Source organism: Sphaeramia orbicularis, chromosome 21 (assembly GCF_902148855.1).
Source record: "Sphaeramia orbicularis chromosome 21, fSphaOr1.1, whole genome shotgun sequence".
Classification (NCBI taxonomy): Eukaryota; Metazoa; Chordata; class Actinopteri; order Kurtiformes; family Apogonidae; genus Sphaeramia; species Sphaeramia orbicularis.
Window position 1 is genome coordinate 32,088,654 of NC_043977.1, and position 61,194 is coordinate 32,149,847.

The 61,194-nt window shown below is 37.8% G+C and overlaps 1 protein-coding gene across 3 annotated transcripts; it reads right to left on the reverse strand.

Annotated features, from left to right (window-relative positions):
• Nucleotides 1–9,605: 9,605 nt before the first annotated feature.
• On the reverse strand, nt 9,606–59,480 carry arhgef7a (Rho guanine nucleotide exchange factor (GEF) 7a). 3 transcript variants are annotated; one of them, XM_030125179.1, is made up of 21 exons: nt 59,016–59,480; nt 51,071–51,154; nt 36,060–36,144; nt 35,772–35,905; nt 31,317–31,518; nt 29,691–29,779; nt 29,095–29,189; nt 28,856–28,951; nt 28,480–28,602; nt 24,692–24,830; nt 24,555–24,614; nt 24,319–24,465; nt 22,527–22,613; nt 21,088–21,166; nt 20,867–21,006; nt 19,500–19,721; nt 19,312–19,405; nt 17,621–17,710; nt 13,219–13,318; nt 12,055–12,118; nt 9,606–10,415 (listed from the first exon to the last, which is right to left on the reverse strand). In XM_030125179.1, exons 1-21 carry the CDS (start codon nt 59,178–59,180, stop codon nt 10,293–10,295), a joined length of 2,418 nt encoding a protein of 805 aa, XP_029981039.1. In that variant the 5' UTR covers nt 59,181–59,480; the 3' UTR covers nt 9,606–10,292. The 3 variants fall into 3 exon arrangements, with proteins under 3 accessions (XP_029981039.1, XP_029981040.1, XP_029981041.1); XM_030125180.1 differs by having other exon boundaries at nt 10,293–10,415; nt 12,055–12,109; nt 59,016–59,180; XM_030125181.1 differs by lacking the exons at nt 9,606–10,415; nt 12,055–12,118; nt 13,219–13,318 and adding an exon at nt 15,447–17,169 and having other exon boundaries at nt 59,016–59,180.
• Between the last annotated feature and the right edge of the window lie 1,714 nt (nt 59,481–61,194).

The following is a 61,194-nucleotide window of genomic DNA, read 5'->3' on the forward strand; positions in this document are numbered from 1 at the left end:
CTCAGATTGAGCTTCAGAGGACAATCCACTGACCTGTTTACCAAACACTTATCACAGAGAGGTTCACCAGCACTATTCTTTCTCCTGGAGCTCCAGCAGCCACACACAAGCATGCAACTAGTCCCTCCAATCTATCCAGACTTAATGACAATAACAGCAGGTTCAGAATTAATTTAAAAACAATGCACAAACAGGCATAACAGGATGTAGCTATTGGAAATGTACACAACAAATAGTTCAATTGGAAAACTTAAAACCTAAAATTTTGTTGGATTAAACTGAGCATTATTGTGGATTTTTTTTGCATAATTAAAAGTGTGACACTGACAAGTAAAACACCGTCTTAAAGAGCTAAAGAAGAATGTACAGCAGTTATTAAATATCTGTTTATTGTGTGCACTACCTCTCACTGCAGCTCATGATTTTTAAGAGTAAATTCTGCAGCAAATAGCTGTTTGATGTGGATTAACATGCTCCATTACCCCAATGTGACAACACTGCCAGAATCATTGCAGAGCACACACACAGAAAATACATGCTCCACGACACAAACACCAATGCTGCTCCGTCCAAATCTCCCCCTGACAACGTGCGCACACACACACACACACACACACACACACACACACACACTTGGTTCTTCCAACGCTCCCTCTTCCTAGTCCCATCAATGGACAAGGCCTGACTGGAATGGCGTAATTCTGAGGGATAATTCATGGATAATTTTGGGATAATCTCCAGAAAACCATTCGGAGCACAGCCACCCAGTTTGCCCGCAGCCTGATTACCAGGCTCAGAATGCCAGCCACTTGTAGTGACCAGCATCGCCAGCAACCACTTTGCTGCATGCAAATAAACAAAACAAACAAGGACCTCCAGCAGGGAAAAATCCAGCTCTGCTCCCACAGATATTCAGTAAATAATGCAGATTAATGAAATAACAGACTCGCACTCAGACAGGATAGACACAAACCTACAAAACACACCGATGTAAAGACATCTTGTTAATTGCAAAAGCATGTGGAGAGCATAAACACTCAGCTTTTTTCATGCCTGTCCAACACACACACACAAACCCAGACAACTGAGAGGATTTTCATTATGTGTGATTGCCATCTCGTGGTAGGAGCAGCCATATGTGGGAGAATATATTTGGAACATTTACTCTAATGTGCAATTAAATATACTTAGGAGTTTCATGACTGAAGGCCAACATTAAAACATTGAAGAAATTTTGTTTTTATACATTTACAGACCAATCAACATGTCAGGACCTAATCTTTAGAATGATTAAAACACACTGCATGTATAAGATGTCTGTTACCACTTCTATATCATCTTAATATTTATTTATTTTTTTTTACATATATTATAATATGTATTAAGCCAAACTGAACACAATATAGGAGTATTCCAGGACATATCTATTATATGCTGAATTTGATCAGGTTATCTTAGACGCAGCAAATCTGTTCCATATATAAATAAATACTGACATCTAGTGGTTAAACATGAACATTCATTCTGTCAGGTGTCTGAGGATCACGTTTGTTTGGATCTTGATACCGCTGCCTCTTGGACAACACACAAACAAGACAGCAAGAAAACAGGAAGCTTAATACAATCCATAGAACTCAGAAATCCCATGATGCTCTAACTTTTCAACAGAGCCTATACATTATGGATTCATTATTATGCAATACTTTTGCTGACTAAAAATGCACAAAAATCTTCTCGACTGACTTTAATTATCCATAATTTGTTATTTAACCCCTAACTTTCTATTTACAGCATTTAAAGCATCAAACACACTTAAAGCTGTGAGCAGTTTTGTGACGTGTGAAATGTAAAGACAACTGGCGAAAGATGGGTTTTTATTACGTAATGTACAGCATTTTCACTTCTCAGTCTTACTCAGTTTCATATTCTGCATGCCTTAATGATTCCAGCTACATAGAGAAGTTGACAGCACAACTTTAACTGTTTAACTAATGAAATGATGGCAACTGTAGAACATGTCACTTGATCGAACTCCTGGGTTTTATTTTTTAATCTTCATACTGTGTACAAAAGCAGATTGAATCAGTCCCATCATTGCAAACGCATACATACACCATTAGACAGTCTCACAAGTTCAATCTCCCCAAAAAGTGCCCTTTCAGGATTACTCACCATTAGTTAAGACCTGTACCTTTGAGGCAGTAACACTTAATGTTTGCAGTTTAACCAGTTCTTCAGTCCAGTCCTCTCATCCCTTCCAGCATATATAGTCAGTCAGAACGTTAGTGAAAAAAACCCCATTAAAATCCAAAGCCTCCATCCTCCTCAAGTGTCCAGATGTGTGTTTAATCCTACAGTTTAGGAGCTCACCGTTCAATAAAATGGCAAAAAGGCTGTAGTATAAAGTGTCACAGCTGCTCAGAGGAGATACAGGAAGCGGCGTCCACTCAGTCGACCAGTCATGCCACAGAACAGTTACGTCCAGCACTTTTTTTGTTCCTCCAGTTTAAAAAATGTCGAAGCGAAGAAGTCACCTGCGCCAGTGTGTAGCCTCAAGTGAAGATCACCACACAGCAGCAGCTTTGAACTCTACAATTACAGATAACAGTAAGAGATAGCCCAGACAGACGGACGCATCAAAGTGACATTAAAGCTCACCTGTTTTCTGAGCCACCCATCACGTCTCCAGCCACTGAAAGCCTTTCTGTCAGTTACACACAACTCTTCCTCTCTCCTCTCTTTCGCTCGCCTGTTAGACATTGACTGCTTTGCTCTGCTCCATCTCTGCACTTGACCAATCCACTCCATCAGCTCCACCACTCTAAACTCCACTGAGATCTGCACTGTACAACCTATTCCATTTTTATGATACTCTTACTCACTTGCCATCTCCCCCTGCTGCTGCTAAACCAAACACCTGAAGGCTTAGAGGTACTTAAAACCATTTCTCAATCTCCCGCCCTCCTTGCCTCATTCTTATCTTGCCTATCTCTCCTATTCCCATCATTTCACCTCTCTCACTCCCTCTCAGTTTTCACCCCTTCCCACTTTCAGTCCTTTCACTTCCTCTAATAAGTCCTCTGCCTCTACCTAACCATTACCAATTTTCACTGACCCACTATTTGCTATTAGCCCCTGGTCTTCCTCCTCCTCCTCCTCCTCCCCTTCTTCTTATGCCTCCACTCACCATCCCTGTCTCTGCCTATCCTCCTTATATATCCTCAGCCTTCGCTTTGCCTTCTCCCCATCTCCAGCGGCATGAATATATTATTATCTACACAATGGGGCCCTGCTTATTGTTTATGAATTACCAGCCTTGCGGCCAAACAAAGCCTATTTTCATAAGAAACCTCCATTTCATTTCAGCTCCAATTAGATTGGGGGCTAAAGAATAGGAGTCCTCAGGCCTCAGCCCCTAAGGATGGCAGGTCCATTCAGCTTCATTCAATGGGGCCTTATTGCTTTCCCATACAAAAGAGCACGTGGACGGGCTTTCAGACTGAAACACCAACCAAAAATGACTGGGAGACAGTACTGTACAATAACAAATCTTTAAAGAAAGGACACTGAGTGCTTATCCTCCCATCCATCAATTCATCCCTCACTCTTCGCTTTCTTCTTCTCCTCTGTTCGTATATTGTAAGACCTGGACATTAATGACAGACAGTTGAAAGAGAAAGGGAGTGAAAGAAAGAGAAGAAGAAAGAGGCAGAGCAGCTCAGTTTTTCACAATACATGTCAAGTCTAAATGATCACTGGCTGCTGAATAGACAGAGGGAAGGGAAAAGAAGTGAGTCGTGTGTATGTATGTGTGTGTACAGCTGATTGATTCTCTGCTTTGAAAAGAGAGAAAAAAAATTGTGAACGAAAGAGAGAGGAAGACCTTGATGCTTTTTCTGAGCTTCACAATAGTCGGTGGGTCTGAGCCTTATTGTGGCGCACCCACAGTGACAAGCTGTCACTCCATCCTGGTTGGAAGAAAAAAGCAGAGAGAGCGAAGAGGGGCTGGAGCAGGTCAGAACCCAGATAATACATCTGCCTTTTCAATTCACAAGTTTCTCACCTACCAGGCACTTGACAGGGAGAGGAAAGCTCTGAGGTTCATCACAGACGTGTGGGGGTAGAAATAATATAAAATATTAAAACTCTGTATGGACCCCCACCCGGAATTTATCAGTAAAGATAATGAAGCTGGGTATTGTTCAAAATATTCAATATAACTACAACGACGAACACCCAGGACCCTGAATAATACTTTTTTCAATAGCAATTTTCCATTTCAACAAAAAGAAAAACATAAGGAATAACAATGAAAAATGCAAACCTACTTACTACCGTGTGGTGAGTTGTTCAACTTTGTTTTTATGTTCCAGCTCCCTGGCATTTTTCCACTCAAAGTAGTTGTTACAACATGAAAAACAACCATATTTACTGCAAATGTGTGTGAGTGTTCTGTGTGCACTGATGCAGATGAGATTTTCTCCTCGCAGGATGAGATCTGATGCCAAACAAGGAATTTTTCAATACCATTTCCTATAATTACAAGGATTTGAAGCAACACCAAAGCCATTTTCAGCAGCAATGAAGACAAATTAATGTAATTTCATGTGGAGAGAGTCAAGACCAACTAAAATGCTTTCTCCCTGATCTAATTGACTTCCTTTTCAAAGCTCTTTGGATGTGCTTTTCTTAGCCTTTCCAAGTTTTGCTCACAAGTATGGTAATAATGGTCCAAAATGATGACTTTCTTGTAGGAGGACATCTGAAGACTTCATCTGTTGCCTAACTTTCCCCAGATATTTAGAGAAACACTTAAATCCAGACAATCAGATACACAATCCAGCCATTTAAAAAATACTAGGGAAAACCTTAGCATCGATGCATTTTGTATGTTTGCAAGTTTGATACCCAAACCTATGAGATTAGCATGAACTTCCCCACAGAAAACCACTGTCTTGCTTCACTTTTTGGTTCTTTAATGGGGTCCGAGTGGCAGTCAAGCTGTACAATACAGTGAAAAAGTCAGGCCAACAAGGTCAGAGCCGGCAGGACAGTGTTGGCCAAGCTTTATCGGCAGTGATCTGCTTCACATGATGAATGAGATTTGAGCCTTTGTTCCTATGAAGGAATATTCACAACAGCAACAAAGGCAACTGTTTTCATTACTAATGAGTGGACAAGGTGAGAGTCACAGTGAAAAGGTTGACATCTGCGCTTATTCATCCAACAGCAGCAAAATAGGATCATCTACCTCCACAAAGCTTGTCGTGATTATCAGAGCACACAATAGATTTCAATAGAGTTGTCGTTTCAAAAAGAGGGGGCATGAGCACACAAATGCACACACTGATAAACATGAGTGATATTTTTGTTAGGTTGAAGACAAGATGCAATCAATATCACTGCCGGTCAGTCTATTTTCAGGACCTAGGAGGCTGTTATTTCCTTTAAACCGGTATTATGTGTCAGCTCTTTCAGTCAGTTCTTCTGATCCAACACAACACATTATACAAACAAGTGACTACACTTCATGCAAGGACAGAGGAGATTTAAGAGTAGTCAGATTAAGAAAACTAGGTGCATCCCAAGGAAATTCATGAACACACAGAATTAAAACAGGAAATGTGTTGGATGCAAAAAAAACCCAAAACCAAAACCAAAAACAAAAACTCAGACCACAGGTTATGTCAGTGGTTCCAAACCTTTTTTGGCCCGTGACCCTATTTTAACATCACAAATTTCTGGTGACCCAAGACATTCAAAACGGAGACTTTTTTTTTTTTTTTTGCTAAAATTAATTCATTTTGCTAAAAGTTTGCTATACTATGTTGCAAATAAACATTAATTTTAGATGACATTTAGGCTATATAATGTATATTACTATGGATGGAAGCAGAAAAGCCAGGTGTAGATTACTGCACAAAGTGAGAATTTTATTTTCCTTGGTCAGGATATGTACAGTCAGTCCAGCTTGTATTTGCAAGGCTGACAATTAATACTGAACAATAACTCAAACTATAAATTATGAAAGAGCTGCAGCATTTTAAACTGACCACAATGAACATTTGAAAGATAAACAGTACCACAGTGCTTCAATTTCCACCTCAGAGTTTGTCATATCTTTTATGTATTGTGATTGTCTCTCTCAAATCACCATATATTTTGTATAAGCAAGTTGATATTTTTATTTTTATCAAATGCTAGAAATTTCAGGCGACCCGAAGGTTGAAAAACACTGGGTTATGGTAAAGAAAATGACTTGATAGCTCTATAAACATTCAGTATAAGTTGAAAAGGATGAAGTTTACCAGATATAATAATGCCCTTTAGAGTCTTGAGTCTGTTAGCCAAATACTCTAATGAACTTTCAGACACAGCCAACCTCCATTCAACAATTGAATTTCACATTAAACTGTTATTTTTCCCAGATAGCAAATATTTTGGCAGTATTATGGCATACATTTGGCATTTTTTGCTTTCTTTTGGCATTATGAAAACTTTTAGGCTTAACTATGGTATGATTAAGGTTATCCATAATAGATATGGAGGCACCAGCTATATATGACTGAGTTATGGCATATGTGTGGTTAACCAAAAGACTGGGCAAAGAGCGGGATAGTGTTTATGGCAAGACAGAAGATTGACTAAAGAGCGGCAACATCTTATTCCATATATGGATGTTTTTTTTGTTGTGTTTTTGGCATATTTCTATAAAGCCAAAACACTGCCCAAAGAGCGGGAATTTCAACCCAGAAGAAAACCACACTTCATTTTAAAAGCAGAATCAACACAAATTTTGGGTGAATTTTGGCCTCCTTTTGGGTCAGTTTTGGCTACTTTTTGGCTGGATTATGAGGATTTGGGACTTTTCTGGAACAATTATAGCTATATTTTGGAAGTCCGCAATCAGTTTTGGGTGAATTTTGGCTTCCTTCTGGTTTGATTTTTGCTTGCCTATTTTGGGCCATTTACGGCCCATACATCCACCCCGAACTTTGTCAAAATTTTTGGGCCTTTGTCAATCAGTTTGGGCCAGATTTAAGATATAATGATTTTGCTATCTGGGTTCTACATTACACTCCTTATACATGTCCAAACAGTAGATTATTGATTATACCTGTCTATTATCTGCTGTCAGAAATCCTCCAAAATATAAATAAAACAGTGTTTTTAGTGGAAACATCTCAATATGCTTCTACCAGTGTAAACTACATGAGCTCAGCAGAAGTTTTTGCTCCAGAAAAGTCACATATTAGCACTTACCTGGGGGTGATGATGGTGGCCTGGATCCTCACAGTCTGGACAAGAGGGACGAACTGATAAAAGAACACTGTACTTCCAGGATAAATGAACCACAAGCAGAAACTTGGCGGTCAGTGGGGTGTATAGAACATATATAGTCCACTGCAGTGTTTACACGGACTGTGTAAAAGCGCGCGTGAACAAAGTGCAGGTGTTCCTTAAATGGACAATTAGCATAAACTAACTTCCGGTCCATCACCGCCATCATCTCTCCAAAGGTTAATAGGCCGCATTTAGAGTGGAAGGTGGAGATTATGTTTACGTTCGTTTTCAAGAACTCAGAGTAAAACTCAGTCATGACACAGGTGTTTAATTCTGCCGTTTCTGTTTTTTTTTAAAGGCAGTGTCAATCATGTTATTCCTCTTAAACCAGTTGAGGATATAGAGGAACCAAAGACCAATTTGGTGTTTCCAGGGGACACAAATTTAGAAAATGCGCCATGACTCGCTATAAGTCTACATTTCTTCTGAGTCTTCATACGTAAGAGCAGTTTCTGTTTATATATGATTTTATTTAGTATTACAAGTCTCTTAAGTATATTGTAAATATGTCAAAAAAAAAAAAAAAAAAAAAAAAAAAAGCCAGAAAACTTTATTTTAGTTTATCTCAGTCCTTGCTGTTTTAATTATATCTTGCCTAGTCCTTTGTGCTCTATTGTCCAGTCTGATTTAGTTATTTTTCTGTCTGTTTCAATATTTTCATACATTTGAAATGTCTTAATTTTTTTGTTTGTTGTTTCAGATAGTTGTAATAGTTGTGTTTAATCATTCCACCATGTCTCCAAATGTACTTCTATATTTCTCTTTTGTAATATTTTTTCCCAGTCTTGTTCTGTAAATTTGCTTTGTGCCACTAAAAAAAAAGAGCAGTTTCTCAAATCTGTTTTTATTCTATTTATTGATTTATTTAGCCTTTTTGTAACTTTTTATTTTTTACATGTAATTTTCAACACTTAGGCCTCCACTCTATATTTCATAAGGCTTTATTAACCCATAAAGACCCAGTGTTAATTTTGTGTTAGTTCCCAAACAAAGTTTTGTCTATTTAATCTTTCTTAAGTGATTTATCTACATTTATCATAATATTATTCTCCCCATTTTGCTTTTTTTTCCCAGTGAAAATTAGGTGTTTTCCAATATGTAATTTACTGATCATGTACTTTAATCATCATGCTGAGATTACATTTGAGAGTTATCATACCAAAAACAGAGAAAACTTAAGAAAAGTGACTTTTTCAGGAAAATTTATCATTAACTGAACATAATCCAAGTGTGTCCATCCACTGTCATTGATCCAACTCCATGGCTTTTACTGGTAAATGAATGTTGTAGAAGATGACGGTGTTTTCACGTTCACTATGGAGCCTCTGAACATCCAAATGGTCATATCTGATGACCATGAAGAGATAATGAACTGCATTTTACACCAATTATTTACATATGTATTGATAGGATTAGTGGATCAACAGGTATTAAGCATTTTAGATCAGTAGATGGTTTTGGTTACTGGTGTGTATCTGGGTTTTTATGGGTTAAAGTCAGTATTTATACACTCTTCCAGGCAACTCTTTTCTTCATTTTCAGTCAGTAACACAGGTTCATACATCATTGTTGCTTTATGTTGTCCTTTGGCTATCAGCACAAATAAAATCAGCTCCACAACCTGTTTTAAGTCCTGACACTAAGTTTGAGAAACATTGCTCTATGTTGTATTTTATCAGTTTAAATGAGTGTTTTAATACTAATATTCTGAGGTCCTGGCAGAACTCTGGGACACTTAATCAGTCATTTAGAATAAGACAAAATGCAGCAGAGACTTCTTCATGTGATCAGTATCATCAGGCTTTTTAAAGACACGAACAAATTTCATTTCCTGTATTTCCTCAATTTCCTGTCATTTATGTTTCAGGCTTTTTAAGGACTGGCAGACACTCTTTAACAAAGTCTGACAGTGACTTTCACACATCCCATTTTTGAGTTGAAAATATAATTTTAAGAATCCTTACTCCAACATGTGTAGTAGAAAATGTTTATGTACACAATTTCACCAAAACTTTGGACTATTTTAAAATATCAGTCAATCTATATTTACTAACTTTTCCAGGTCTGAAAAATGTGATTTTAAAATTCAATGAGCATTACAGGTTTTTACAGCAACATATATTCAACAAATATTTTGGTAGGACAGAAATCAAACTTATCTGAAGGCATATTTTCCAAAGTTTTTACATTCAAGCACTAGTGCAGTCTACTTCTTTGCTTCTTTGGTGTTTTTTGAGCTGACAGAGCAACGATACAAAATGTCTTCTTAAAACACATTTATTTCTCCCAAAACACAAAGACGGCTCATCTTTTTGCAGTATTTACATTATACAGTTAAAGTTCAGCATCTCTGTACAGTTCCCTTGATGCTAAAACAGAATGTCAATCCGCAAAGTTGTCAAAAAAAAAAAGGGAAAAAAAAGACAAAACTTAGTTTTCCCTGGCACAAGCTCTGCAACAGGCTGAAAGAAACACGCTAAACCTGTGTCAGGGAAAAGAATCAAGAAAAATCAATTCATATAAATTTAAATAAGATAAAATTATGAAACGCTTTGAGTTTACAGTCCTCTAAGCCCCTTGTGACCAATAACACCATTAAAGTACTGTTTATGTACCACTGGAGAGCATATGTAAACAAAGAGAATCTTCCAGTCATCCTGAACACGTCTATGAGGAAGGATTGTAAATTTCCCCACATTTTTGATACTTAAGGAATGTTATGTTGAAATGGATGTGGTCTGTTCAGGTTTACACTCCAGTGATTTTACTGTGAAGGTAGCAGTGACACCCTTCAGATCACACACAAACACATAATCACCTGTTTACAGATGCAATTAGGTGTGTTAATGTGTTTCTTAAGTACACACAGTGCAAGCCACACCCCCACACGCAGACCGTATACATGCATTTGTTTGTCAAGCTTTATCTGAGGGCACACAGGAGGAGCTTCACAGGTTCGTCTCATCCCACGTTGGATCGTTGATGCTCTTTAAAACCCTCTTCACAACCTTCTCTAGGTCCCTCCGAGCTCTCTGCTCTTCTTCCAGCGACCTCTTCATCTTCTTATTATCCTGCGGTAAGAAATAATTATCAGTTTTCAGTTCTTTTTAAAAAGGATCAATACGCTTATTTAATAAAAAACAGCTCCAATGTTGGGTAGTGGTAATGTTTGTGCACTTAAATTATGAATTACAGTTACATTTTGCCGTAGCTTGCTTCATATTTTTATGATTCAAGCAGTTCCTTTTTTTTTCTTTTCAGGAGCTACTCAAACCGTTTCATAAATGGAAGGATTGAATATTTTTCCATTTTTACCCCTCCCAAAATAGGAGTTATTGTAATTGTTTTGTCATCTGTCTGTCCTTTCAACAACGTAATCGCATTATCGGAAGAATGCATTAACATATCTACAACAAATTTATACTGTGGATACATCTTGGCATAGAGCAGAAGCCTCTTGACAACAGGTGACCTTGACCTACTTTTTCAAGGTCAAATGGCCTTGTGTAGTTATAATATCTGAGTACTTTCAAATATAAATATGTAATAAGTTTTACACAAAGACAATGTAATCTTATAGGGCAGTAACTTGCAACACAGAATCTTTCACTATATTTGGCTGAGGGATATTAAAAACGTGCAGCACATCACGTTTATGTATTTTACCGCAACTTTTCTACTGTAATTCAACCGCCTTTACCAACCCAATCCCCTCATTTGGAATCTACACTTGAAATTCTGCAATAGACTAAACCATGTGCTACTTTTTTTTTGCCAATATGCGACTTGTTACCACACTTAGTATATTATTAGAATGATGTACTGTATCTCAAGTTTTTATTTCACGCTAACTCTTCAAGCGGCTGGATTAGAGACACTGGCTGGAAGTATAGGAATATATCACACAGTGAACATTCACTCATTTGTTTTATACATAAAAATCTGCCATTATACAAAACAAAGACAGTTGAGTTGTCTGAAAACAGTAGTACCCTCATAGCAGTCACTTAGACTCTGCACTGATGTCTATTTTCTTTTTGATTTCCTGTTTTCTTGTGTTATGACCTCTTTGAGCTGCTTGATGTTGAACACATGATTTTCCTCCACCTTGTGTTTCATGTACTGGATTGGGTTCAGAAGAGGAGACATGCATACAGGGTCAGAGCTGCAGTTCTTTGACCAAGTTTTCACTGAGAGGGAACTTTCTCCTTCCAAATGTACATAGTATAATCCATAATTCCTTTAAATGTGAGCGCTCCAGCAGCAGCAGTACTCATGCAGCGCCAAAGCATGATGCTAACTCCACTGTGTTTGACTTCAGGCATCGGAATCCAGATCCAAACCAGGCAATGTGTGTTTTATTTCAGTGAAAGCTTAGTCAAAGAGCTGCATTTCATCACAATAGTGACCCGTGGCATTGCTATATCCAGTCCACTGCCCTTCTGTAGGAGTGGTTTAGCACGTCTCCTCTTCATTGAATGTCAGACCTCAACTACTCTGAACGCCATGCTCAGTGGGATTAATGATGAAACAATAAAGAATATTGATAGTTGTGCAGATTCTAAGTGACAGTGCTACAAATATGAAATCACTTTTGTTTCCACTTTTTTCAAAACACTCATAGTTTGCAAACCTGTGCTATGACCTTAGAACATTTGACTACAAATGAATAATATTAAAACAGATAAAACACACATATTCAACCCTTACCTGTTTCAGCTCTTGGACCTCATCCCTCAGGGCGTAGACCACGTCCACCAGACTCCTTTGAGACCAGATGTTTAGTAAAGATAAATATCATTAACGCCAACAGATTGGATAGTATGCATAGAGCAGACTTATTACAAAACAAGTGGTGCCAGGCACAACAAACCCTGTCCCTCGCACATATTGTAGCTTATTTTGGCATCGATCCAGCTGATGTCATCATGTCTGCATGTGCTGATGTCAGTGTATGAATTGCCTCTATCTATATGTGCCAAGTTTTAAGTAAATTGAAACAAAATTGATGTTTTTATCAACGTGAAATTTCACCCATTATCAGTAAAAGGGAGAAAAAAAATTTAGTAAAAAAATTCATAAAAAATTTGAACTTTGACCTACTTTTCCCAAAACAGAAAAACATCTATTCTGGGTCACTGGTAATCGATAAACTCAATTTGGCATGAATTCAGCCAATAGTTTTGCTGTGACAGACATGTGGAATTTTGCCCATTATAGGTAAATGGGGGGAAAAAGAATGAAAAAATTCATAACAAATTGAAACTTTGACCTATTTTTGCTAAAATATAATAACATCTATTCTAGGACACTGGCAATCTATAAACCAAATTTGGTATGAATTCAGCCAATATTTTTGCTGCTAGGGTGTTAAACAAACCAAACCAAACCAAACCAAACCAAAAACAATACCCCTTGACTCCCCTTCGGAGGGCAGGGTAACAAATAGCTGGTTTCACTAATAAATCAGATTTAGTTATTTAGTTATTTTTTAACAGCGTAACTTTTTACGCACCAAAGATAGTAAAAAACCATCAGTAAAACTGCTGTTGTGACACACTTTACTTTGAATATCCTACATAAATCGCCCTGCTGAAAACAGTTTCCAACAAAGCACATTTTATAGCTGCTTTAAGGAATAACCATGGCTTGAAAAACTACTATATAAAAAGTGTTTAAGAGTTGTTTGACAGAAAAGAATGGGCTGGGGCCACAAAGGGAACCTTAGAAAGTACATCACAATGTGCTTGGTCTTTTTGCAGGATTTGTTGACAAGAACAATTCAGAAAAATGAATGCAAACCTTTCTTTTAAAATGTCAGAAGCAATGATTCAGGGCAAAGGAAAACTATGTGAGTGACATTTATCATCTTACTTCTCTTCTGCCGTACTCTGCCCGTTGCGACTGGAATCCTCACCCAGGACTTTATCCTCACGGGGGATGATCACATGCAGCCCTGTATCCCTTTGAGGCCCTGTTTCAAGACACAAGAGCACTCATCGATTGTTATGTCTCACCTTGTACTTAGAGGACTGTGAACTTCTGGATTGTATGGACTTGCAATACCAAAGAGAACCGAGCATAACCACGTTTAGTAGTAGCAGCGTGTTAGTCATGCAGAGAATAAACATCCAAAAACACAAGAGGCAGAAGGAAGTGACAGGAAATGAGAGGCTGTGGTAGAAAAACAAATCCATTCATCCATTCTGAGTACAATTCTGTCAAAATGAAATGAACGAGAAAACACCTCACAACACAATCAGATCTTCTGTTCTTACAAATCACCAGAATGCCAGTGTCTAGCAAATGACAGATTTATTCAAAACTCATAATACAGCGTTTGGGACTTGAACAGCAGTGTAGAACAAATACACTGAAGGCGCTGTCTGCAGATAAGACATGGTCACATGTGTGAATTGAATACAGCATCAGAGCACACAGAGGACAACATTAGTCTCTTCACCCTGCCTGTCCCAAAGTTTGACTTAGTTTCTTAAATCACAGAATACACCTGCCACAAAGTATAGCACATGATATAAGGACAGTGATATTCTTAGCTCAAATACTCATATAAGGAATGGATTTTTTTTTTTTGTTTCATGACAACTATTATTTACAGAAAGGGACACTATGTGCTCTTTATATTTCAAGTCCACTCTGACAGTATTCTGAGGTTGAATGAGAACTTCACATAGAAATGTATCCGTATAATCACGGTCTCTTGTTTATTTATTTATTTTTTTTTTACCTCCAATGCTTTAAAACATCAAAGGTGATCATTTACACTACGAATGAGCATTTACTTTACAGTAACACTAAATACTTATGTCTACCTTTAGGACTATATCATACACACTCTATAGGCAGACGACAGAAAGTACTGAATTTAACAGATTCTACCCCACCCACCCGCTGGCCCGTTACATGATTGTGCAAAATAATTCAAACACTTTATGTTCATTTCAGTGTAAACTTTGAAACTGACCAATAAAATGTAAAACAATAAAAGGGAAAAAAAAAAAAAAGAGAGATTTTTCCAGGGATCGTTTTGTAAACATTGACATACAGATTAACATATTAAATAAAAAACAAAACCTTTTACAAAATTATGAATACAATACAGAAATCATTTCAGAAACAGTAAATTCTGTAACATGGACCAATATATTCCATTTGTCACTCACATTTCTTGCAGTAAAATGATATACTCTAAGTGGATGCCGACCTGTACTTTTAATACCAATACTGGAAAAATACTTCTTCATAAAAATAGTCATTGATGCAAGAGTTAGTTAAGGGAATCATTACAAGCCAGACAAAACAAAGGCATGTCTGGCTTATGACGACTTGGTGTAGGTGCTAGTTTGCTGTGGCATGAGAAATGGTTGTTTTTTTATGCTAATTGAATTAATTTATCAGTCACCCTAAAAGAATAGTTCAATGTTTTGGGAATTACACTTAAGAGTTGAAGACTGACACTATTTCTTTTTTTTTTATCTGCCCACTTATTCTAGTCTCTTCTCAAAGGTTACCTGCACCTCTAAAGTTCATTTAATACAATAATTTAACTAAGAACATACAGTCGCAGAAAAAATTATTAGACCATCAGAAGCAATGGTTATACAATCAAGTACTAACTCCTGTGTGTATCATGTGACTAAAACAGACAGAAAAGAAAACATGGAATGCAAAAAAGCACTGTTTTTGGCAGTACAATGCCATAGCTATTTAAGTAAGAACTTAAGTGATTTGGGTTATTATCAAGAAAACCATGGAAAATGGATAGATATCAGCTCTGAAATTAAACTCTTATGAGCTATTTTTGTTGTTATCATTATATTTGTCCAAACAAATGTACCTTTAGTTGTACCAGGCATTAAAATGAACAAGAAATTGAAGAAAACAAGGGGCGGTCTAATAATTTTTTCCGTGACTGTTTGTGCTGTTAGTTGTTAAGCCTTAGAGGAACTCACAGGTAGATTTTGTTGCCTTCAGGGAATCCGATTCTTGTCTGTTCTAAAGTAAACACCGACAGTCCTTTAACTCATGATCAATAATAATTCCTATAATTTTCATAATTCCCAAAATGTTGGACTATTTTCTTTAGGTATCAGGAGACATCCTATCAAACAAAAGGCATTCAGTTGGTATTATAAGACTGGAACTGTGTCAGGCTGTAGATTACGGTTTATGGTTGGTATATTACGCCCGGTTTTACATGAATCTTTTTTATTGTGTCGATGCGCTGACTTGAGAAGTATAAATGCAAACCCTGTAGAACCACTGACGGACAGCAACATTACTAGATACAGTTTGACGATGCTTAGAATACAACACAATACACCAGGTTATTTAAATGAAAAACAGTCAATTCACCCAAAATATACTCTGTATCTAGTCATGCAGATTTGGTTTTGTCTATCCAGGTAACGCCGCAGAGATTTCTCCCTCTGTACCATTACTACGGAGTCTTGTTTGTGTTGCTCATGGTACAAGAAAAACAATCCTGAAACATGTCCTCATTGAGTACACTGTAAACAGTTTTCATACAGACGATTTCCTCAGTAAATAGGTAGTTCTAATGAAAATAGCTGATGGTGAAGTCTGCAGATTATCCAGAGTGTTGGGGGCATTGTTACTGGAAAGACATATTAGTGTTTTAAAAAGTCATTTTTCTGTGCTGCAACGTCCACAAATTAAACTTCCTTCACCTCAATTGTAATGTGGTGAAATTAGAAATGTTTGAGACATTTGGGTGAAACTTCCCTTTAAATTTCAATTTAGAATCCATTATTTTTTTTTATCCAGTCGGTACGTTTGACAAGGGGAATGCAATGTATTTCTGTAGATCAAAGTACAGACAGTATTTTAGCTGACTAACTTTGGATTTGTGTTATTCACTAAACTTCTGGTCACGTGGTTTGTTGAATTAAATGCTGCCGCGGGCTGGCACCATGAATACAGATCTGAATAATAGAAAAGCAATTAGAAAATGGCAAGAATTTGGATATTACCTTTGCGTGCTGCTTTGTTATCTGGCAGCAGACGTGTATGTGCCTGGACCTGTGTGCGCGCATGTATGTGGCATCTGTGCTATGTTTGAGCTTACATACTCTAAAAATACATACTGGAGAGAAGTAGTACATGGTAAATAGAATACACTCATTCCTGAATTTCATCTGAATATCAGACAGGAAAAGCTCAGTCCCTATCTCTCCCTCCCCCCAAGGTCTCCCTCCCCTATATTCCACTCCAGCATCCATGTACTCTCCGCTAAGAGAGTCCCACATTTATGGTCAAGCAAGGGGAGTGGTCACATTCAATATAAATTAAAGAGAATTACCAAACACTTACTGCATGACAACTACAGAAAGAGAGGAGGCACATAAAAGGGAAAGTGGCAAAGGCAACAGGGAGATGCTTAAAACATCTTCAAAGAAACTGTCAAAAAAATAAATAAACCAAATAAGTTAACAAAAAAAAAATGAACAAATATATAATAGAAAATAAATAGATAAATTAAAAAAATCTACTTTCTTTCAAATACATTGAAGGTAAAAGAGGTAAGCGCGCTGTACGTTACATTACAGTACAGCGTGGCAGCACTGTACGTTCTTTAGTTCTGGTGAGAGATGCAGCTCTTGCGCGGTACCGAACCCATTCTGTAACTGTGAGTGGTCCAGATGGAGTCATAGTCAGAGTCCTCCGACAGGTCAGAGGTCAACTCTGGCCGTGACACGCTGCTACGACGACCCGGTGAGTCCACGCAGGACCGGTCCACATCAGCCAGCACGTGGTTATGCATCAGGTCAGTGCCCTGCCAGGCTGGTCGCAGCAAGGCCACAGTGTCAGTGATGGAGGAAGAGGAGGAGGAAATGGTGGAAGGAGGAAGAGGAGTGATGGAACAAGAGGAGGAGGTAGCGTACGCAACATTGAACAAATGGTAAATCATAAAAACAATGAGATGCACGATGTGTTAATGGAGAAAATTATAGCAAATGAAGAAAATTAGAATAAACATACAATAAGGATAAAAGATAGAAAAATGATGAAAAAAAAAAAACAAGGAGGAACTCAAAGTAAATGCCAAAGAGTGAGGAGACAGAAAGAAGAGAAGATACTGTTAGAAGGATCAGTTCAGAATACCAGTGTTAAAAGAAAAGCACTGAGAATAAAGATACAACACTAACAAAGACAGAAAGCTCCAGCATGAACATGGCTTCTTTTTTGTGTGCACATTTATTAAAAAAAAACAAAGGATTTTGTAAATTCTTACTGGAGTTAAGAGTCTGCCTAGTTTTGGCACTGGTGCAGTACGCCTCAATAACTTTCAGGATCTGGGCGTCTTCTTCCAGAGCAGCTGTACCTGAAAAAAGATGATGGAAAGAAGAAAAAATGACTCTCATTCTCATGGACAGAACGTTTATATAACACTGGTCAACAACAAATTTATTGTTTAAGTTTTTTGAGCTGATTTAGGATCATTTTGGTGTGCTGAATCCAAAAATCACATTCATTTTGCTCAATCAGGTCAGCTTTCTGAACTATGCTACATATTGGCTTTTTAACATTTTTGCTTACATTTATGGGCATTTTCACATCATATGATACAAAATTCTTTCATATTTCTTGCAATAAACGAGTTCTGAAGATTTTACTTTTGCCAATTTATGATTAATGGTTTTTTTAATATTACAGGTGAATGAAATGACTTCGACTAGAAGATCTTGCAAAAATAAGCCTGACGTATTCTGCTACATCTGCAGTGAATACACCATTGTACCTAACAGGAATCCTGTTAGAAAATGACTTTTTTTCTCTTAAAACCTATTTTGGGTGAGAACTATATAAAAAAATCAACTGATAAAGTCACAAAAATGTCATCAATTTTGTGAGAAGATCAATTTTTTCAAAGTCAAATTAGCAAAAAAACCTGACCTGATTGCGAAAAACGGATGTCATTTTTGGATTTAGCAGTGCAAAATGGTCCTAATTCAGTTGAAAAAACCTGGACAACTTGCAAAAAACACTTTTTTGTAACCCAGTGTAATACATCTCATTCCCATTGGTAGTAAGTGCATTACAGAGTACATGGAAATAAATAATAAAACCAATGACAGCAATCATTTCTGTATCTAGTTTGTGATTGAATTAATAACCATTGTTTAATTTCAAGTCTTAACTCTACAAAAAAATGCTGTTTGCAGTTTTATGTGCTATTACATAAGTATGTTGGCCTTTTCCCCATGAATCCAGTCTTTAAACTAAGCCAGCATTTCTCAAACTGTGTTTTCGTGCGCCTTAGTGGAGCAGGAGCCTGCAGGGGGCATCTGAGGTCACTCCTGAGTGTTTTTTTTTCTTCAGGTCAGAGCATGTAGCAGGTAGAACTAATGTTTTGGCATCTGAACACCCTGCACTCATTTTAGGGATAGACAACAAACAAATCCACTACCATGGTGATCAGTCACTTGTAAGTTGGAGAATGGACAAATATTTTACTGAGGCAAAAAGAAAAATGTACAACGTTTCTGTTTTTGCGCAACTTGTCCAGTTTGCACTAAATTCTGAGAATATGTGGAGTGTTAAACGGGCTCATTGTAGCCACTGACACTGTTAAAATATGCATCGTTACGGGAAATAATTGCTTGTTCTTTAAAAAATGTAGTTTTATGTTATAGCAAGATAACTGCATATTTCATCATTTTTATTTGGAAAAATATCGTCTCAGGGAGCGGCCTTGTTGAGTTTATTTGTATTGTTTGAGTAAAAATTGAAGTTGTAATTTAGATATTAGGAAAAAGCAGAAGGACTGGTTATAATACATATGTTTCTCTCAATATAAGTTATATTTGAACCACTACTACAATCTTGTTGGGTTTGAAGAGGGCCTGGAAATTTTTCTTCTTCCTAAGGGGGGCCTGACAGAAAAAGTTAGCAGTCATAAATAAGAAAATACTTCAAACGTACTCTTCCTCAGGGCAAATTCCTCCTCAGATTGTTTCCTCTCAGGTTTGCGTTTGGGAAGGAGTTTCTTCACACTCTTAGGGCTCTTACTTAGATCCTGTGCATGGAGAAGATTTTATAAAGATTACACTCTAGATGTAAACAAGAAACATCTAAAGTTGTCCGAGCGTCGTATGAACTCAGACCCTCACCTCCTTGTAGCAGAGAGCGGCAGACGGCCGTAGTGGGGGGGCAGGCCGCAGGCAGCTCAGGCTCCAGGGTTTAGGGGTGTTGGGGGGTTCGAGTGGGCCCCACATCATGGTGCTATGGGATGTTCCATGGGAGGAGGGGTGAGGCAGGGTGTGGTAGGTGGGGGCCACTGTCATGGCCCTCCCCTCAGCATGCCGGGATGGAGTGAGGGGGTGAGACGGGAGCTGAGGAAGGAAACACCAGCACATTTATTACAAAGTGGAAGCAAAAATGCAAAAAAAATGCACCCATATGCACAGTTTAAGAAAAAAAAAAATCTGTTGTTTACTCACTGTTTAAGACCTACACTATAGAGACTGAGTGCATTTAAGACCCACCCATCCCAGAGGGAACGACAACTCACTGCTCTCCATTACATGTGCATTGTCTGAAAAAGCCCTCTGTCAACTGTCTGAACTAAAACTGAACTGAACAGAACAAATTTTTCAATAAGCTGTCAAATTGAAAAACTGATCCTTTAAAGCTGCGTATGACGTTCGTCGCCAATTTTTCATTAAATCTGCAAACCCGTGTGATAGCCTAAGTATCACGAATCTGTTAAGTCTTTCCATGATTATGCACCTAAATCTCTTCCCTCACGGTGAACAACTTCGAAGTGTAGCCCACCACAAACACTCCATTTGTTTACATACCAAACCAAAACCTACACGAAATCATCACTCAGGTTTTTTTGGGATTCCATGCAGCCGCAGTAGTAAGAAACAATGAAGCCGTTTCCATGTTTGTTGCCGCTATAGCCATACTGTGGCTGCGTGGAATTCCGAAAAAACCCGAGTGATAGTTTCTTTTAGGTGACTGTGACCTTTCTGCATGTGTTGTACCTACTCAGAAGAATATTACAAAAAAATCCACTGACATTATCCTTTAACTGAGTATGAAAATGATTGAGAGAGGACTGATGAATTATCTTTATCCACTACAGGCATAAGATGCTAAAATAATTCTTAGCCTTAATTCAAATCTAATGCTTCTAGTTATTTCTGGGTATTTTATTGGTGTTTCAGCCATCTGCCTCTAGAATGTGATGATGTATTGCTTGTGATCTAAGTAGGTTGCAACAGCAGCAATAGGATATATTACTTTTTCCCTATTACATTTTCCACCCCCTCTCTGGTTTTCTGTTATATTCGCAACCAGTACTTAAGTCTGTCGTCTTAACTCTGTTGCTCAACAACCCACTATAAGTGCAATTAAACATTACCAGCATGATATTCACTTGAAACATCGCTAGTGTGATTAACCAGTTGTCAAAGCAGTTGCAGATGGAGAATATCAGCCACGTGTGGGCACATAATGGCTGGCTCCTCACCGTGTGACAGGGAACCGTGAGTGGTTTGTGGCTGGGTGCCGTAGCTGCAGTGTGTTTGATCTGTCTGGTCAGGTGTTCTACCCAGTCCTGCAGATCCTGCTGGTGAGTACACACCACCTGGAGACGCTCAAACATTGTGCCTGCAGGGACAGAACCAATGTTAACCAGGAAATACATGTAATTGAACCAAGAGTTCTACGCAGTGTTGTAGATCTCCTTACCACTGAGCTCAAATGCATTCTTAAAGGCTTCACAGTCTTCTAGTTTGGTCACAGTCATGCTCGCCAGAGGCAGCTTCCCCTGAAAAAGGGAGTCATATTCAGAATCAAAAATTGTGACCTTGTTTCACTGTCAAGAACCAAGGTTATAATAGTTTTGGATTTTTCATTATAGTTTAGTTTTATTTAGTTTTGACTTTTTTCTCTCTAATTCAGCTAGTTTTAATTAGTTTTTAGAGCAGGTTTACTAGTTTTTATTAGTTTTCATTTTTTTCTAAATGCTTAGTTTTAGTATTAATTTTACTTTTGTCGCATCTTTTATCTTCTTCACCATCGTATTCAAATCAGTCCCAGACAGGACTCTACTGCTTTCTCCCAACTTTAGTCTCCATGTTTCCAGGTAGAGTGGGGACCAGAAGACGACTCTAAACCACAAGTGACGACAAGTGACGGACCGTGAAGTGTCATATGGTGCCGCTAGCTAAAATTGCTCGAGCGAAATAAATCGATTTTGTATCAATCCGACATTGACAAAGACTAAAAACAAAGGGAATTTTAGCCATAATTTTTATATGTGTTAGTTTTGGTAGCACACAAAACAATTTCAGTTAGTTATCATTTTTTTCATTTAATTATAGTTTTAATTTATTTCAGTTAACGAAAATGTTTTCTCAATTCTAGTTTTCGTCATTTCGTTAACGATGATAACCTTGTCAATGTTTAAAGGTGGAGTAGGAGATGTTTTCCTGGAACATTTTTTTACTTTATTGCTTAAAATCCCCTTCACACCACAATTACAACCAATTAATTAAATGCTCTAACAGAAAAATAAAAAAATTTAGTCACCTGTGGAATGGACAGGATTGAAAAAACACCATCCAATCATTTTAACCGGCCCATCGAAACGATTGAATGGTGATATGTCTATCAAACTCAACTGCCATTTGTTTCTCCCCCCTCTGTGCGTACCCCTCTTCGTGCATGAATCGTGCGTTCTCAGAGGTTTGGAACACTTGTACAGGAAACGAAGCCAGAGCCAGAGCTTGGCTATATTAGCTACATGAGGATGGAAAGTTCACTGGCAAACTGTTTTGTCACAAACATAAATCACTAGGGAATGTAACGTTAGCCAGATAGGTATGAACTGGAGCTGTTCTGTAAGAATGGGGGTGTTGGAGGAGACTGAATGAGGTATGGATGGATCCGGGCAAACTGATACTATGCAGCACTCGTGAACCCTCGGGAACAAGCGTTGCGCGTGCTCTGGAGGTGTGGCTTCAGGGGAATGTCTGAAGAAAGGGGTTTAGACTTTTGAATTATGTATTTTCAAAATGTAGCTTGCTCGAACCGTTTTTCCAAGATCTCCTACCCCACCTTTAAGTAATGACGTATAATAATAAAGAAACCTTGATCCGGACTGATTAGGTGTATTTTTGTCTGACCTGGAAGATGAAGCCGCTCATCCTGGGGCTGGCAGACAGCATGAGGAGGACGTGAGGGAAGAGCATGAGGTAGCGCTCATTCTTCTCCTGGTGAGTGTAAAAAAAGAAAGAAAAGGCAAAAAAAACATATTTATTTCATCACAACTTATGAGAAACTTACTCTCAGTTGTCCCTCATCCTACCAACATATTTCGTATCCTAATCCTACCAGCTGGGGTTCATGTGGACCCCACTGTGATATATGGTGATATCATATCTTAGTAACAGACAGGAAACATCATTTCATTTTGGAATATTTTTATTACGTATGAAAACAATTTTGTATCGTAAAACACCATTACAATAACTAATTGTGTAAGAATGAGGGTGATACAAATTATCAAATCATCCTGATTTTTAACAATCGGATGTATCAGAACCTTCAGCCTCAGAGCTGTCCTCTGCCTCTAAAACAGACCTAAGGGCTTGCACAGCAGTGTACCTTGCTCTTCTATTTCTATTCGCCATCACTAACTGAAACAACAAGTTGAATACAGTACCCATTATGTCAGATTGTTTTTGGAACTAATATAAGCAATCGAACATGGACATACAGACAGACAAATTCCTTGCACAAAGTGATCATTCAAAGAATGATACAGCAGAGACATATAAAAATCATGTCCTGGGGTCCAGTTGGACCCCAGCTGGTAGGATGAGGGTTAAATGTTTAGGTTTTTTTTTTTGCAAGTTCTAGGTAATAACTATCTCCCCCGTTAGGGATCACATAATTTCCTCCTCTGTAGGAAACAGTATGGGCTGGTGCAGGTTCATTACCCATAGACAGAGAATTACTATATAGAACTGCAGTGTTTCAAACTGTGTAAATGAGACCATTAACAAGGCTGCATAATGATGTGGAGCACAGAGATTTGCAGCCTTTAAGTGAAATAAGTTTTAGAAAAAAAAGTAAGACCACCTTCATTTTCAGAAAGTGAGTCCATATGACCAGCTTCAAACAATACACGTAGTAGCTCTAGTGTCTGTCAACTTCTATGCAATTACAATATTAACTGTGAGAGCGAGTGAGGTGCCATTTAGTCATAATGGAGAAAATGTCAGAAGTAGTCACTTTTGATAGTTCTTTTAAAGAGAAGAGCTCTCCAGTCAGGATACGAGGGTTTATTCACAATGTGTTCTTATCATCATTATTATACAATACATTCATTTGGCAGACACTTTTGTACAAAGCAACACTCAATTATTGCATTCACGCTCAATAGTGCTTTTTACTACTTAAGATGCTACAATCAAGTGATGTGCCTGAGGAAACGCTGTGCCGCGTTATAAAAGCCTCTAACTGGGAGTTAAGTCATTACAGAGAAATAATCACTGTGGGTGTAAAATTGCAGCTGGAAGATAATGATAATTCAGGCTTTCCTGTCAAAGGGCTAAGTATGATTCCTCACACATGATTTCTGTGTTGATAAGTGGCCTCTAAAATATTACTTTTACTATGCTTCGAGAAGTCAGTGATTTTGAGCCAGTTTTCCACAATAAGTACAATTTTCTCACTGGTCAGTATTTCATTACATCCTTGAAATTCCCCTGTGAACAGTGATTCGTCCAAAAGCATTAATTTTGACAAGTAAATATGCAATGCCATTAAAAACCGTACTGTAAAAACATTGTGATATTACATCCTCTGCTAGGCTCAACATTGTGTATGCTATGACTGCAGCAGAGTAAAGTGCAAAGCAGAGCAAAATTTGTTCCAGTATTATGTAACGTGTAATGCAGATGCTGCTGGTACCTCTGATCCAGGACTCTGCACTAAGACTTGGCTCATGTAGAGAACAGATCCGAGGGTCTTAATGTCATCTCCCTCCCACAGCCGGATCGACTCTGTAAGAATCTGCAGCTCCAGCTCCTTCCGCTTACGCACCTCCTGGCACTGAATCTGAAACAGAAACGCTGCTTTTAATTCATTTGATCTCATATTAAATCAGGTCGCATGCTTTCTATAAAGAGGACACATGCTGATCTTACAGACAAGCTTTTGAAAGAGACCATGCACTTCTGAATGTCCGGCCTGTCGGGGTGACTCTCCTGAAAGAGGGGAAACATTGTGGTTACCACACATCAGAACCTAAGATTTCCAGAGGAGTATATTTACAGACACACACCTCCATGTGCCTTTCCAGTTCTTTGAGTAAAGTGGGGTATTTGTCCAGTCTCATAAAAGGTTTGCTGAGGCCTGTGGTCAAGGTGAGGTTTCCAGGATTAACTGCACCGCGGCCCTCCATGAACTCCCCCAAAACCTCACTGCAGGAGACAGAGCAAAAAGATTCAGGGTCTTTTACTCATTATGAACCATACAATACAATGACTTTTGAGAGTTCAATATACACCGTTGCCCACAGAGTGGGAATCATTTTGCTTTCAGACACATTCCTCTTTTTATTCCTATTTATACAAATCAGTAATCACCTTTAACCATGTACAATGATTCCATACTGAGTCCAAGTTACACTTTATCCATCAAGAATAAATCACATTGTCACAATCATTAGAAGAGAAGAGGTAAGAACATTTTATTCTAACTTTATGGACAACAGTGTAGCAACGGATTCACCTCTGTCTTGACCAAGAAATAAGTAAATCACACACAATGATGTTTATCAGGTAATTTTTCCCGTGCATATGCCTCTAATTTACTAACCTCTGGGGCCAAAAATATGCATGCACAAAAAATACTATAAAGTCATCATATATCAATATATTTGCTGTTTCTTTCTGCATTAATCTCTCAAAACCCTTCAGCTCTACCTGAAATGACCAAAAGCAAAGCAAAATTTTATCCCTTAAATTGTAGTTGTAATGCAATAACCACATACACAAAAAGATATTTTTATATAATTATTGGGGGGGGGGGGGGGTCGATGGGGCACTTTTTGCCATGCATAAAAAATACTATTTCAATGAACTCAATGTTATCGTTAATCTCTGACACGTCCAAGACTCTGATATAAAATCACACCACATTCCTTCACCATGTAATATATAGAAAACATCTCATATTTTGTGTGTGTTTTTATGTATAAGTATATAAAGCAAGTGGCATCACATACTCAAACTGGCATTTAAAGGGTTTTTGTACTAGCAACATTTTTGGCCTGTGGGTCCAAAAAGTGTCAGTAGTGTATAATAAAAAAAATGAATGAAAAATAAAACATCAATACTTTATATCCAGCCTACTTTATTACATCCACTGACTCAAATGATCACTGTGCTGCCGGTGTTAATGTTCGTTCTGTATCTGGGTCTGCTGTAGATCTGACATTCTGGTCTAATTCACACTTCCAACAGTCTTGGGCTCTGTGCCACATTTAGCCTCTTTTTCTATTAATCAGTAAATTAATGAACGTCAGGTCCAAATTGGTCTTTCACTGATCTCTTTTGTAGTGGGTCTGAAATTTAGCCTCTTATATTAGTGTCCTGAATATTCTATGTAGGGGAGCTGTTTGATATTAGAGGTGGACTGACAGTAGATTTGTAAAGGCTGATACAATAGTTTTTAACAGGGAAAAAGCAGACAATAGACTAATCAGCTGATATAACTGGCTGTTAGAAGTTCATTTTTTACTGTGTTAGAAAATGGACTGTTAAAGTGAACGTCAAAGGTCAAAGCAATAAATGCCAAAATAAAAATTTAATCAGGAACTGAACATTAAACTAACCATCAGCCAATAGTGGTTGTGATTTAAATTTTTTGAACCACTTTTTTCCCCTCATAGTCAATAATACTTATCGAAAAGCCTGATTTTTCACAACAAACATCTTTAGCCACAAGTTCTGCCAATACCAATAGATAAGCATCATATTAGCCCCAAACCAATGATCTGTTTATCTCTACATATTATACAATATATTTGTCTTCATAAAACAGAAAAAAAAACATCTGTTGTTTCATATAAAGCCCTTTTGTCTATTTTGTCAGAGAGTAAAATTTTATACCAATTTTTTATTATTTGGAGGCTTTGTGTTCTTCCACACAAAACAGCTGCAAACAGGAAATGTGCATGAAGGCGACACGGACAAACAGAGGAAAAATTAACATGAAAATGAGTTCATTCTGAACAGGAGGAAGATTCTGACCAGCCCAGGAACAAACATGGTACTCATACCTAAATGAGAGGCTACACTTGTCAGAGGGGAGGGGTTTGAACATGAAAAAGTCTGACAGGGACCAGAAAACTGTACAAAGAAAACTATGGCCCAGAGCATTGAGAGAGTCAAATACTTCAGAGCAACAACCCTACACCTTGTGCCATTTTTAGTGTTTTCTATGCTTAACTGAATGTGCACAAAGGTTCTTAATAAAAGGAGACATAAATAATAAATAAGTTTGAGTACCTTTTACATGTTGAGGATATAATTAAAAATGTAATAAGAGATAAGCCTATGGACCCATTTTCTTTTTAATGGATGAGTTTCCTGACCAGCTGTTCAACAAGGAACACCGTTATGTATTGCATGTTTTGTTGATAACTGCAAGAAAACAGATTACTATTAACTGGTTGAAGCCTGGCCCTCCCATGACTGCTCAATTGTTGCAGAAAATAAAGGTTGTATACATGATGAATTGAAAGTGCCAGAGTTTTTGAGAAAAGGGACATCAATTACTGACTACCTTAGTGAGGACTCTTGTACCTTCACCATTTCAATTCTATTTAACCCTTTCATGCATAGTGGTCACTACAGCGGACAGCTGTTCAAAGGTGTTTTCTTGTATATTCATGGATTTTGTTATTTTAGTTCCATACAGGGTGGGGAAGCAAAATTTACAATATTTTGAGGCAGGGATTGAATGACAGTGTATGACCAATTAGTTTATTGAAAGTCATGAGAATTTATTTGCCACAAGAAAATTTACATAATAGAAAATGTTTTTATTCTATGTGTCCTCCTTCTTTTTATATTAACTGCCTTCACACGCTTCCTGAAACTTGCGCAAGTGTTCCTCAAATATTCGGGTGACAACTTCTCCCATTCTTCTTTAATAGTATCTTCCAGACTTTCTCGTAATAGTTTTGCTCATAGTCATTCTCTTCTTTACATTATAAACAGTCTTTATGGACACTCCAACTATTTTTGAAATCTCCTTTGGTGTGACGAGTGCATTCAGCAAATCACACACTCTTTGACGTTTGCTTTCCTGATTACTTATATGGGCAAAAGTTTCTGAAAAGGTATGGATAATAGTGTTAGGTATGATTATGACATCAATATATGTTTGGTTTCAAAACAATTGACGTAGTGCCTGCTGAGAAAAAACAACTAAATGTTCATTGTAAATTTTGCTTCCCCACCCTGTATCAGCCAACACAGTGGACACTTATCCATCATCCCGTACACTGCAATTCATACCATTACTGTAACTTTGCTGTTCTAGATAAACCTGATCTGCAGTAGGTGTTTGAGTGTAAAAAAAAAAAACCCTGCTAATTGTTATTAGACTGTAATTAACAGGGGTTATTTTGTGTGGCTTTTTTAAACAAAAAGTTGTTTTTTTTGCATATTATCTCCATGAAGTGAGTAATAACTAGTATTAGAGTGTGTTAAAATGTGAGAAAACATCAGATTAGCAGCATTAAACATGTTTTTACTTCATAGTTTTCGCACAGTAGATCAGTAAATACAGTTTTTTTTCAAAAATTTTAGCATGGTGTCCACGTGAGTGGACATTTTTGTAACTCCATGAAAAATAGGTTAATAAAAAAAATTCAGTCTCATTGTTTTTGTTTTTGTTTTTTTGGGGGGGAAGGGTGTCATGCATTCTGTAGTATATCATTAGGGTATTCACAGCTGTATGAAGACAAAGTTATAAAAGTCAAACAGTATGTTTTCTCATCTACTTATTGTCACCAGTTATGTGACATGAAAACAGAGTACAATCAGTGTGTAAACATACCTGTGCTGGGTGAGCACATTGACAGCAGAGGGGTGGTTGGCGCAGTATCCAACATAAAGGGCCTTCATCTGTGGCATGAGGTTGAGGAAGAAGCCCCCCACCCTTTGCTGGCTCTCTGGAAGTCTAAGAAGAAAAACAAAAAACATGATTCACCAACAGACAACAACAGACTCAGCTATAAAATCTTTCAAATAAGATGTAACTAGAAGAGAAAGTGTATTTAAGTCAGTGTGAACCATTAACTCGCAGTTGAACAGTTATTAGTTGAATCCAGGATGCCTGTAGTACAGTCTATCCAACATTAGATGTCCCTATTTTTATTATGAAACAGGGATGATAGTGCTGCAGTGGGGGTGTGTAGCTGGGAGGGACTAACTTGGTGCTCTCCTCCAATGATTGGACAAGCATCTGCTGGAAGGTGCTAATCTCCTCGAGGTTACCGAGAATTAGAGCCACATCTGAGCTGCTTAGTCTGCAGCAAAAAAGAGGGAAAAAAGGAAAAGCAAAATGGTGAGCAATGACGACAGATACAACCTGGAATCTAATGAATCCAAATTTATATCACAAAATAATTATACAAATGTAAACTAGATTAATTGGTGTTATGAGTCCTACTTGTCATGGTTCTGAAGTGGTCGCAGGTAGTTTGTAAGGAGGCTCTGAAGGTCCTTGGAATATTCTGTCTCTGTCTCTAAAATGTTTTGCAACACCTGCAATAAAAAAAGAAAAATAGTGTCAACTTATACCGTCTATAGCCACAACTTAAGTTCAGTTCAGTTGTATATTACTGTATAGATTCCCAACTGCAGTTTTGTTAATATATGTCAAAGAGTGGAAATTTACATTAAAATTCCTAGCATTAATAACAGAAAGTGAGCCAGATATTGCAATCTATACCAAAAGTTATTAATTCAAGCAGTTGCTCATGGTTAAAATTAAAGTTTGTGACTGATCATTAACAACCAACATTTATTAACCTTAAAATGCCCTAAAAAAAAAAAGCATGTTGCCTCATATTAAATGCACCAAGATGGTTAAGTTGCAGGCCAATTAACAGTGTTTTAATGTAAAAAGCAGCAATAAATGAACAAATACTGGTCTGGTCTTACTTTGAAAACAAGCTAAAACAGACACAGAAAGAGGAAACCATCAATAATAACATTAGAGAGTAAAGAAATTAAAGAAAAAATTTTACTGTATTGGAGTATTACCAAGTTGTAGTACGTCTTGCTTATAGCAGATGTATCGAAGCCTTTAGGTGGACTCTTCAGTGTGCCGGACTTCGGGGACACTTGTTTGTCTGTGACCAGAGAGAAAAGATGTCAATATTCTTACCGGTTCTTTTACATTATAAAACAATTTGAAATCACACTCACAATCAAGAGAAAAATATAATTCACATTAATGTTACAAAGTTTTAAGGAAAAGGAACCAAATGAAGGCTTCTTAAGTATTATGACAGTCATGGACACTTTGTAAATTCCTACAACAAAATCATTCATTTCTTAAGAAGTATATTGCTGAGACTGAAAATAACACACACAAAGATCTTCTTTGTAACAGAGGCTGTAGTGGCTTTTTTCAGCACTGGTGAAATATGCTGCTCAAATGTTCAGTAAAAGCCCCACACTTTAAACATGTAATGCAGCTCCTAAAATTCATGAATGTTTAAGGAACTTCACTTCCAACACCTTTACTGAAGACATAAGGGTAACAGCTTTATAGCTTCAGATCAGAAGATTCATTGTCATAGAATTAAAACCTTAAATTATGGTCTTTAAATAATTTTTTTTTCTTTTATTAAAATGGACAAAATGGAAGTGAATAAATAGCAGTCAGAGCATCACATGATTTTTATCTAGTTTTAAAAGTGAAAAAAGGGCAGATCACAGCCAAACCGGAGAAGCACGAGGGCTGCGTTACAGTCACAAGGCCTGTGAGTATAACCTGCTGTTCACACCGAGAACAATAATGGTAACTATGGAGTTTCTAAAATCTTTCTAACCCGAGGATATACTCAGTGGTGAAGGACATTAGTAGGATCCTTCTACAATCTACAAGTGTTGAAAACAGCTGGATTATTTAGTTGAATGAATTAAACCAGACTCATAAAAACAAACAAATTATTTACATGGCAGCACAAAAAACTGTATGACAGGTACCAGACGTTTTTATCTGTATTATTTTTTAACCAGTCAGTGACTGAGAACCACTTCTTATTTGTTTATATTCACACTGTTTTACTTTTAAATATGTTAAGTACCCCGCCCCCCAAAGGGGAAGCAAGGTATAGTTTTTGGTTTTAGTTGGTTTGTTTGTTCATTTCTTTGTTTGTGTGTGTGTTACCACTTTAGCAACAAAACTATTGGTTGAATTCACACCAAATTAGGTTTATAGATTCCCAGTGACCCAGAATAGACCTGATTATATTTTGGGAAAAGTAGGTCAAAGTTTCAATTTTTTATGAATTTTTAAAATGTTTTTTTTTCCCCATTTACTTATAATGGGTGACATTTCACATGCCTATAAAAACATACATTTTGTTTCAGTTTACTTCATTTTGGGAAAAGTAGGTCAAAGTTTCAATTTTTTATGAATTTTTTAAATCTTTTTTTTCTGCCTTTAACTTATAATGGGCGAAACTTCACTTGTCTGCAGCAGCAAAACTAACCATAGGAGAGGAAGGTAAAATGTAAACAGAATGAAAATTGATGTACATTTTTTTGTAAATGTAGGTCCTGAGGAGACCCCTAAGTGAGTATTCGATCAGACCTCCACCTCTTGATTAAACGCCTGCTACAGCCCATTACGCTGAATGTCCCTGGGGTAGAACCTACCGGAGCCTTTGACCTCCCGGACATAGTTGCTAGGAAACCACCCGGCCTTGCCGTTGAGCAACCCTTCCCACCAACCGCCCTCCTCCTGGCGAGTCACGCTGATGATATCACCCTTCGTAAACGTGAGCTCATCCTCGTTGGTTTGCTGGAAGTTGAAACGTGCCTTAACCAGCAGCTGCTGTCCACTGTTTTCTGACATGTCCTGGCAAACGACAGAAACAACATCAGAAAGGAGGGAAAGAGTTCCTGTGGGTGTTTCGGATTATTGTCAGTTATTATCATTATATTGTATCATTACAATTGTCGTTATTGTTGTTATTGGCACTATTATTGATGATATTTTCTTGTGTGAGGGTCTATGCCATCTTTTTTTTTTTCTTCTTCTCCCCATTTGCTCTCGCCTTCTCTCTTCTCCCTTTTCTCTCTTTCCACCTGTCTTTTCCTGTCAGGTCTGGCATCAAAATGTGGTTCAACAAACCCCAAAATAAAAACAGTGGAATATCAAGGGAAGCCTTATAGACTTTATGAAGTTCCCCTTGGTAAAGCAATAAGGCAGTCAGACCACCACTCTGTTGATATGATGCTAGACATGATAAGTTAAGGAAAAAAAAGGATGGAAAGATGCACAAAGGGACGTGGGTAGTGAGATACAAACACTGTGAGGTCAAAACCAACAGAAAACCTGTGAGTGCAGAGAAGAACGAAGACAAGTGTCAACAAGAGCAGCATGTTCAAACACATTAGGCTTCATCCATTTGGTAACATTCATTATTCATCGTACATCATCACTCTCCAAGCTGGGATGTTGCAAGAAAAAGCATAAGGTACAATTTCATCGTGATTGCAGATGCTGATTTTTTTTTTTTTTTTATAGTTCTATGCCAATTGTTTACTGACAAAACATGACAGATTACAGTCTCGAATCAATTGTGTTAGTCAGCAGGTGGAACTATAGGCCGCATTCAACAGCTCACAGTTTGTGTAATGTGTTGTTGCACCACATCAGGTGAAAGAAGTATTTATTTTACGAAAACAGGGTGAAAAGATGGTCTCACTAGAGAAGTATAACACACATTTATCATCTCAATTGTGGGATAACAGTCCACACTGAGTCTTTCCTCAGAAACATTTATAATGCTGTGAACTGAAGTGACAGTAGTAGCAGTTCAGCACTTAAGACAGAAAAAAAACTGCTTACTGTGTGATGCTGTGTTATATAAAGAAAGAAAAAAACCTTAAGGCTTTGGTAGATTGCTGAATTGCCAGTTAAAGCCTTTTTATTAATGTCCAAATGACCTGTTTCAGGGAGCAGACCTCAACGTTTTTCTCAAATAAATCTGAATAATATAAAAATATGGTTGGTTGGAACTGAACATTAAACTAACCATCAGCCAATAGTGGTTGTGATTTAAATTTTTTGAACCACTTTTTTCCCCTCATAGTCAATAATACTTAATACGTATGGTTATTGGCCAAAGTGTGTGTTTCTCCTTGAGGCTGTGCATGGTAATATGGACAGACAAAAATGGACACATTGATGCAGACACGTAAATTTATTGTTGGATTTGGTTGTATCAGTAATTACACATTCTTCTCTGATTTGCTTCACTGATATTACATGAATATGGAAATACAGATGTTTTTGTTCTTCTTCTGCATTTACTGTATAGGATGTAGGGCTAATGTGCTAAAATGTGTAAAAATGGAACTGTAATAGTGTTGGTGTTGCCTAGTTTGGAAACTTTAACCACCAGGAACTGTAAATAAAGCCTCTGAAAGTCAATTTAGACCATGCAAATTCCTGCAAAGGTTGTAGTTCCTGCAGGTGGGAATGCAGCTGTAGACAGATGCTAATGCAACAGTATCTTTGCGTAAATAAACTGAATAATCTGTTTGTTAAGCTTTGGCGTCATTTACTGTTTCTGGGTTCAAGCGTTCATTCCTCTATATTCACTATGTTACAGTTTAGTTGTCATTCACAGCTTTAATTGTGATGAACAAGCAGACGCAGTGGATGAAGTTGATAAATAAAGTTACAATTTTTAAATGAATGAAGAAAAAATGAAGTCTACACTTACGGAAAAAAATTATTAGACCATAAAAAGTCATAAAAACAATGGTTATGCAATCAAGTACTAACTCCTGTGTGTATCATGTGACTAAAACTGACAAAATAAAACATGAAATGCCTAGAAGCACTGTTTTTGTCAGTACAGTGCCATAGCTACTGATGTAAGAACTTAAGTAATTTTGGTTATTATCAAGAAAATCATGGAAAAAGGCTACCGCAGATATCAGCTCGGAAATTATACTCTTATGAGCTATTTTTGCTGTTATCATTATATTTGTCCAAACAAATGTACCTTTAGTTGTACCAGGCACTGTAGGCAGCTAACATTAGAGTATTAGCTGGTATTCTTCAGTTAACTAGTTAATGTTAGTTCCCATTGCATCTGTCAAAGTACATCTTTATGGATTCCCCTCATATAGACTAAAGCTTCTATGAGGCGTTTCAAATCCTCATGCTTCGTGTTTTGCTTGCCAGCAATTTCTCTACACTATCCAATTCAGTTGAAGGTAAATAAATGATTTATGTCAACACAGTCCTATTTAGGGGATGAACGCAGCATTGCACAAAGATGATAGAGATGCACTGATATGAATAGACCAGGAGCTTAAACAGTATATAAGACATCTATGGAGATCTACTGAGGTAAAATAAGCAAACAAAGCATAAGCAAAATGACACTAGTCACTGTATTTGAGTCAAATAAATGAAATTAGGCCTTTGAACCCAAACTGATGCCTTACTAAAGAAAACAGTTATGTTAAAAACAGCATACAGGTTCTGTTAATACTGACTCTCTGGACCCAGGTTTACAGCTCCATAATGTCAGACTTAACAAGGAAATAAACCTAATCTCAACTAAGTTACTGCATGAAATTTAAACTTAAAGGAGTGATATTTTGCTCTTTTAAATGGAATTCTGCATTTTAAAACATTTCCCTGTGGTCTATATAAACTGTAAATGCTCGGCTTGGGTCTGAATTCTTCATTAGTTCAGCTCCACAGGTCCATCTTCAACCCTATTTCTGAGTAATGACACCAGAAAGGTCGTTTTGAGCGCTGGCCCTTTAAATGCAAATGAGCCACTTCATCCCCCACCCCCTCCAGGTTGTTGACTGTGCTGCTCTGTCCTGTTCAGCCACTTGTGTTTGTTAATACAACCAACAACTGAACATTTCAGGTAATCGGCTCGAAGTTTGGACATATTTTCAGTATGGACTACAACTGCTGCTGCTGACAAACAATTATGGCCCTTGGGCGGCAGAGGTGAGAGCTGTCTTTGCAGAAGCACAACTTCAGTATATGTATATTTCACAACAACCTTTCATGTAGTATTAATAAGATCAGAGCTAACTTAATGTCTGCTTTTGAAGAAAAATGGATGAATGGGATCCTGACTAAACCGAAGCTGTGGACATACATTCAACTAAAAAACACATATAAAACTGAATTTTATGTCAGCGCAAATTTGACCAGGAACCAAAGGTCCCTAATTGCTCAGTTGCGAACAGGAATCCTTCCCTTGGCCTTAGAAACTGGGAGATTTACCCAAACCCCAGAAGAAAACAGACTTTGTGGACTGTGTGATTTGGGGGAAGTGGAAAATGAATCACATTTTCTTTTGTATTGTCCTCTATATGATGAACTGAGAGCCCCTTTGTTTGATGATATGTGTATCCGAAATCCTGATATGCTCTGGAGCACTGATGATGACAAAATGAAATGGTTGTTTAGTTCTAATGTATATAAATTAGCATTATTTGTTTGTAAAGCCTGGAAAAAGCGGCAGATGTGTTTGTTTAAATAGGTCAGTATTTTGTTTTGTTCATATCTATTGTGCCTATTGTCTGGTGTTTGATTTTTGATGTGTATTTTTGGTGTCTTATAAGCCCATGTAAGGGCTGGGCATGTTCTTTATGCAAGACACAATAACAAAAATATTCATTCATTCATTCATTCATATGGCATACTCAGAGAAATGTTTGTCAGAAGCCTTGACCTTATATGTGCAAATGTCGTGACGTAACTAGTTATAAAACATAAAAAATTAAGAAGGAATTGAAACGGGTTGTAGAAATCCACTCTATTTTTGCCAAAATGTAAAGATAACTTTAACAGCACTTGGAGGGTTCAAATTCAAACTTTTTGAACTGTTAGGGTCCAAATACACAAATAAATGTACCAAAGACTAATAAAAGTGGGTTTAGCAAAATATGATCCCTTTAAGTAATTAAAGTACATCTAAGAACAGCTTCACATCATATGATATCAACCCTTCAGCTCAACACTAGACTCCACACTAGAGGGTTTTCAAAGACATTTAATATAACTGTGTCCATGTGTTTCAGATGTGTATGATCTGGTCTAGGGATGAGTGTTGGTCTTACCAGACTGCGAAACTGGTTTTGCAGCAGCTTGGAGGACCGGCCCAGTGAGGCCTGGGAGGACAACGACTCAAATGATTTAATGCGGTGTGCCGAGGAGTGACGGGCGCACACTGAATCACTGCCTACGCCAATATCTGGAAAGAAAGGGCACAAATATAAATACACCAGACCTAATACGTGCAGTCAGCGCCCACACACTTTCAACTATGTGCTGGTCTTTCATAAAAACACTCCCACATACACACACACACCATGAATTTGGTGCAAATTGTATGCATTTGGACTAACCTGCAGTCACTTTATTCAGGGACACCAGACTGCTCAGCACCTTTGAGAAGTTTAGTCCCAGCAGCAGGTCACTGGCCTCGAACGGCTGTCGGGGAGAGACAACAGAAAGAGGAGGAGACATTAGAGCAATAAAATAATTAGCGGGTGAATTTTTTGCATTAAAACCTAATCACAAAATCCAGAACAACAGGGCTGTGTCATCACCCGGCCACGTTGCCAGGTTGCCAATCGATAACTCTCATTATCTTTGACAGTAGAAGAGGCTGAAACACACCAGCTCAGCAGGCACACGGTAGCTACAAATAGACTCTATTAACAGTGTTCCTCCACAGCAGCTGAATTATGTGTGTTACAAGAGGTAGAGCCAGAGGCAGAGGCTGAGAACCCTGGTGTATTCACAAAAAAGCACAAGCATAAAAAAGAAAATGAGATAATATTCTGGAAATATTCTATTTTCAAACCTGAATCAGCCATTCCTGTGCTACTAGATGTTCCAGTCAGGGATTCTACAAGTTACAAATGGTTAAATTCAAGAGTTTTTAACACCATTAAAATGCAATTTAACACCTATTTCACATCTCGTTGCACTGGCATGACATCTGGTGTTTTGTGAATACAGAAAAGGTCTAGATCTCTCTTGGGCCCTTTTCCAGTGGCTCAATGTGGCTTTGTCAAAAACCATACGGAAATGAATAACACTTTTTTTTTTTTGACATATTCTGCTATTATTGCCACAACCATAAAGTGTTTCTGATGTAATGCAGTTGTAAAAATGTAGACTATAATTAAAAAATAGTAGTGGTAATAGTAAAAGACTACTTTTTAATCTGTATTCGTCATTGTAAAAAAAGCCTTCACATACCAGTTGATTTTTGCTGCAAAACAAAAATAACAAATATCTGTTTTCTTTAGTTCTGTAAATGCACTGAAACTGTGATTTATTCTCCTCATATTCTGTACAAACTAATCATGAAGAGCTTCTTAAACTGTCACCACTTTGAGGAAAGATATAAGGGTATCTTTTGGCTCCAGACAGTTTAGTTTTTCTATTTCTGTCCTAAAATGGCTCTTTAAATTACAAAGGTTGCCGACCCATGCTCTAGATGGAGGCTTGAACTTGCAGATTTCTTTTTAACAATGACTATGTTTTTCTGATTTCCCATGTCCTAATTTGAGTATTTTTTTACGCAATGTACAGCAAGCTTCAAATATAAATTCAGTCATTAATGTGAGTGGATTTTAGACTTTTTGGGGATCTGCATAAATTAAGTGCAGTTTTTTTCATTTTCTTTTAGTTCTTTTTTGGGCTGAAAGACAAATGAATGTTCCCTAAAGTTTAGTTAAGTTCATCTAAATCTGGAAAAAAGGAAATCGATTCTTTCATTAGTAAGTGACTAAGTGACTTTGGAGAATTCATTACTGTTTTGGTGACTGACCACTATGACTAACAACTATTTTCATTAAAGACAAAAATTCCCAGATGAAGATTATGTAATCGATATGCATTGGTAATGGTTATAGATAATAAATGACTTTGACCCATCTTTGGCTGTTACATTTTTTCACTTTGTTCTTTCTGAACACTGACCACTAATTATTTTGCAACAATCCTTTTTTTCCTGTGGTTTTTCCAGCTACTTGCATTATAGATTCATTTTCAATTACTTTTTTTGTTTAACCAAAAAAAGACTCAAAACTCTAACGGGAACCAAAAGCATCTACTGAACTAAACTGTTTAATACCTGTTGATCCACTATTCCTATCAATTCATGTAAATAACTGGTGTAAAATACAGTTTGTCATCTTTTCATGGTCATCAGATATGACCCATTTGGACGTTCAGAGGCTTCGTAGTTACCGTGGAATACTGTCATCTTCTACAACATTGATTCACCAGTAAAACCCATTGAGTTTGATAAATGACAGTGGATGGAAACACTTGGTTTTATGTTCAGTTAATGATATCTTTGTTGAAAAAGTCCCCTTTTCTTCACTCTTCTCTGGTTTGATATGATAACCTTCGAATGAACTGAGTTTTCATGAACGTCTAAATCAAATATAGGAAATTAAATTTACATTTACATTTATGCATTTGGCAGATGCTTTTTTCCAAAGCAACTTACAAGGGAAAACCAATCAAATCACTCAATCAATCAAATTTTATTTATATAGCGCCAGATCACAACAAAAGTTATCTCATGACACTTTATATAGAGAGTTGGTCAAAACCAGACTCTAAATAAACAAAAATACACAATTTAGAGTGAAAATGCAAAATATAGAGGATAATATTATAATAAATGGTGATAAATCACTTATGAAAAGTTAACTAGAGAGAAAAATTATTTTGGGAACTGCCACAAAAGTAGCACTGGGTCTTTATGGGTTAATCCTTTAGCCTATGACAAAGTTTACTCAAGAAATCATTTGTAATTTCCCAAACTTTTTCATTAATTACTACATAAGGAAGAAAAACAGTAAACGTTCACATTGAAGAAACTTAAGAAAATGTATTTATGACTTTGTTTTTCACAGGATTTGTTGACCACTAGTAAAAAGCAGAATAATGCTTGCCTTATCCTTTAACTGCAGTAAAAGTGGAAGCACTGTCTGTATGAGAGCGTGACCACCACTGGCCTCTTCGTCAGTATGAATGGCATTGATTGTATCTCTGTTGATGACTATAGTTGTCCTCGCTCTTCCTGTGCAACGGCTTCAAGTGATTAGACCCTCGCGGTTCTGTAATGTTGAGGGTGAGCGACTGCAAGATATGAGTCTCTTTCATCTTCCGCTCTGATTACAGATATACCCTGAGGGGATGTGTGTGTTTCCAAAGGACACTATGCCTGTGTGTGTACAAACTAAAGGAAGCAGCGATGTCCTTGGTGAGCATTCATGTGGAAACAGCCTCAACTTTCACTGGGACTGTGACCATTAAGTGTAACTTCTTTTGATGGCAACTTCAAAGTGTATACTCTTCAGCTGTCTTAAAAGTCAAAAGAAAAGTTAAAATCCAAATTAATACTGTTTGATGAACCCCATTTTAATTGTTGTCACAATGGGGGGAGTTATATTTATTTTTGTGCAGCATTTAGGTGCTTTGATGGCTCAGTGGTTGTTGTCACGTGACTAAAACAAATGTATTTTTGCAGAATTTTGGAGCAGTATTAGTCCTGTTCTTAAAGTAGAAAACAATTCACAGAAGCATGAAAGAAATCCGATTATCCAATTCATTGTCAACATGCATTCTCAGTTTCACAAGTAATAGATGACCTCCACTTTTGAGAAGTTTATTTCCAACAAAAAAGTCTCAGGTCAAGTCAATATGGTATGTTTTCATCTCGACTTTCCTGAATGGTAGAGAAATATTAGCAGAGTTTTTCTGTTCTTTTAGCTAAAGTTTTGTGTAAAAAACAATATATCAAATCAAATACAGGCGTGGTGGTGGTCAAGACTGGGATGGTAAAAGTGACTCATAAGATAAGGTAAGGTAAGGTAAGGTAAGGTAAGGTAAGGTAAGGTAAGATAAGACAAGATAAGATAAGATAAGATAAGATAAGATAAGATAAGATAAGATAAGATAAGATAAGATAAGATAAGATAAGATAAGATAAGATAAGATAAGATAAGATAAGATAAGGGGAAATTGCAGTGTTACAACAGCAAAGTACAAGAGCAGCAGTGGAAAAGAGTTCCAGGATCAAAAATATTTAAGATAAGTAGAGTAAAAAATATGCAAAATATAAAAATAAACATAAACATAGAGTATGCATCTACTTATCCTGAACTCAATGACAAAAACTAGAATAATAATCTCTTACGTACAGTGAGTGATTAGCAGTAAGTGACTAACTGGTCAACTACTCCCAGACTGTTATGGTCATCCAGATGACACTACGGGGACCTATCCACTCAGATGGAGACCACCTGACCCAGTGGGGTATATACTGTACCTATGCACCTGAATGACCACATGGTGTTTTGCATCATACTCTGTAAAATGTGTAAACTATGGCGGTGCAAGTGACTAAACACGCTGAACTCTGTTAAATACATGGGACCAAAGGAGCAGGTTAATAGTCCACTTTTGCCACGTTTCCACTACGTGGTATCGGCTCGACTCGACTTGGCCTTTTCGCATTTCCGCTATGAAAAAGGACCTGGAATCTGGTACCCGGTACTAGTTTTTTGGTATCACCTCCACCGTGGTGCCAGGACTGGGGACCAGATACTAAAACATGACGTGTATACACTGCAGACCACTGATTGGTCAGAGAGTCGTCTCTGTGACCCACCGTTTTACAAAAACAGATGCAGAAGTTTACAGTAAATGTAGCGGCAGGTTAATCCACATGACGACAGCCTGCAAAACTACACCATGGTTTGTCGAGGAGGTTCAGACATAAAAATTCAGCGTGAGCTTGACGAGAAAACGCGCAACAAGCGAGTTTATTAGCAAGTCTCTGAGCAGACAACATGGAAGTAATGTTCCACATCGCTGACATCCAGGCACTTTAAAGTCGGTTGTATCCTGTAATGGAAATAGTCTCCAGGAATAGGACCTGGTACCCGAGTCGAGCTGAGTTCCACGTAGTGGAAACGCGGCATTTATGTCTCTTCCTGAATCTGGAAAGTGTCTGTATTTCCCTCAAATCCACTTGGAAACACTGAAAACTATCCAATCACATAAGAACAAGAAAACAAAACTAACTCACATTGGCTGAGGTGATTCTTTACACCCCCACTGAGGACACAGCCTCAGGACATAAAATACAACAAAAGTCAAAAATGCTAGAAGTCAAACACCCCTCTTCTTAATTCTAACGTTGTAGCTCCTCCAGTCCTCACTTCAACTCCTCACTTCACGTCTTTATGACTCCCAATCTACATGAAAGCAGAGGAGTTCAGGCGAGAGAGAAGCAAACTCATTTTAACAAATGAGACGTCCTTGCCTCGCGGCCATCCATTAAAAACAGTGTCGTCTCAGACCTGAGTAACAGCTGCATCATCTGTTAGTGTCACAACGTACCAATGTATTTTAGGATCTCTGACTTATGGCTGTTCATCCAACTATTCATTTGACATAGGGAGGTGGCATAGGGAGGTCAAATTATTTATTTAACACATGCAAGTTTGATTGCGCATTGATCATTTTAAATGACTAATGCAACTTAAGACCAAGGAAAAGTTTCCTTTTACAAGTCCTGCTACTGCAGTGGTCTGTAGAATCTAAACATACTTCACTCTCAAATGTTTCTACTCGTCTTTGTCAACTTCGTTTTTTGTAATTTGCTGATACAAACACTGCAATTTCCCCACAGCGGGGTCAACGAAGTTACACATTACAAATCCGATCAGCAAAAAGACTTCTGTAAAGCTGAGTGATATCCTCCTCCGTCCTCAGAGGGCCTTTTGGGGAACTGAAACATCCTTCAACATGGAAGTGCATGATTGATTTCGAGGTCACGACTGAGGATCAAGGAGTCGAGGAGTTGAGGGGGTGAAAAATAAATTGAAAAACCTGAGAAGAGCCAACTCATTTGGCTGGCGCCCCACAACCAAGAAGTTGAATTCACATGGAAATGAACTAAATACAGATAAAAAAAGTGCTGTTTGCTGTAATTAATGCATATATTTTATGTCATTTTTATCCCTTCTTTTACATGTCATTTTTTTGTGTGGGTGGTGCTTGTGGCCCCCTATGGACCAGCCACCACTGCACAAAAGACTCTGTGAAATACAACTGTGAATCAGTAAGTATGTTGATGCTGTGTTGACCATAATATAGGGATTCAATCTCAACATAATGCAATCTGCTTCAATACTGTAAACTAGGGATATCCCGATCGAATCTAAAGATTGGTATCCGCTGCCGATCTGGCATTTTTTGAAAATCGGATCAGATTTAGTTATGACATCGGGCCGATCCGGACCTGGTTTGGGGGGGCACTACAGCAGGGGTGGCAAACATACGGCCTCCCAAAGGTTCTAATTTGGCCCACAGTATGAATTTGGAAAGTACAAAAATTACACTAAAGTCATTAAGAGTCAAAGGTGTCATACTTGTTTTAGTTTAGGTTTCACATTCAGCCCAAATGTGATCTCAAGTAAAATAACAGCATAATAACCTACAAATAATGACTCCAAATTTAAATCAAAATTTCGTAGTAAAAAGTATCGTGTCGGATTGGTATCGGCGGAAGTAATCATAAAAAAAATTTTGATCAGAAGCAAAAAAAAATCCAGATGGGGACATCACTACTATAAACCCAGTGAGATATGCAACTTTTGGAAAACTAAACACTCCTATATGCACAAAATTCTAAAAATGCATGAGATAAAAAAGGTTTAGCCTATACGCAACAGTCAGGCGGTTAAAAACATCTAATTTTGGCCACAAATACTTGCCTGTAAATTACTAATCAAAACATCAATACATTGATTTTGAGAATCAACAGTGTCAGAAAACTGCAGGCGTATCAGTGTTTTCTTGTATCCGTAGTATTAAAATATAGTGAATGTGGAAAATCAGTATAAAAACTGTGAAACTGCAATTAGATGCATTTCAGATGAAGGCCTATTTTGCTGTCAGCTATGCTTAGATTAACTGGTGTTAATTTAGTGGCGAACAGAGCATTTTTAAAAATAATATCTTATGTCGTCATTACAACATTGAGCAATGTCATGACAAACTGCAGACTCTCGTCATATCGTGCAGGCCTCTTTCACAGTGAAATATGATGAATGTTGTGCTTAATAACAAACACCACATAAGAGGACAAGCTTAGACACGTACCCTGTGCCTCAGAATCGCAGTCATGTAATGGTTTGTCAGAACAGAGTGATTCCAACACCCACTGTGACTCAGTGAGCTCCAACAACATGGGGAATTAGCCCTACACTTGTCATGACTGAGGAAATGAATGTTCACCTGCACCAAGGGATACTTAAAGTAGACAACAGTAATTGGAGCAGTTATATATTAGCATTTGCAGAGAGAGTACACAAGTAAACTCAAGACTAAACTAGAAGCACTCGGAGAGCGCAGACCTCCGCCAAGGCTGATCAGTGGCCCCCCCCCGTGGGCCCCCCCACCCCCGATCACCACCAAAATTTAATCATTTCTTCCTTATCCCATTTCCAACAAACCCTGAAAATTTCATCCAAATCTGTCCATAACTTTTTGAGTTATGTTGCACACTACCGGACAGACAAACAAACAAACAAACAGACAAACAAACGAACAAACCCTGGCAAAAACATAACCTCCTTGGCGGAGGTAATAATAGAAAAATATTAGGAGAAGACTGAGTATTTAAAAGGTGCTCTTGTCCAGATCCATGTAAACTTACAACATCTACAGTCGTGGAAAAAATTATTACACCACCCTTGTTTTCTTCAATTTCTTACTCATTTTAATGCCTGGTACAACTAAAGGTACATTTGTTTGGAAAAATATAATGATAACAACAAAAATAGCTCATAAGAGTTTAATTTCAGAGCTGATATCTAACCATTTTCCATGTTTTCTTGATCATAACCAAAATCACTTCAGTTCTTAAATCAATAGCAATGGCATTGTACTGCCAAAAACAGTGTTTTTAGGCATTCCATGTTTTCTTTTCTGTCTGTTTTAGTCACATGATACACACAGGAGTTAGTACTCAATTGCATAACCATTGTTTTTGATGACTTTTTATGGTCTAATTATTTTTTCCACGACTGTAGAAAACATTCTCCTTTAATAATCTGACATATCTATGTTGTCATGACATCTTTTTAATAATATCAATGTTTTCTTAGAACACTCTCATAATTAGTATTTTATCATTTTCCATGAGTGGGAATGGTATTTTTTGCATTTCAGTTTCAATGAAAAACATGTATAAAAATAATGGCATTGGCTGGATTCTGCAACAAAGAAGCATATTCCATTATATCTGAATATGATTTGTAGGGCTGGAAATGTATGCACCACAATCTACCAGTATACTGTACAACTGAATGCTGCAATATTGTGATTATAATAAAATTTCAATCAAGTGTTAAGGCCTGGTTAGCATCTAAGGCCATGTCCACACGAAACTGCATCTTTTCCTATCTGATCTTTTTCTTTGTCGTTTTCAAAAAAGTGCTCTGTAAACACGAAATCGAATCAGGAAATATCTGCGTCCACATGAAACCACCAAAAAACACTGAAAACGACGTAGTATAAATGCCAGGTCTGTATGTGGCGCTGTAATGCTCTCGGAAAAATCGGAGAAGAATACGTGGAGCATGTGCATAAAGCTTGCTTGGTTCTACCGGGTCTCTTCCAATATTACCTCCCGGTTGACCCGCTCCACGGTAGATCCAAAAGTATATAGTGAATAATGTTAGCTATGGTTGGTTGTTGCTCATTGTAATGAAAGAGTAGCTGAAGATTTTGATTCATGTGTTGATATGTGTATTATTGTTAGGAAATGAACAGAGTTCATTTTTGTTTTTGACATGGGTATTTTTACTGCTACAAAAAGGACAGAGTTTATTTTGATGTGAAATGCTGTTGCAAAATGGACAGGGTCTATCCTTGATATGTATATCATTTTTGTGTTTCGTGCTTAGTCAAAATTTAGTCTGTGTCGGATATTTGAGTTACTTATAAGATCTGACATAAGAATTTAGGGCAGGTAGAAGGATGGGGTGAGAGGGTGGGAGATTATAAATTAAACTTCATCCCGATCCTTTTTGAATGTTTTCCTTTGTTTTTTTATAAATCTTTTGTGGTTTGATTTTAATGTTATATTTGAAATAAATAAACAAACAAACAATATTTCCAATAAGCTCAATAGCTGCTGTAGTATGAGCACTACTCTGTAGTCACCTATTATTGTTGTTGTTGTGAAGTGGCGTCTTGTTTCTGGGGTGAAAGGTTAGAGAGGTCAGGCGATGATGTCATCCTTTTAGAAAAATTGCGGTTTGGTCGTACAGACAAAGACGCAAAACTTCAAATGTATCCACTCTGTGACCCGGTTTCAAAAAGTTGCAATTTCAGTGACTGAAAACGTCAGTTTTGTGTGGTCGAAAGGTGTATCCGATACAAAATTTTTGCAGATATGACCGAAACCGTCTTCGTATGGGCAGGGCCTAAGTCAACACAACTGTGATGTTAGGGCACAATTTAAACCAGTGGTTCCCAACCTTTTTTGTCTCGTGACCCCATTTTAACATCACAAATTTCTGGCGACCTCAGACATTCAAAACAGAGATTTTTTTTTTTTTTTTTAGCTAAAATTAATTTGTTTTTGATCATGTAATAGTTTCTGTGTTGCAAATAAACATTCATTTTAGACAACATTAAGTCTATATAATGTATATTATTATGGACGGAGGCAGAAAAGCCAGGTGTAGATTACTGCACAAAATGAGAATGTTATTTTCCTTGGTCAGGATATGTACAGTCAGTCCAGCTTGGATTTACAAGGCTGACAATTAATACTGAAAAAACAAGAACTCAAACTATGAATTATGAACGAGCTGCAGCATCTGAAACTGACCACAACGAACATTTGAAAGATAAACAGTACCACAGTGCTTCAGTTTCAGCTGCACAGTTTGTCATGTCTTTTATGGGTTGGGATCGTTTCTGTAAACTCACCATATATTTTTTATTAGTAAGTTGTTGGTTTTTTTTATTTTTATTAATTACTGGAAATTTCAGGCAACCCCATTTGAATTCCAGGTGACCCCACGTGGAGTCCCGACCCCAAGGTTGAAAAACACTGATTTAAACCCATCACAACTGAGGATATTTTCTGTATTAACTTCAGTTACCTGACCTTCATAAAAAAAAAAAAAACAGAGGTTACAGAGAGTTACTATTCCAGACTCAGGGACCAGAGAGGTCATGGGAACTCTGAGGATTACTTCCTGTGGTCACACATATCAGAGGTCACTGGTCATGACCAGCAGCTGTCTTCAAACGTCAGAGCACCTAAGCAGTAAAGTATCTGAACGACATCTTTATTTTATTTGTAAATGTCCCAAGGAGGTCTACAAAAGAGCATGGGTAATATGTTCATACTCAGCCAAACCCATGGCTTATCTCTGTTAAAAAAGAGGCAGGTCAGGACTGTGAAAGCACGGTGCCTATGTGTCTGCTCCACTCAAATAAGCGGCCGCTGCTGTAATCTGCAGCCGTGGCTACCTGGGGTGAGAGCCAGCAGTGCTCTGGCCCCTGGAGAATATCCATCATTCCTCTACAGTTGATGAGAGGGAAGACCGTCATGTCCCAAACTGCTGTAATCCTGTTCACTAAAAAAAAAAAAAAAGTCACATGCATTTGAACTCAGTTTTTCCTCACGAGAACCAAATAGTCTACGACAGGAAATGAATTTGGTATAAACTACAATCTCTCTCTTTCAGAGCACCGCAGTGGAATCAATACGAACAAACTCACAATGCGCTGAGTGATGAGAGACGCTGTTAAATACTGCAGTGATCATATATATGACTTCTTTTTTATAATTTTTTTTTTTTAAGTTATTCTATGTCTTTTAATCTATTCTTGTATTTTACTCTGTTATTTTGGTTTTTTATTTATTTTCTGTACAGCACTTTGGCCCACTGTGGTTGTTTTAAAGTCTTTTACAAATGAAGTTGGATTGGATTTTGATAAATAAACTCACACTGATCACTATTTCATTTGACGAGTCAAAGGTTCGCGTATGACAGCATAGTGTAAATAAAACTGTTCTCCTAATTTCTGTTTTTGTGATGTGTTTATCATACACAATCATGTGGTGATGACATGAATTAAAATACAGTCAATAGCTTTGTACTAGTCAGCGCTAAAAGAAGGAACAGATTTGATGCAAACACTCATTATATTTCATGTGATGATAGAAAACATCTGCTCTTTGTTGCCTATTAACCTCCATTGTTTATTTCACAGTCACACAGAGAACACTCTAAGACATTATGCAGTATTTTGCAGCATTTGAATGCCACTTTGCTTTCTTCGCAACAATTATGATGCAGAGGGAATGTGACAGATGCACAACTTAATCGCATGACTCCAACATGCATGGAAAGACGACTGAACAGAGATCCAGAACGAACATTTAAAGCGTATACATGACTGTTCGGTCCATGTCAGACATGATCTTATATAATAAAACAACGGTGTAATTCATGCTTTCTGGTCATGCACTATAATGAATGACTATCAGGTCGTCTTCTTAAGGTTTTTCCAGAGGCTTCAGTGATGTGTTGGAAATCTGACCCACTTACAGCTATCCTTGGAATAAAATTAAATTCATGCATTGCAGTTTTACTTGGAACGGTGTAATATCATGACTGTGGAAGATGGACTCGGTACTTATACATGATTTGTGATGAAGTGTAATGGCAAACATGCATCATCTGAGGAGACGGGTTGTATAATGAAGACAGGGGTGGTGTGGTTTGAGACCCTATAGGGATTTTTTTCTGGTAGAAGGGCTAAGATGATCTGTATAAGAGAATGAATTTCTCTGTGTATGTTCATCTATTTCTTTTTAGATTTTGTACTTAACTGAACTGTTGCATTTGCTGTTTCTTTAAGCTATGAACATACAGTACTGTGCAAAAGTCTTAGGCCAACTTCAGTGCTGTTGTTTTTGCAGGATTGAAATGAGCACATATTTATTCTCACTCTCTTTTCTTCAGATACAGCAAGAAAACACAGAAAATATGTGCACAGCCTTAAAAGACACAAAAACTGAAGTAAATGGGTTCTAAATGTTAAAGTTACTACTTAGTGTGACCTCTGAGCCCATGACAAGAAGCAGCACAAACAATTAGAAACATCTGATATGTGTTGAATGAAACCTGGTATAAAGCATCAGAAAATGAATGCAATAAATCTCACTTTACCCGAACAAAATGGTTAAAAACATATTAGGTGTGTGTGTGGGGGGGTCACACGAACTACTTCCTCTTTGGTTTATAGAAGTTGTTTTTCCCTGAACCTGTTGTTTTTACTGCTGTACATACTGCATTTCACAAATATCCAGATTGGATCTTAATACAGAGACTGAGAAATGCGTATGTGTGGTCATTAGAACTTCACTAAAACAACAAACCTAATATTGGCCTAGGACTTTTACACAGCTGACAGACGTTTCACACTTAGGCGGTTCGCACCTGAAGTCTGGATGTTTCGCCTCGCGAGCCTACTGGGCATAATTAGCACGGTTTCTTATCATCTGGTGAGGGTGGCAAGGGGTAATCTCTGTAAGACCTCCCCCCAAAACTGTCACGCAGCTATAACATTTTACAGTGATTTTGATGCTTCATTCATGCCATAGCACATTTTAAACTGCTCCCCCAGTACATTAATTAGTTTAGAAGATATTCTAAATATGTATAAGATAAATTATATTAATTTCAAGATCATGAGATCTACATCACAAATGACATGTGAAATGCTACTTTCAAAGTTAATGGGAGACAAACTAATGAAACTATTCATCTTATCAACAAATTGAGGTTGGATTTCAATCATGACACAGTGTCAAATCTGTCATGTGAAAATAAAATGTTAATAGTCTTATTAAGGTTGAATAAGGAATTGGTTAGAAGCCTAACATGCACTTCTATAATTATTAATAAGATGATGTTTCATTAATTAGTTTAGAAGAAGATATTGTAAATATGTATAAGATAACTCAAAATGCCTTTATCCCAGGGTTCAAAACATCCAGGCCGGGTGCGAACCGTCTAATGCAAAACGTCCAGGGTCTGAAAAGACCTACTTCCCTTTTACATAGTACTGCAGTGGTTCCCAACCTTTTTTGCCTTGTGACCCCATTTTAACATCACAAAATTCTGGCGACCCCAGACATTCAAAACCGAGACTTTTTTTTTTGCTAAAATTAATATGTTTTTCATCATGTAATAGTTTGCTATACTATGTTGCAAATAAACATTAATATTAGATGACATTTAGCCTATATAATGTATATTATTATGGACGGAGGCAGAAAAGCCAGGTGTAGATTACTGCACAAAATGAGAATTTTATTTTCCTTGGTCAGGATATGTACAGTCAGTCCAGCTTGGATTTACAAAGCTGACAATTAATACTGAACAAACAATAACTCAAACTATGAATTATGAAAGAGCTGAAGCATCTGAAACAGACCACAATGAACATTTGAAAGATAAACAGTACCACAGTGCTTCAGTTTCAGCTTCAGAGTTTGTCATGTCTTTTAAGTATTGTAATTGTCTCTCTCACCATATATTTTTTATTAGTAACTTGTTTTGTTTTTTTATCACTTACTAGAAACTTCAGGTGACCCCACGGTTGAAAAACACTGCAGTACTGTATATAAAAAAAACACATTACATTGAAATATGTATCTGTACCTTTACTTTTTTGTCCTTCACTCACAACACACACTAAACTCGTTCCGCATAAAACTGACAACTATTGCTCAACTCCTTTGCCAAATCACATCCACACTGTGAGCCAAGACAAACAATCAAGGCCCTTTCCCAATAAAGTCATGACAAACGTCTTCTGCTCCCCTTAGTATTTATCCACCAAAGGCCATGTTCCACTCACTGTGGGTGACAGCGCTGTGTCTCGGCCCATGTCCAGCTCTTGTTTAGTGACTGCAGACTTAGCTGGGACAGACAATGCTGCAAACACTGAGCTGTATTGTTACACTAGGGCTGGTTCAATGACCCCTCTATGCATCGACCAGCACAAAACCTTAAACAGCACACTGTCCTCGATTTGCTTTAAGTCAATGGAGGCATTCTAGCACCACAACCCATGTATCTAACCCCACCTGGTACAAGCTCAGACTTATTATAAATAACACTGTAACTACATGTCAGAACCAAAGCTACTGTTACATAACCACTGATTTGGATTGTTTTTAGTAGTTTGTATGAGTATTATTATCTCAATGCTTATATTGAATGGAGAGCAGATGACCCAGATAGCAAAATCATTATGGCTTAAATCTGGCCCAAAACTGGCATGCCATTTTGGCAAAGTTCTGGGTGGATGTATGGGCCCTAAATGGCCCAAAATAGCCAAAATTCACCCAAAACTAATTGCAGACTTTCAAAATATAGCCATAATTGTCCCAGAAAAGCCCCAAATCCCCATAATCCAGCCAAAAAGTAGCCAAAATGGACCCAAAGAGATGCCAAAATTCACCCAAAATTTGTGTTGATCATGCTTTTAAAATGAAGTGTGGTTTTCTTCTGGGTAGAAATTCCCGCTCTTTGCGCAGTGTTTTGGCTTTACAGAAACATGCCAAAAACACAACCAAAAAACATCCATATATGGAATAAGATGTTGCCGCTCTAGTCAATCTTCTGTCTTGCCATAAACATGCCATACCATCCCTATACTTGATCCTGCTCTTTGCCCAGTCTTTTGGTTAACCAGACATACGCCATAACTCAGTCATATGTTGCTGGTGCCTCCATATCTATTATGGATAACCTTAATCATACCATAGTTAAGCCTAAAGGTTTTCATAATGCCAAAAGAAAGCCAAAAATGCCAAATTTATGCCATAATACTGCCAAAATATTTGCTATCTGGGGAGACACTAAAGGGACAAAGAGGACAAAGCTTTGCATTATTTGGACACAAAAACACACAGTTTGATGCGTGTAAACCCTTAAAGTGAGTCTGTGTCAAACGGATGCGCCTCAGTGTTATAATTTATGAATGAGTGTGACTGGGTGTTACTATAATGTTCCAAAATAAACCACCACGCGATGGATTAACACTCAACCGGGAGATGGGTGATTGTTGTGGGCTCTCAGTTCACTCCTCCTCCCTCCACTGTCACGGCTCCGTCCACTCCATTGTTTATTGTATCCACTTAAAACACGAAAGCGCAACGTTTTACGCACCATCCGTCTCCGGTGCGCGTAAAAGTGCAAAAACAAAAAAACAAACAAACAAACAAAAAAAAAACAAAAACAAGAGAGAACCCCAGATGTAAAAAGGCACTCACCTCGACGCGGAACGATGTGCAGCCTTTGAGAAACTCCTTTATGTTGCTCAGACACTCACCGTCGTTCTTCGGTTCTGGATAAATCTGCAAGACGAAAACGCTGGTTAGAGAAACACACCTCCAGGTCACCCTTAAGCTTTCACACCGCAGGTCTCTGTCAGTTCATCAGCCTGATTAAAGTATCTTCTTTCCCGACGCGCATTCTCCTCAGTCCCTGTTCGCACTGGGCCTGGAGCTCCGGGACGCACAACACAAATCCCGCAGCGGGGAAGTGGAAGAGGCTGTGGTATTGGGTAGAGGGAAATGACGTTGACAAATAGGGTTCCCCATCGGTGCTGCTGCAGCCTATAGATGCACTGCTTTTTGAATGACTTCTTTACGCACAGTGGATAAGAAGAAACGCACATAAAACATATCAGTTGCACAAATTTGGTACTCACTAACCATTGTTCATGTTGAATAAACGGTGGTTAGTGAGAGATAATGACAGATGGTCAGATAAATGTTGATACTGCTTCAGATTGTGCACAGTTTCCAGTCATTCAATGCAAATCTAAACTGACTTATTTTTATTGTATCATGGAAATTTCTACAATAAGAAATAAAAAAAAATTGCATTTTAAAATTATTGGAACAAAAAACAAACAAACAAAAAGTTTAAAAACACAACAGAAAACTTGCAGATCCAGTGGCGGATCCAGAAAAAATGGAGGGGGGGGGGCTATATATACATACATATGCTATATATACATTTATTTATTTATTTTATTGTTTTGAACTATTTTTAATAGGGATGCACCAATACCACTTTTTTCCAGACCGAGTATTTACATTTGAGTACTTGCTGATACCGAGTACCGATACGAGTACTTAATAATCCCATTCCAGTTCTTAGTTCCTTTTGTTAATGTGCTATATTGTCGTTTTCATTAGTCTGACTGGAAAAAAGTACTGCTACTGGCATTTAATGTGTTGGAATGAGCGTTTCTCAATTAATCCACCAGGGGGCGCCGCTCTAAATTAACCATACTGGACAAATACCATGAAGAAGAGTAAGGTTTTTTGATAAGAAGAAATTCAGTAATAACAAACATGGAGATGACAGAGGTAACACTACTGTCATACTAATATTGCAGCGTTTTCGCTGGTAAGGTTTAAAAGCAAAGCTTCAGCAGGTAGAGAAAAGAGAAATGAGCCATAAGTTTCATTTTCATTTGGATCGGATATCTTTTACGAGTACGAATACAAGTACACACACTGAATATCGGAGCCGATGCCCAATACTGGTATTGGATCGGTGCATCCCTAATTTTTAACTATTTGATTTTATTGTTTTGTTTATAGCATTATTGTAGTTTTATGTACTTATGTTTTTATGATGTGCAGCACTTTGGAAACGTTCTCGTTTAAATGTGCTATTCAAAGAAAGTGGATTGGATTGGATACATATGTGATATCCTTCTCCGAACTGTCATTTCCTACAGGAATTCAGCAGGACTGCTTGCTTTGTTTACAAACATACAATGCATTATGGTCATATTTAATTATATCAACTCTTGAATTACTTGTGATTTTTTTGTGGACTTGCTATTATAATTATTATTATTATTATTATTATTATTATTATTATTATTATTATTATTATTCAAGCCCTAACAGTGGTGGTTTACATTTTTTGCTACCACTTCCACACTATTTTTACTCCATTCACCTTTCAGATCACAGCTATTTGATGCTGCAACATATAGGGCATTATGTTGCTGCACACTGTGCAATACATGGATTTGTATGTTATCCTATCTAGTTTTATCTATTATTAATGAGTTTTATATCATATTTTCATACAGATGCACTTTCCCCTGCTTGTTTAATGTGTATTGAGGATATGGTTGATTGTGTGGGTTTTTATGTTACACATATTTATTTTGCATATACAATACTGTACAAAACCCCCATGACCATCACAAGGACTAAGTGGCTCAGTAAATGGATGGATAGATGGAAGGACCATGCATAAATATATATGCAATATGTGGCCTAAGATATAAATCTTAGGCCACCTTTAGTTTTGTTGTTTCCGCAGGTTTGAAATTAATAATTTCTCATTCTCTTTTCTTCTCATGGAAGATGTGCACAGCCTTAAAAGACACAAACACACACACACAAAAAAAAAATAGAACTAAATGGGTTCTAAAGATTAACGTGACTGTTTAGTGTGACCTCCGATCCCATAAGAAGCAGCACAACAGTTAGAAACATAATGAAGGAAACGTGGTTTTATATACCTTATATGTTCTGAACATAAGGGTAAAATGTTAAAGGGGTCATATTTTGTTAAACCCACTTTTATTAGTCTTTGATTTATGCCGCGTTTCCACTATGTGGAACCAGCTTGGCTCGGCTCGACTCGACTCAGGTACCAGATACTATTCCTGGAGACTGTTTCCATCACAGGACACTACCGACTTTACAGAACCTGGACGTCAAAGCGATGCAGTGCGTTACTTCCGTGTCGTCTGCTCAGAGAGTTGCTGATAAACTCGCTTGTAGCAGGTTGTCCCGTCAAGCTCATGCTGAATTTTTACGTTGGCCACCAAAGACTGAATCTTGACCAACTGTAGTGTAGTTTTGTGGGCTCTCATCATGTGGATTAACCTACCGCTATATTTACTGTCAACTTCTGCATCTGTTTTTTGTAAAACATTGGGTCACAGAGAGAACTCTGTGACCCATCAGTGGTCTGCAGTGTTTACACGTCACATTTTAGTATCTGTTATCCTGTCTTGGAACCTCCTTTGGTGATACCAAAAAACTAGTACCGGGTACCAGATTCCAGGTCCTTTTTCGTAATGGCAACACAAAAAGGCTGAGTTGAGTCGAGTCAGTACCATGTAGTGGAAACGCGGCATTATTTATGTATTTGGGAACCTTAATAGTTCAAAAAGTTTGAATTTGAACCCTCCAGGTGCTGCAAAGCTATTTGTATATTCATTTTGGCAAAAATCAAGTGGATTTCTACAACCTGCTTTAATTCCTGCTTAATTTGTTACCTTTATAACTAGTTATGTCCCAAAATTTGCACATATAAAGTTAGGACTTCCGACGAACATTTCTCCAACTATGCCATAATTGTTTGTCAGCAGCAGTGGTTGTAGTCCAAACTGAGAATATGTCCAAACTTCGAGCCGATTACCTAAAATGCTCAGTTGTTGGTTGAATGGGACAGAGCAGCACAGCCAGCAACCTGGAGGAGGTGGGGTGTGAAGTGGCTCATGTGCATTTAATGGGCCAGCACTAAAAACAACCTTTCTGGTGTCATTACTCAGAAATAGGGTTGAAGATTGACTGAAGAATTCAGACCCAAGCATAGCATTTACAGTTTATGCAGACCACAGGGAAATGTTTTAAAATGCATGATTCCATTTAAAAAAAAGCAAAATATCACTCCTTTAAGACATGTTAAGTGCAAAGGGAGGTCACACTAAACACTACCACCTTGGTTTCTAGTAGCTGTTTTGTCCCTGAAATGTTTGTTTTTACTGCTGTACATACTTCATATATATCCAGATTATATCTTAATAAGTATGTTGACCTGTGGGGAATCATGGGTTCTAGATCCTGGACTTCATCATTAACAATAATGAGGGTGGGATGCAAAAAGGGGGGGTGCTTTTAAAATCCACATCCCAATCCTGAGGGGCAACATCCCGGTCCCCCAGCATGGGTATTTGTTGTGTATTCATGCATGCTGTACCACATTTGTCCAGCAGTCATCGCCAAAGCATTCACACGATTTCGGGCATAGCAACATGATTGTAAGGCTATTGTATTCCAAAATCACTACATCTCCCAAAAATATTGGTCCTTTCAACTTGCCGTTTTTGCTAGTCTCTTCCTTGACCAAAAATACATAAGTACACCAAACTGCAGCAGTCAGCTCTTTCTGGATTTTGTGTGATGCCTGAGACACACACACAAACAGAGTCCACTTCCCTTTTATGATACAGATATAAAGACTGAGAAATGCATATGTGTGGTCATTTGTACTTAACTAAACCGACAAAGCCAAAGGTGGTCTTGGACTTTTGTACAGTAGTGTGTGTTTTAAACTGCACTGGGACAGACACCTGTAATTTTGTTGTATTTGAAACACAACACATCTTATCAGAAAAATTAAATGGTCTTTTGAGGCTTCAAGATAAAATTCAATGCTCAATCTTAAGCTAAATGACCTGTCTTTTCTTTCACTGTGTCCCCCTAGAATTGAAAATGGACTATTTTTCTGAGCACATGAAAAGTTGACCTTTAAAAGAAGCATGGTTCCCACAGGACAGCAACGCTCAACACATGGTGGTCTTACAGCAGCAATTTCCAAAACACTTAAATGCAGTAAAAGTGTCACACAAAGTCCAGCCAAAAAAAAGCATCACTAGGATTTAACTAAGTAAATAGTTTAGATCCTTCCACTGGATAATCACTGGGGTGATTAATGTGTTTCAGCTCTAACACGTTCTTTAACCCTTTAACTGATGCAGTGAGTATCGTCTCATTTCTTAAACAATCATCAGTTTGATAGAGAGCATAAATATTGGATTGGAAAAAGGTCATATGGTCTGATGAGTCCAGATTGATCCTGTTTCAGAGTGATGGGCTCATCAGGGTAAGAGGAGAGGTGGGTGAATTGATTACCCATGATGCCTAGCGCCTACAGTGATTCAGTTGGTCTGGTCTGGTTTTAGAAATGTTATGCGTCCACAAAATGTTGGAAATAAATGTTGTGAGCCTGCATAAGATCATTGAAATGGTACCATGGTGAATGACTGCCATAATAAAAGCTAAAGGCAGTCCAACAAAACATTAAAGTAAGGAACTTTTTTTTTTTTTTTTTGGCTAGAATGTGTTTCTATAAGTATCACACAGAGAGGGACCATTTTACTGCACAATGACTTCTTTGACTTTTCATACATTGTACATTTTGGTAATACTACTTCCATACTTTTGCTTATTAAGACTATGAACACAAAACTTTTACGCATAGCTAGTATTTCCACACGGTGGTATTAGTACTGTTACTGAGGGACATGCTGATATGAAGGTCATGGTTACTGATATAACTGAAATAATAGCGATATATCAACCTACTTTGGTAAAATTACCACATTAAAAACTGGACTCAGTATTGGTGTAATGAACAGATGACATATTTGGGTTAATAAAGAATCTTGACCAGTAAAGAATTAACTGACCAATGTTTACTGGTGAATAATCTAAGTTATTTTCATTGTCAATAAATCTCTTGATTTTTTTTTTTTTTTGATTAGCTGATTGATAATTTGATAAAAAAAAAAAAAAAAAAACACCAGACAATGATAAAGAAGTGTTTCCTCATACCCTGATCTGATGTCCTTAAAAGTCATATTAAGTCCACAATGTAAAAATATTGATTTAACTGCCCCAAAGAGGGAAATGAACCAGAGAGTATTTCTCATTTAAGAGATTCCAATCAGAAATTTTAGAAAATTAAATAACTGACAAAGAATTACTCAAACCAATTAATTATCATAATATTGACCGCTCTAATCTGGTCCAAAATGTAATCAAGCATTGTCTCATCAGCAGCACATCAGACCTTTTCACTGAATAAACATATCAATCCACATTATAGAAAATGGACTATGACCAATCTGCCAGACTGTGTAAATTGGTAATGAATTCTATCTTATCTAATATAATGGTAGAATTTCACAGTATAGCTTCTTCCTTTCCCACCTAACCCCTTTCTTATATAGACATACCTATTCCCTTTTGTCAGTTTTTCTCACCTGCTTGCATGTCTGCACACTTGTCAATCTTGTTAAATTATTTTGAGCATATGTTGCACATATGAGAGAGTAACATAAGGATTAATAATGAACATAAGGATTAGAAATTAACAAATAAAGGGAGAAAAGAACATTTAGACTGGTTGAAATTGAGTTGATGTTACATGACGGGCTTCAACAGGAGAAACAAGGAATGAAATCCCTGAGGCAAAGAGAGATGTAGCTATCAAAAAACAATACACTACAACACTGGTATTCGTCTAGTGGGAATCATCGCAGCGTGGGAGAAACAGTCTGAACTCAAATCAGATGAGGGCCACATTTGGGACAGATATGATGAGATGTTCTGTGGCAGGGCACAGTCACCTTTTTCAGTATTATATAACCATGACATGTGGAAATGTTGAAGAAGCACAGGAGATACACACCAACAACTGGGGAGAGTTTACCAGGTTTTGTAAATGTTAATTACAGGTTAGTTGGGGTAAAAGCATTATATTCCATTGAAATAAGGTGCTGCATCTTTATAAACAGTGTCCAGATAGCAAAATCATTATGGCTTAACTCTGGCCCAAAACTGGCATGCCATTTGCCATGGCAAGCCAAAATCAAACCAGAAGGAAGCCCAAATTCACCCAAAACTAATTGCGGACTTCCAAAATATAGCCATAATTGTCCCAGAAAAGCCCCAAACCCTCATAATCCAGCCAAAAAGTAGCCAAAACTGACCCTAAGACAGGCCAAAAGGAGGCCAAAATTCACCCCAAATTTGTGTTGATCATGCTTTTAAAATGAAGTGGGGTTTTCTTCTGGGTAGAAATTCCCGCTCTTTGCGCAGTGTTTTGGCTTTACAGAAATATGCCAGAACACAACCAAAACACATCCATATATGGAATAAGATGTTGCCGCTCTTTAGTCAATCTTCTGTCTTGCCATAAACATGCCATACCATCCCTATACTTGATCCCACTCTTTGCCCAGTCTTTTGGTTAACCAGACATATGCCAGAACTCAGCCATATACTGCTGGTGCCTCCATATCTATTATGGATAACCTTAATCATACACAGTTAAGCCTAAAGGTTTTCATAATGCCATAAGAAAGCCAAAAATGCCAAATGCATACCATAAAACTGCCAAAACATTTACTATCTGGGTGATGTTTAGCAATATATTAGCTCTTTATGCCCCACAGGTCTATATTTTAAAGTGTGGGAGGCCAGGTCGTGGTTCTTTTCTCTGTAATTTTGTGAAGCCGTCCTTTCATCAACATTAAAAGCTCCCATGAAAAGGAATTTGGTTATGTCACACAAATTATGCAGCAGTAAACAATTCTAGGGGGAAATGGAGCAACATGAGCTGCCATTTGACAGGCAAATTTCTCCTGTTTGCAGGCACACAGGCAGCCATGAACAGAGGATCCTCCTTTTCAGAAACATTGCCTCCTTTAGGCAGATGTCTAAAGTAGCTGACGCTATAGGTTGACAGACACAAACACTGCGCTGTTTCTTTAAATGGGGAGAGGGTCCATCTATGTCTGTGCGCCTTTGCAGTCAATGGCGGCCCACTCTTATGGTCTGTGTACAGATGACTGATCATACTGTGGATCCTAATGCACTGACATACAACCACATCGCCGTGGATTAAAGAGGAATTTACATCAGAAGCATCAAACGATAAAGCAGATTTGTTTAGTGTTCAAACCAGTATTAAAACATGACACGACATCCTCATTCCAAAGCCCAGACCGCCTTCACCACAGTGCATTTTCAGGATAATTATTATTATTATTTACATCTATCTGGGTTGCTTTTGCTGTGATGTTGCCTATTTTACAGCAGATCCATAAACAGAGGAAGCAGAGGCCTCCTTTCTTTTTTTTTTTTTTTTTTGTCTTTTTTTTTTTTTTCTGGCTGTCATACGTATGCTTCTGCATATAGGGCTGTTTTCGCAGACAATAACCCGGGCTGCCGTGACCTACAAAAGAAATCGCCTCATGGACCAGTGGGCAGAAAAAGAAGCCAGACAACAAACCGCGTCGGTTTACGGATCTGGGCAGCACAGACACGCCGACGGGGCGGGCGGGTATATGCGGAGGGGAGCGGGGGTGGATATAGCCCTTACTTTCTCCGTGGACCCCGGGCTGAGCCGCTCCAGCAGTTTACACAAGACCACCCCATCCTTCAGGGAGCTCTGCAGAAACGCTTCAGGATCCGAGATGGTCTTCTTTGGTGATTCCAACACCCCCAGCGTAATCAACCATGTAACCGTCTGTTCCGCCGAATTCATGTCCAGTCACAACAGATCCTATTCAACAAAGCGGCTGTGTTTGGGTCTAGAACAGATCCTGCCCCGGTTACACTGGCATCTGTGCGTTACGACACAAACATGGTACATCCAAAATGATGCATGAGAAAAAAAAAGAGGCTGCGGGGAAAAACCTCCACCTCCTCTGGATGCGGATGACGGCCGGGCTGGTGGAAATTCAGCAGGTCTGGTTTCCTCCCTTGAATGGTGTGTTTTTCCCCCTCTAACCTGGCAAGCTGTCAAGTGCGCTTCACTGTGATGCGTTGAGGCAGTGGACTGCATACATGCGCATCACAGCCGCCAGCCACTCATCCATTGGATGACATCACACAAGAGGGACAAGCCAGTCCAACCAGTTGTTAGGACACTTCACTATGACATGAATAGGCTTTCTCTGCGTGGCTTTGCATATCCTGTGCTTTTATCCGTTTATTATAGGCACGCCACAGGCTATCTGTTGTTATCTGCTGTAAGCTGTGGTGTTTTCAATAGGCCTCCAAGAAGAAAAGGGACAGCAAGTCACATTAATGAATACTTATTCCAATATCTACATTCATTTAACCCACGGGTGTCAAACATGCGGCCCGGGGGCCAAATCCGGCCCTTGGGATGACTTTGTGAAATGCAAAAATTACACTAAGATATTAACAATCCTTTTAGCTCAGGTTCCACAATGGGTACGGTTACATGACATTTTTTAAATCCGATTTATTTTTCCAGAAGAAATTAATTCGGAACCAAAGTATTTTCTCTTCTGTTTACATGGAAATGTTAAACCCGAATAAAGGTTTACATGAGAAACATTTATTCGGTTCTCGCAGCCCTTCTGTTAGCTTAGCTTAGTATAGTCACTGCATTTCCATGGTCACACGAAGCCAGTTTTTTAAAGGTGCTGTAATTACCTCCACCAAGGAGGTTATGTTTTTGCCAGGGTTTGTTTGTTTGTTTGTTTGTCTGTCTGTCTGTTTGTCTGTCCGTTAGTGTGCAACATAACTCAAAAAGTTATGGACAGATTTTGATGAAAATTTCAGGGTTTGTTGGAAATGGGATAAGGAAGAAATGATTAAATTTTGGTGGTGATCGGGGGTGGGGGGGCCCACGGGGGGGCCCATTTCCAACAAACCCTGAAAATTTCATCAAAATCTGTCCATAACTTTTTGGGTTATGTTGCACACTAACGGACAGACAAACAGACAGACAGACAAACAAACAAACAAACAAACAAACAAACAAACCCTGGCAAAAACATAACCTCCTTGGTGTGGGGGGGCCCACGGGGGGGGCCACTGATCAGCCTTGGTGGAGGTCTGCGCTCTCCGAGTGCTTCTAGTTATTGAAGTGAATGTTTGATTGGTTGAGTATATTTGTATGACTGTACTGACATGAACATACTGTTGTGGATAATTCAGTTACTGCATTGTGGATTGTTGTGGTTCGATGTTAAAATTAGGGAAATAGTATAGGCTGATTGTTGTATTAAGCTAATGATAAAGGTGTAAAAGCACTGAGGGGTAGGATTAAATAAGTTTATACTTCTTCCTACTCCTTTTCGACCATGCAATATTCAGACTTGTATGTGCTTGAGGATAGATTCTGTCCATTTGAATGTTATTTTGTTTATGTCTTGATTTGCTTTGTTTTGTCTTATTTTTCTTTGCATGTTTGAAATAAAATAAATAAATAAATAAGTAAATAAATAAAGGTGATTTGTTGTCTTTTGTAAGCGATTTTGTGAAATCAGAGTCTCCCTAATTATTTCTTTAGATCCACGACTTACTGCACTCATACAATCTTGGGACTGTTGTGTTGACGAAAGTTGGAAAATCATTTTGTTGGAAAGGATGCATGCGCTAAATTAGCTTTGCTTTACCGTTTTAGCTTTGCATTAGTTTTTATTTCCCAAGATTTTATTATTGCAGTCAGTCACATTGCCATGAGTTGAGCCTCAATTTGTGATCATATTGACCCCAGCGGCCTAAAGTAATGATTAGGGAGA

Coding starts and splice junctions, on each gene's coding strand:
- arhgef7a (XM_030125179.1), bottom strand. CDS start 59,180: ATGAATTCGGCGGAACAGACGGTTACATGGTTGATTACGCTGGGGGTG. Junction 24,615..24,691: donor AACTGGAAAGGCACATGGAG/GTGTGTGTCTGT, acceptor CCCCTCTTTCAG/GAGAGTCACCCCGACAGGCC. Junction 13,319..17,620: donor TAGGCAGACTCTTAACTCCA/GTAAGAATTTAC, acceptor GTCTTGAAACAG/GGCCTCAAAGGGATACAGGG.